The sequence below is a fragment of the Strongylocentrotus purpuratus genome, unplaced genomic scaffold (genome assembly GCF_000002235.5).
Source record: "Strongylocentrotus purpuratus isolate Spur 01 unplaced genomic scaffold, Spur_5.0 spur5_contig_816, whole genome shotgun sequence".
Lineage (NCBI taxonomy): Eukaryota > Metazoa > Echinodermata > Echinoidea > Camarodonta > Strongylocentrotidae > Strongylocentrotus > Strongylocentrotus purpuratus.
The window spans coordinates 427,522-499,610 of NW_022145520.1; the positions used below are offsets into that span (position 1 = coordinate 427,522).

Consider the following 72,089-nt stretch of genomic DNA (forward strand, 5'->3'; position numbering starts at 1 on the left):
CGTGAAACAAGACCGCAACAAAAAACCTCAATGATGTCGTTAAACTAGGCATCATACCATATATGTATTTGTCATTCAAAGAACATTATTGAGTCATGGAGAATCACATCAATTTACACAATTTAAAACTAAAAATGCCAAGCTTACGAATTAGGAAGATGTCACGCGAGGGGATGGGGGGGGGGGGGGGGCGGGGACTTGAAGTTGTTCTTTGAGTATGTGAACACTGTGTGATTTGTTTTTCAAAGTGTGGGTCCCGGGTTAAGGAAAACGTGAACATTGAAATGAACCATGAAATTATGTTGTTAGTTTTATGATTTTATTTTCAAAAATGATGTTGTTAATTACTATAGTATTGTATCATAGATTGTCGGAATGTTATGTTATAATTATGTGCATGAATATGTATGCTTATCTAGCAGTAGAATAAAATTGAACAGAAATAGTGTTGCTTGTCCAAAGTAACTCAACTAACATCAAGGATTGGTACCAGAATAATTAGGGAAGGTCAATTTTAACAAGGACCATTGTCTCTGGTATGAACGTGAGGCGAGTATATTCATTTGTTTTTTTGTTTTTTTTAATAGGACGTGTGTTCTCGTCTATAAGTCTACTAGCAGCGACATGGCGAGAAAAAAAAATTCAGCGGGGATAATGAGGGTCACCACTTTTATGAAGGGAGGGTGAGCACTGTTTTTTTTTGTTTTTTTTTGTGTTTTTTTGGTAGTGTATGTGGAACGCGGTAAATCACGTGCTCATTTCTAGAATGATGAGAAAAACTGTAGCGACCGAGTAAAATATTGAAAGTTGTAGTATTGTATAACTAAGAATGAGATAATCATTTTCAATTTCGTTTTTCACATTTTCTGGGGCACCAGTAATTTATATGAGGCATATACCTCAAGCTACACCGTTGTTGATGGATATTCACTTTATGTTCATTATTGCAGAATTTGTAACAATACTTTGAACATTATTTTTTTAATATAAATCTTAATTCCATAATTATGATACCGATAGTGGTTGATTACGTGGTATCACTGATTTCCATGTTGTATTCCACGATAATGTTGACAGTACATTAAATTTTCAACATAATTTTGAACGAGAAAAAACTACTTTATTAGCTTTCTTATATATATAACAGAAGTAGACTTTATTGTACAAAGATTATACAAAGAAATTGCATTTTGGGGCATTTTTCCAATTTGTATTTGTGTAATATAACTACTATCAGGCGTATATAGGCCTATACTGTCAATGTAAATATTGTGTATATAAATACGTAGCTGACGTATAGTTTTGTGCTAGTCGTCGATTGTGTAGCATTTTATCACGTGCATGTTTGCCCTGGGCCCCGTCTTATAAAGAGTTGAAATCAAGTGCAACTTATTTGCGATTGATATCAATCGCAACTATGAACATAATAGATGGGAGATTGCAACTTGCGATTGATTGGAGGACCTATGATTGATTTGGATTGATGGTAACTCTTCATGAGACGGGGCCCAGGGCGTATATCCTGTCAATGTAAATATTGTATATGTATACGTGGCTGACGTGTTAGAATGTATTTTTTCAAGGTAATCGTAATTACACAGAGCAGGTGAACAAAGTATCCAGAGTTTTGCTCCGGCACTGAATTGATTTAATTAACATGATTATTTATTGAAACATATTTGTGGCTGACACCCAGTATGTTTAAATAATTGAAATGTCTCCCAGGAAGCATTACATTTATAATAACATGGTTATTGTTGGGTGGTCAGATTATATAGTCATTATGTGTGCATAATTTATGTATGGTGCTTTATTACAACCACATAAAGGTGTTGATTTGAATGTACAGATTGTGAATATTAAACTATTTACCGCTATATATTTATAAAAAGGAAATAATATACCATTTTAGAATTATATTTAGTTCTGTTCACAGATTTTATAAAAGAACGCGGCCTAATTTCAAACGAGATTTGAAAACGAAATTCGTTTGGTTTTAGAGCAAAATCCGAAATGATGGATTCCCGAAATCAAAATTGAAAAAAGGTCTTATTCCATCCTTCATTGTGTTCGATTTAGTGTAATACTTAGATAAAGCCTTGGCAAAAGTATCATCCGACATAGGATTGTTACTAACTTTCTTTCTGGAGTTATCATGTTTCAGCATAATGTTCTCTCTTATTTTGTCTAAAAATAACGTCTGAAGCATGTCAATCTTAGTATTGCAGACTGACCTCTAAACTCTGGGTCAAGGGGTCAAGTTAAAAACCAAGTCGAAGCACTATAGTATGTCTTTCGGCAAGAAAATACATTCCTTGCTTCTAAATTCGACAACGTTCTAATTGCCAGGTGAAAAAATACTATAAGGGTATTTATGTCATGTGTCATGATGTCATGTATGACGTCATGTGTAGCTACGAGAGTCACGATAGGGGAGGCGGGCGCAGTTGCCCCAATCACAATATTAATGACAAACATATTAAGACCTATATTAAGGGGGGAAATTGAAAGATATAAAGAGGGAGAGAGAGAGTGGGGGGGGGGGGAGTAAGATTTTTTTTTTAAATAAATGGAGAGAGCATAGAGGAGGGGGCACCGTGAAACACAGATGATGCGTTCCTTCTTCTCCTTCACCGTGCCTCGTATCCTCCCATTTTATGGTAAACTCGGGAGTTTTTTTTTTATTGGGCCCTCCCTCCTGACACTATGCCCCTCCCTCCCCCCCCCCCCCCCTCAATGGCTGGTCCAACACTACACCATTGCCCACTGACTGTGTATGCATCTATGCATTAGAAATATATATTTTTACATATAACACGACCGCGAGGCTATTTTCGACAAATCAACTCAATACCAGTACCTTATTGTAATTCCCCATATTGCAGATAATCGGATTACGCGGTAATAATGTCGTCGCACATTGAGTTGACGCAATATTAACCACTTGACTGCTACCCAGGGGGAATGAATGCGTTTTAAAGCTAAAGACCAGTTATGGTCATGCGATTGCATTGTGAAAGAAACGTTGTGAAATCGATCAGAAAAGGTTGATATCATCTAGCATAGATGTACAGCAAGGTTCTGGAATCATCAAAATGATAAGAAATTTGGCCAAGTCTTCATAAAGTTAGAAGCACTGCACAGAAAGATGTATATGGGACTACACACACGTGCGCGAAACGTGCATTTCATCTCTCAACAGGCGAGAGATACACTAATTAACCAAATATATCATTAGTAGGCGGTTTCCCGTCAAAATTTGTATCAACATGTAATATTCAAAACATATTCTTTCACATGATTGGTAATAAGAGCTTCCATTTCATTTTTTGAAATTGGGGCGTTTCCAATACTGGTCTTTACCTTTAAGCCAATAGCAGTCAAGTGGTTAAAATGCGATTGAATTTGCCTTTGGTTGATCTTTCGAAAGCAGTTGCAGTATTAAACTTGTCGATTCCGTGGAGTATGAATGCCTGGATACGAAATTAAATTCACTCCTACATCTCTATACAATAAGCATGCCATTTCAAAAGTTCAGTGTTTATCCCTTGGGGCATATTAAGTCCGCATCTAACTTCGAATAGAATCACACGTAATTTGGCACTCGAATGGAATTAAATATCAAAACATCAAAATATACATGAATATAATGATGACTATAATTATTTGTAGGAATGGATTGTATAACGTAGATTGTTTTTAAAGGCTTTTATCACCGAATGTTGATAAGTAATACATTTCAGATAGTTTTTCGGTTTTTGGAGTCGGTGTTTTTCGTTTTTCGTTTTTCGTTTTTCATGATGAGATAAGTACGAAATTGTTGCAATATGTGTATAAAGTAAATAATTATATAAGAAAAGTATATACTGATATTGAACACTCTCTAAGTTATGGTTACTTATTGTGAAAATTGTGATGCATCCAAACGAGTGTTAACCTGTTTGTATAGCTAGGTTATAGGCCAAAAAAAGTAACGGTGTTCGTGTAATAAATAATGTAAATAACTATATAACAAATGTATATACTGGTATTGAGCACTCAGTCAGTTATAGTTACTCAATGTGAAATATTTTGATGCATCCAAACGAGTGTGAATCTGAATGTATAGCTATTAGGTTATAGGCCTAACACAAACGGTGTTCGTGTAAAAAAAAAGAAATTAAAAAAAAAAGGTGTGTAATTTGTGAAATGGTGAAATAAATGCACTCAAAAAGCATCGTGCTGGATTTCAGTATTTTATTCTATTTTCCTTTTCATGGGAGTGTTTCACAATGACTATAGATCGACTTTAGTTGGACTTAACTATGGCAGGCTGTTCATGCCACTATTTTCTTTCATCATTCACTGGCATTGGTTTCTCAAGAGACGTACCAATCGTGGTCACAAATCTACAGAATTTACATTTTTCGATAGTTCAATATTGAAGGAAAAAATATTATCTGAAGATCATAATTGAGAGACCAATGGTGAGAGCAACCAGTGGCATAAACAGCCTGCCATAGTTAAGTTCAACTTAAAGTTGATCTTAGTCTTTGTGAAACACTCCCTAGGTAACACTATTATGCCAGCGATGTTGAATTGTGTGTAATACGATATGCCTGATCTCTAAGTTAAAGTTCAAAGACATAGACGAAGGAATGTCCACCCCCTTGTCTATATGCATACATGATAATCACGAAACATTTGCCTACCCCCCCCCCCCCCTTCAACAGGTATTATCATCATTAGGCCTTCGTATTATGTGAACATGTATTAATTTTTATCGGCTTGGTCAGTATGAAAATATTCTTCTACAGTAGCCTAATTCATCGAGGGGAAAGGAAGAAAAGAGAGACGGAGGGGGAAGAGATAAAGAGAGGGGGAGATGAAAAGAGAGACAGAGAGAAAGAGAATGAGAGAATGAGAGAGAGAGAGAGAGAGAGAGAGAGAGAGAGAGAGAGAAAGTGAGCGAAAGGGGGAGGAGGGGGTTCTGAGAAAAGAGGTGAAGAATGGCAAACCTAAAGGCCTTACACAAAAATTGCCGATGCAAAACGTTTGAAATATATAGGCACATTTTTCAAAGGCGAATTTTACAGAGGGAGACAAACGAAAAAGATGCAAGCAGATGGATTGATACTAATCGACTCTCAATTTCATCGTGGATCTGAAACTAGTCACTGGTGAACCAGCGCCATCTTTCGACCACATCCAAGTTTGGTCAGGTGTAAAATGACAACAAACCTAGTAGCTGTCATCGACGCATCGTAAGCCGAAAAGCTACGTGGGTCAAATATCAGTACAGTCCCGAATTTTCGAAACCAACTCACGCTGACATCAAAATGGCGGGGATCTGCCACGTAGCATTAACTTCCGTCATCATTTTCATCACTTTGCTGTCTTTCTCCGATGTTGCTCTCTCGGGTTCAGAAAAAGAAGGTAATTATATCCGTGTAATATTATTACGATGACTAACCGAATCTTTCAAATGTGTGAAAACATGATGCATTTCGTCCGTACAAATCAGCTTTTGTTTTTAACATTCGCAGCGTAAATTAGTTGATGAGTGCGCCGCGGCTCCGGGCATAGGCCATTGACCTCGTCTCGTAATGCACGTAGCCCTCTGATCTGATGAATTGAAGATAAACAGGTGTATGTCAACTCTTACTTTCAGGAAGTGGTTTTAATTCGTCTCTCATTCAATTGATCTGCTGTTGCAAAATCAATCCAGGGTATCATTTTTTTTTTGGTTTGTGATAAAACTGATAAATCACCAAATATGTGGCAAAGCCAAAGGTGATTGTGAATCAAATGAATGAATGAATGGAAAAAAAATAAAATGAATGAAAAAAATAAAATATAAAAATAAAATAAAATATAAAAATAAAATAAAATAAAATATAAAAATAAATGAATGAAATGAATGAATGGATGAATGACCACGGCCATGAATGGATAAGTATGCAACACACTTTCAATTTCAAGGGCAAGGCAGGCATGATAGCACTTATAAATGAATAGTAGCACGAGCTGGAGACTAAAAATGCTGAAGAAGAAGAAGAAGGAGAAGGAGGAGGAGGAAGGAGGAGAAGAAGAAGAAGAAGAAGAAGAAGAAGAAGGAGAAGAAGAAGGAGAAGGAGAAGGAGGAGGGGGAGGAGAAGAGGAAGAAGAGGGGGAGGAGAAGAAGAGGAAGAAGAAGGAGCTAGGAGGAGGAAGAGGAAGGGGAGAAGGAGGAGAAGAAGAAGAAGAGGAAGGAGGAGGAGGGGGAGGAGGAGGAGAAGAAGAAAGAGAAAAGAAGAATAAATTAGACCTAGCAAATGAGTATGGTGAATATTAAAAGCTAGGCTGACAGGGACAAGAAAGTAGAAACCATTTTATTGGATTGTAATTGAATTTATTTGGATCTACAGTTGCATTGTATTTTTATTTGTGCAACCCTCCACCTAATAGTTCCTCTTTTAATTTCACACTTTGCTAAGGATCAATGAAAAGGAAAATTAATTTTATGTGGTGACTTTCTTCACTTTCAGGTAAATATGGAAAGCTTCTGGTGGTTACTGTAGCAACCAAGGAAACAGATGCTTTCAGAAGATACATGGATTCCGCCGAGGCGTTCGGAATCAATGTCAAGGTAAGGATGAATTAGTCCAAATAGACCTTTAAAAAAACATTTCAAAATATATATTGCATCCATGTGCATTGCTTGGGGGCCATGAGCCCCTCCCCTGAACAAAAAAAATGGGCGGAAAGCGTTCGCCGCCCGGCCGCCGAGCAGGCTACTTTTTTGGATTCTGACCATAGCTTAAAGAATTGCTTTTTAAAAGAAAGAAAAAAAGAACACAAACAAAGGAAAACATCAGAATTGCCTGGCTGAAACATCATTTTTACTTCAGTAAGCCAAAAAAGAACTTGCATAAAATATAGACCAAAATGCCTTTTTTCTAAAACTGATAGATACACGTGTACTTTCAATATATTTGGTAGTTTCCATGGTTAGAATGCTATGTATGCCTCAGTCACACAGCAAAACCGACCTAAAACAGTCTGATTCTTAGCCATTTGTGGGGTAATGTACAGGTCTTTGGTTGGTGTGGTGTCGCCTAGTCGGTCTGTTGTTGGACTTTGTCGGTGTGGCTGGGGCATTGTTTGTATTCCATTCAGTAGGAGGAAAGAAGATAATCACCTGCGAAGGCAGGAAGTCACCGAGCTGGTGTAAAGGCTTTTATTGTCAGTAGGCTTTTTAATAGGCAGACAAAAGTATGGAGGTTGAACAGTCACAGACAGGAAGTAGGTGGTCTAGTCTCTCATGTCCAATGTTAGTTTTTATTTTGTTTTTGAAAGTGTAGTGTCTCATGTTCAATGTTAGTTTTGATTTTGTTTTTGTTTTTTGTTAAGTGTAATTGAACATTATCAAGAATCCATTCAAGTAAACTTGTGGAGCTTAAAAGTACATACCAGTATTGATTTGTACCTGTGAATGAAAAAATTGTGTAGTTTGAAGAAGGGATCCAAACTGAATTAGAAATCCTGAATAAAGGTGTAATGATAGATTTACTGTTGTGGCTGTTGATAATTTTCCCTTAATACTTTTCATACATTCAGCTTATATTTCTTTCTTTTGTCTCCCCCTCTCTCTCTCTCTCTCTCTCTCTCACCTTATCTCCTTCTCCTATCTCTCTCTCTCTCTATATCCCTCCCTCTGTTACTCTCTCCATTTCTCACCCTCTCTTACTCTCCCTATATCCTTCCCTTCCCTCTTTCCTACCTTTCCCTTTCCCTATCTTTACTTCCCCTTTTATTCCCCTTTCCTCCTATATTTCTCTGTCTCCTCTCATCCCCTCTCCGTCTCTTTCCATAATCTCCTCCCTTCTCCCTATCTCTCTCTCTCTCTCTCTCTCTCCCTCTCTCTCCTCTCTGTCTCTCCTCTCTCTCTCACTCTCTCTCTCTCTCTCTCTCCTCTCCCCCCTCTCCGTCTCCCCTCTCTCTCTCTCCTCTCCTTCTCCCTCTCTCTCTCCTCTCCCTATCTATTTCCTCTCCCTATCTCTTTCCTCCACGTTTCCTTTTTTTTTAATTTCCTTTTTTTTATCTCCTCTTTTTATTTCCTCTTTTTATTTCCTCCTTCCCCTCTCCCTCCTTCCCTCTCCCTCCTTCCCTCCCCCTTTCTCTCCATCTCAACCCCCCCCCCCTTCCTCAAATCTCTCTCTATGCATGCTACATGTAGGTGGTAGGCATGGACCAAGAATGGAAAGGAGGTGATATCGAGCGTGGTCCTGGTGGCGGATTCAAGATCAACCTCTTGAGGGAGGCTCTGACCCAGTACAAGGACGATGAAGATCTTGTCATCATGTTCACAGACAGGTGAGTTCACTGCTATGTCAGGGGAAAAATACAAGGGGACTTGGGGTGAATTTGCCCCCACAATGCCAAAAAGAGCCCCCGAAAGTCATAAAAGAGCCCCCCCCCCCCCCCAAATCTGCATAGAATTCAATGCAAAACAAATTAATTAGTGTTATTTTCATGCAAGCAAGCTTGAAAAGCAGCCCCAATCCCCCCCCCCCCCCCTCAAAAAAAAAAAATCAATTTTTGATTTCTTCTTTTTTTCCCCTGGTGAGTTCACTGCCATGTACCGATCGGCTGCAGTTCAAGAATCTTCAAGAAGCTGTGCCATTGGTGTTCTGGGCCGTGCATATCACCCTTGGTGCATATACGGAACATTGGTGGCTTGAGGGGGAAAATATCAATGGCTAGGGCTGCCATGAGGTTTCAGACCTTTAAGAAGAAAAAAATTAATATGCGCGCGTAGACGCATGTGCGGCATTTTTGCGTGATCCGTTCTTACTGAATGTATTGATTCAATTTGTTTCACTTGTATTGTGTTGCTGATACTATTCTTAGCAATTTCAAATCACTTTTAGCAATTATTGATCTAAATTTAGCTCGTAGATGTTTGTTAAACCTCAAAACTGATGCCCACCCGCAAATGCAAAAATTGCCAAAAGTGGTAAAAAAAGTACCTATTTTGAATCAGCTATAACTCTTCAGAATGGCTGTTGACCCCCAATTTTTCTTTCATGTTCTGATAGGATATGAATTGGAGATGCGATTTCATGTATCACATTTGCTGTTAGAATGCTTTGTCGTTTTTTCAAAGTCCAGTGGGTCCAATGCAAGAGAGAAAGAGAGAGAGGGGGAATATTGCATCCTTTTCAATACGATTCAGTTCGCTGCCAATATTCAGAATCTGAATGTGGTAAATCCAATTAATACACTTAAGCTGTTAACCACAACCATAGAACCAACCATATGCCCATAAATCATATTGTTCAGCTAGATTTTGTACTGTTTGATAGATTGAGTAGATATCAAAGCCTGCCTTTCATAACTGACAAGTCATCGCATTCATGTAAAATTCAATGAATCAATATGAATGGAAGATGCAATTTTTTTTCAAAGTCTGAATTTCTCTTTGACTGCGTGTTATTAGATAATCGGCCGTGTAGTGTAACGAATACCCTAATGAGCTAGTACATAGGCGTGTTATATGAGTGGAGAATGGGATTTTTTTTTTAAAGGCTAATCTCCCATTGAGGTTCTACATATGTTATGTCTCGATCAAAGCGGCAGATCAACTAATTCGTCTCTGTGACAAATTCAATGCCTTTTTTCTGGGTTTGTTATTTGTGATTTGTTTAGAATTATTAATCTTGTATTTACGGTACTTTTAGGGATTCAAATTCCCTTCATCATTCTTTGAGAGGTAAACTTTTGATCTCCATAAAAAAAAAACCTTAACCTTTCTGCAGGGCCATAATCAGATCCAATGTTCATGCTTGTAAATTTGCTACAGTCCAAAACTCAAATTATATGTTTGTAAACATTGAATAAATAAATATCTTGCTTCCCTCTGTACTTGTTTTTTTTTTATAGTTATGATGTCCTTTTCCTGGCTGATGCTGATGAGATGCTGAGGAAGTTCAAAGCATACCAGATCAATCTACTCTTCTCGGCTGAGACGTACATCTGGCCTGAAAAAAGTCTTGCTGTAAATATATTTTGCATGATACTACAAAACCATTTTAGTCTCCGCAAATTACACCATCGCAAAGTCTCTGAGGAAGAAAAAAAAATCAATGCAATAGCCTTGGGCATCACCCTTCGAAATTTGCAAATATTACGATGGCAATTTGACTTTGATATCTTATAATGAGGTATGGAAATCGTTCTTGGGGCCAATTCCCTGAAAGTCTTTGCGTCATGTTCAAAAAAGAAATAACAAGTGGTTCATGGTTATAATCTCCGTAGAGGTTGCCACTTGATGGAAGAAAAGTTATCCTGAAATTTCATTTCCAGTGTCATGCTGTAAACAGTATCCTTATTGATGAAATTATTCTTGAACTTACTTGGAAATCATTGTAAATTGCTTGAAAGTGAAAGGTCAGGTAGACTGACAAAAAGACCTCTCAAGTGAGGGCTAATCAACAGAACCTTGTTTGGCTTATTGGTGGTTGATTGTAGGTCTTGTCAGAGAAAATGGTATCAAACAAGTAAACGCAGAAAACAATGGTCATGCATGATTTTCTTTTCCCCTTTTTTCTTCTCCCTCTCGTTTCTTTCTTTAATCATTCTCTCTCTCTCTCTTCCCCTCTCTCTCTCTCTCTCTCTCTCCCTCCCTCCTCTCTTCCCTCCCTCCCTCTCTCTCTCCCTCTTAACTCTATTTCGCTTTCGCTCTTATAACCACTTTTGATATCATAATAATAATAAGTGTGCCTTCTTAAATAGCGCACATGTCCCTCACGTTGTGACTTTGCTTGCCCTGCCCCGATTATTACCCTGGCTTTAGCAAGGTGGCCATTACTGCGCTCTAGTATTTCAAGGAATTAATTCTTGCCAGGCACCCATTTACATCACCTGGGTTGAGTGTGGCAAATGTAGATCAATGTCTTGCCAAAAGACATTAGTGCCGCGGCGCGACTACATTTTCTTCACTCTTCTCTCTTTTCCCCCCCTTTAGGATAAGTATCCTAAAGTTGAAAATGGCTACCCGTATCTTTGCTCTGGACTCTACATGGGCTACGCTCCCTACATCTACAAGGCCCTCTCGTACAAACCAATAGAAGATATAGCTGATGACCAGCTCTTCTTTACAGAACTCTACCTTGCAGAAAGGGTAAGAAAGGATATATTGATTTTTTTTTTTTTTAAAACAGCTATGATGTAAAGATATAGAGAGAGAATATCTTCTCAAAATACAGGTACATGTAGAAAAATTCTCCCGCTTCCTATTTGTTCTTGGGGGGGGGGGGGTGTTCCACAAAGACTAAGATCGACTCTAAGTTGGACTTTTAGGATGGCATTCATGCCACTGGTCACAAATCTATAGAATTTAAATTTTTGGATAACTCATTATTGAAGGAATTCATTTTATCTACAGTTCATAATGGTGAGAGCAAACAGTGGCTTACACCCAGTAAATAAGATCGATTGATCGATCTGTATTGAAAAACAAGTCAGGAAAAAAAGCCACTAATATGTTTAAATAATTGAAATTTCTCCCAGTAAGCATTACATTTATAAAAGTTATTATCCTATGGCAGACTAATGAATATTAATAAGTCAGAATGAATCAGGAGAGCTTGGTATTTGTTTCTAGTTCATTGTGACTGTGCCATTAACCAATGATGGCCTGGTAGTAGGGTCGCTGCCTGGCAAGCAGTAGGTGCAGGTTCAAGTCCCAGCTGGTTCCAAGATTTTTTCTGACTTATTTTTCAATACAGATCGATCAATCAATCTTATTTACTGGGTGTAAGCCACAAATATGTTTAAATAATTGAGATTTATTCTTGTTAATATTTTGTCTTCTGCAGCATAAGTGGAATATCAAGTTGGATAATCCTGCTGTTATATTCCAGAATATCAATGGGGCAAGAGGTATGTACCTGAGCTTCTAAGGGCGCGTTCATACTTGATTTTGACGGCCAGAATCAGGCATCTGTTACGCGTTTAGTTTAAAACACAATTGCGTTCATGCTCACTTTTGTAGAATCACCGAAAAAACGGCGATCACGATCGCCGATCGTAAACTCACAAAAAGATGCGTTTACAATTTGTAAACACGTTTAAATGGGGTCAACGCACTGACCTCTAGTGGGTCTACGTAGCATGCGCACACAGGTTTGCGAATCCAGCTGAAGGCCACCCAAGGAGAATTGCCTGGAGAAGTGAGCATGAACAGTGCACAGTGGAACTGCGATTACGATGAGCGTTTACGATGAGCGTTACAAATCGCTCATTCTGCCTTCAAAATCAAGCATGAACGCGCCCAATGATTACAGGAGCAGGGCCCTCTTGCTTAAAGATTTGCATTTAAACGTAACTCTGAAAACCAATCCCAAGATTGCAAGCCCATTGCGTAAACGCATCTTTATGCATTTTCAATTGTAGCTCTCTTTATGCAAGTTGCGTATGATGTTTGCGTTTGATCTGAGTTGCGGTTAATTGCGACTTGACTTTTATGCAAGAGGGCCCAGACCACCCTAAACCTAGACAATGGTGGAGGGGATGGTTGTTTATTTTAAACTTATTCGCTTTTTTTCATCTTGCAGTTTATTTATTTTTAAATATTTGACAGTGCTGTTTGCATTTCTTGTCTTACAGTGATATATGGGATCTACATGAACTAAATTTGTTTCCTTCTGATGAATGGTCTACCATTGTTATGAGAACAGAACATATTTTTTTAATAGGAGGCCAAAATAAAAGAAAATTTAACCTTGTGCTGGGAACACACACAAACAAAAGGTTAATTTAAGAACATCTTCACCATTTGATACATGAATATGTGTACTTCCATGCATCTTTGTAGGTATGTATGTATACACCCATATCCTTTCTTCTTTTTTTAATCCAGCTGATATAACGCTGAGGTTTGAAGGGGGAAACAATCTTCTTCACAACACAAAGTATAACACAGTACCCTGTGTTCTTCATGGCAATGGACCTACCAAGGTAAGAAAAGCAAATGACTTAAAGTGGCTCGGTTACATTGCCTCAGATTCTGAAACAAATCCTGGATTTAGCTCATGCTGCAATCATAATTATAAACCTTTAGTTCAGTCAGGAATTATCAAGATATTTATAATTAAAAATCGAAGTTTCAGTTTTTATAACACTACAGTCTATTGGGGAAAATGAGTATGGTAAAACCGGTCACTCAAAGATTTTTACTTTTTTGAGGCACTTATGATCATTTTGAAGCGCAATTTTTTAGGGGTTCAATTACACCATATCACAGACTCTGATAACACGTAGGGCAGTGCATCTCAGATTAAACATTGTTAAACGATGCCTTTAATAATACATATAACCCTGTCTAGCCTTGTTCAGGTGTGACCTCAAGTGACCTTACCGCAAATACAACGTTCAACAGTAGAGGGCGACCTTCCTCTCACACTGAACAGGTCAGGACATGCGCAGATACGATACTGGATAAGACAAGCTTTCTTCTGGCTTCCGTGGAGAATGTACAGCAGTGTCAACTAATTCATTATTTTACTAAACTATTGTTCAGGTTTCATGTACTCCCCCGATGCTTGGGGGGTCTTGGAGCTGTGAAGTTGTTTCCGAAGGCCTGGAATGGAAGACACTGCCAAGGCATCCACACCAGGGTCCCATTGCGTAAAATTTATCATTGATGGTAACTTTGCCATCAATGGTAACTACCATGGAAACCTTGATTTTGATTGGCTGTTGAGCCCTGTTACCATGGTAGTTGCCATTGATGGCAAAGTTATCATCCATGGTAAGTTTTATGCAACGGGACCAGGCCTTAATATGCTTGTGTTATTCCTAGCAGTCTTATTAAACCCATTGCCTACGGTATTCAGATAGCTCATGTATCATCGGAATGGTGAATTCAATAGTAAAACATGTTGATATTTAGACAACGTACAATACCATATACATTCTTATGCACTTAATGTCTCTGTATTCACCTTCTTTCGTTTTGTAGGTGTACTTAAATCATCTTGGCAACTACTTACCCAATAAGTGGACCTTTGATGGGGGATGTCAGAACTGTGACCTAGATACCTTTGACCTCCAAGGATTACCAGTAAGGATATTTTCTCCTTCTTTCCCCTCATCTCTCTCTCTCTCTCTCTCTCCCTCTCTCCCTCTCTCCCTCTCTCCTTCTATCCCTCTTTCCCTCTTTCCCTTCTTTGCTCTTTCCCTCCTTTGCTCTTTCATTCTTTGCAAGGCAATTTACTCTCTCTCCCTTCTTATTTTGTACTGATAGTTATAACGGAGGTCTGCTGGCAAATCAAGCCTTAGGCCTGAATGGTAGCACACCTATATATTTTGTTCATGTTTACTGTGGAATCATAAGTTTAAAAAAAAAAAAAAAAACTAACCCTTTTTCACTACTGTAATTCAATAGTCATGATGTGAATTGCATACATTCTGTGTTATTAGGTGGGACAAACCATAATTTTTGTCCTACCTAGCAACAATTAATGTATACAATTTGCATTCTGACCATTGAAATACAATTATTCTTAACAGGTGATTGAAATAATTTGTAACATGGCATTTAACAAAGATTTATGCATTAAATTTGATTACCGGTACATTACAATAATCATCTATTGACAAATGTTTGTTTTAATATCTCTCGTAACAGGTTGAGGATTATCCTTCTGTAGTGATAGCCATCTTCGTTGGTGTCCCCACCCCGTTCTTTGCAGAATTCCTGGACCTCCTTACCAAACTCAACTACCCCAAGAACAAAATAGACATCTTTATTCATAACAGGGTAAGCATTAATGTCAAGTCAGAAGACCGGTTTACTAACATATTCAAATTTTAAAACATCTCATCTCTTTCATCCACCTCCTGCTCTTATCCATCTTTCTCTTTCTCTTTCTCTTTCTCTTTCTCTTTCTCTTTCTTTCTCTTTCTCTTTCTCTTTCTTTCTCATTCCCTCCTCTCTTTCCATCACTCTTTTTCATTTTCATCTAGCTATTTCCTCGCACTCTCTCTCTCTCTCTCTCTCTATCTGTCTTTATGTCTCACTCTCTCGCTCATTTTCTCTCTCTCCCGTCTTTTTGTTTCTCTCTATCTCTCTCCTCTTTCTCTCACCATCTTTCCCTTTATTCTCTCCCATTCTCTGCCTCCTTTTTCTTTTCCCATCTCTTTCATCCACCTCCTACTCTTATCCATCTTTCTCTTTCTATCTCTCCCCTCTTCCTGAGCAATATTCTTTCTGCTATTAATGTAATGAAACAATTTAAACCAATAGAACCAATCATTCCATATTTATTATCCATTATTTGTTATGCATTATTTGTTTTATAAGACGGGTCGGCAATACTTTCTTGCAATATAGTCTAGATTTAGAGAATAGATAGATTAGATCTAGATCTAAGTTAGATCTAACTAGATCTAGGTCTAGAATATTCTAGATCTAGATATTGAAAATTATGCACAAATTAAATTTGGCTGAATTGCGTGAAAGCGATATCGGCAGGTATCGAGCGTGTGTTATTAATTTTTGATGGGAGATGTTTTGCACGATGGGAAGAACTAATACATGCCCATGTGATGTCAATTGACCATTCCAATTGCTTAAATCTAGAACCCGTCTTGTAATATGATTTTCTTCACCCACAGGCAATGTTCCATTATCACATGCTTGAAAAGTTCAGAGAAGAAAAGGGTCCTCTGTACAACAGCATTAAGATCATCCTTCCTGCAGAGATGTTAGGTGATGCTAAGGGAAGGAACCGTGGAGTGTGAGTAATTCTCAGTAATCTTTAGATTACCATAACTTAACGGGTAACCCGACATATGCTCTGGCAACGATTACTCTGGCGACAAATGCTCTCCAAAACTGCCCTGCGACATTTGCCTCAACGTCAAATGCTCCGCCGACAGTTACCCCGTCGACAGTTGCTCCGACGACAATTGCTCCGCTGACATCAATTTTGCTACGATATTCAGAAAACGAAACAAACTAAAAAGAAACAAAGAAAAAACACCATGAAAAAAATATTGTTTGCGAAGCATTTGTAGTAGGAGCAGTTGTCTTCCTACGGGGCAATTTTCTTTTTTGAGGACCAACTGTTGTGGGGGTAATTGTCAAATTTGAGGGTATAATTTGACCCAAAAAAAATTTATACACACAGAAAAAAGTGATTAATAATTCAGCCACTTTGTGACTTTACAGTTGAAGTTGTCTTATTATAATGGCCATCCAATAGAAACAGAAAAGTGGCCCCTGCAGACAAGTAGCCTTCCTAGACAGGTTCTAGACAATTTCTCTCTTCAGGAAGACCAAGTGCATGGCCAATGTAGACAGGTTTGACTGTATCTTCATAAGCCAATGATAAAACCTTGAAAATCATACTTTTGCAATGATTGTTTTAAAGGGATCGTTTAACAATGTTAAATCTGAGATGCATGGCCCTACGTGTTATCAGTGTCTGTGATATGGTGTAATATTGAAGCCCTAAAACAATTGCGCTTCAAAATGATCATGAAGTGCCTCAAAAAAGTAAAAATCTTTGAGTGACCGGTTTTACCATAATCATTTTCGCCAATAGCCTGTAGTGTTATAAAAACCGTTAGGAAAACTCAAAATTTGATTTTGATTTCCAATCATAAATATCTAGATAACTAGGCAGGCGATCGGCTTGAAAAAGTCATGGGATTCCTGACTGACCTAAAGGTATATAATTATGATTGCAGCATGAGTTACACATGTAAGTCCAGGATTTTGTTTCAGAATCTGAGGCAATGTTACCGAGTCACTTTAACTAATAATCCTTTCCATATCTTTGGTTGTTCTAGGGATCATTGTATGAGCATGGAATGTGATTATTATTTCTCTGTGGATTCAGATGTACAGCTCACCAATCCTGATGTCCTTAGACTCCTCATGGAAACCAACAAGTAGGTTTACATTCTAAACATTCGTTCGTTCATTCATTCTCAGCTTTTTTATTGTTATAGATTAAAAGGGGTGTAGCATGACGAGACTACGTGTCTTTCCTGTGGCCTGACTCTGGGGCCTATCGGGTATTAATCACTATGAACATAACGGACAAAGAAAGCAGACAAAATATACAGTTCCTCATCAAGTCGATTCGTTTACGTGAAGTTGTCCGAAAGAAGTAGTAGATGGCGTTAACCAGTATTTTCCATGCTACACCCCCTTTAAGAGAACTCAATTTTTATTATAAAAGATTACAATAATTCTGCTCAAAAATACATTTCTATGTTATAAATAGTACCTACATGTATAGTCCTATCTGTACAGTGCTTGACAGTAGTTTTTTCAACTGCCAAGTATTTACATCATATATTACTTTTTTTGGTTGAACTGGAAGAGGTTTATGGGTCGTGCTGTTTTGAAACTATGCATTCTGTGCACATTTTTTTTTGCTCATTTCTTTGAAATAAACATCCTGTTTCTAAAGGCAGTCACTTAAATTCATCTTTCTGAATACCTAAAAGGGCTGCATATATACTTGGTTTTGAGTTGCGTTGGAATATGTATGAATTCTCATTGTAGATTTAGGAAGTGACCACTGAATGAAAACAGTCAATTTTATTGATTGTATACATAATGAAAATTGGACAGTGTTTCCTGAAACCATCTTAAAGCCTATGGCTATCTGCACTAGTTTGGCCAGGAGGGATTAGACCTGAGCCCTGTGTAGCACTGGCAGGTGGTTATCTCATCAAATCAGCTCTCAATTAACATACATGTAAGCAAAAGGGGACCATAAGGGAACGATGGGTACCGCTTAGGTATTGTTTGCTATAGAGAGAGCGCATGTAGTGCAGTCTCGCTGATATCCCATGGATTGCATGCATTTTAATGAACAAGTATTTCTATGGGATGTCACAAACTTTTACTTATGATGGTATCGTGACCTTTATCAGGTCATTTCTACCAGGCTAATGATCTTCCCAGCCCCCCCCCCCCCCACTCTGGGGTTGGAATGACCGCATGCGTGTTTAATTGTTACCAAAATGTCTGGTAAAGGGGTACTTTTCACGCACCAAAGTCCGGTTTGACATACACAAAATTGACTTTACACACCGGACTTAGGGGGTGTTTTCAAAAAGAGGAAACACGCCTATGCGTACCCTAAATAACACTGAGTGGGGGGGGGGGTCGGGATGATCTTCAGGTGAGCTGAGAAATGATTGTTGACATAACTTATTTTGGAACAGGCAAATCGTAGCACCGGTGGTCTCCAAGCAGGGTAAGCTATGGTCAAACTTCTGGGGTGACCTGAACAGCCAGGGCTACTACGCTCGCTCTGAAGACTACGTAGACCTGGTCAGGAGAAACAGAAGGTGAGCCTCAAGGAAATATTCTCCTCAAATGTCTTCTTAAAGGCATCGTTAAACAATGATAACTCTGAGATGCATGGCCCTACGTGTTATCAGAGTTTATGGTATGGTGTAATATTGAAGCCCTAAACAAATTGCGCTTCAAAATGATCAAGAAGTGCCTCAAAAAAATAAAAATCTTGGAGCGACCGATTTAACCATTCTCATTTTCCCTGATAGACTGTAGTGTAATAAAAGACTGTTCGGAAACTGTTCCAATCTGTTCCAATCATAAATATCTTGATAATCAGACAGGCGATTGGCTTATAAAAGTCATGGGATTCCTGACTGACCTAAAGGTTTATAATAATGATTGCAGCATGAGCTGAATCCAGGTTTTGTTTCAGAATCTAAGGCAATTTTACCGAGTCACTTGAAAGTAGCGAGATTGTAAGATAAATTCTGTGGAAAAGGAACTGAGCGAAAACTATATTGAGTTTTACTTTGAACGAGGGCGATTCCGTGCAACGTGTCCCTTATGGCAAATGTCTCTTTCCACATATTTCTTTCAAAAATGATAAGAAAGAAAAAATGATCTTGATTTGACCATTTGAAGATGCTTAGTGAAACCATGAAGAACTGTTAGCCAATCGTTATATCAAGAGATTTTCATGTTTAGATTGAAATAAAGGGGTAATGATCATATGTCTCTAGGCTCTAGTCCTTCTACTATTTGCCAATTTTTTTCTTGAAAAATGCAACAACCTATCTCAAATTATATTATCCCCCTCTGCTTCTTTTCCTTTCTGCTAGAGTCGGCATGATTAAGATTTTTAATCTTTAATGCTGGTCTTCATTTGCCCTGTTCTCTATCTTGTATTTTTTTTCTACTCTGTATTTATATTATTCATATATTGTAAATGCTTTGTTTTATATGGTTTTGTTTTGTCTCATCTTGTTTGATTTCACTGTATATTTGAATGTTGTACATGTTGATTCTCTTTTGTCAAGTGAAATGAATAAATATTAAATTTTTAATTTTAAATGTTCTACAAGACACATTGCATGCTATCGTCTATTGGGAGACATTTTATTTTATATACTGTACTGAAATAAAACAGTGAGCAAATGTTCCTGGAGCAAAAGTGGGGTCTCCTGCTAACCGTTTGTACCTCTTTCTTTCTTTGACCCACTCTGCATTTTGCTTTGTTTCCAGGGGAGTCTGGAATGTCCCATACATCAACAATGTTTACTTGGCGAAAGGAGAAATGGTGAAGACCTATAAACCTAATTTTGAGATCGAGGATCTAGACACAGACATGGCCATATGTATGGATCTGAGAAGCAAGGTAAGTAATTCGAGATCCAGAACGGTTTTAAGCCTTTACAGGACAGGATTCATATTTAGTTCTAGATTGATCACATTGATCACATCATTGGATCAATGTATTGAGCGCTATATGTAAAAACGGAATATTATTATTATTATTATTATTATTATGATATTGTCTTTCAAATTGGCAACCGTGGTATTTTTTTTTATTGCTACCTTGTTGAAATCAAATGTAATGTCTCTGAAAACAATATAAGTGGGAAAGAATGTTGTCAAAACGTGAAGATTTTGATTGAATTTTGATTGAAAAACAATGAATTTGAATCTATCAAATATGTTGCCAATTAAAGGAATGTAAAGCTTATATTAGAGGTTAAAAAGACAATTGTTTTGTAGTTCTTGTGGGTCAGGATTAATTAATTTTGGTATACTTTGTATTGATAAACAAATGTAACATATTTAATTTGACCAATATCATATCATATCAATTTTATCAAATAGATGAATTGATATTAAGTCTAATAAACAAACTGATAGTGATAATGATTATGATAATGATGGTTTCATGTAAAGCACTCAGTTCTGCTGTGCTGTAATCCTCCCGGCGTTCCATCATTTTTATCCCAAATCATTGAACTTATTTACTTTACTGTAAATCACTCTTTGCTATTATGACTACAGTCAGGTATGAAATCAGCATTTACTTTCATATGCTGACCCTTTTGTGGATGAAAATGCCTGCCTCAACCTAAAAAGTAGATAATGATATACAAATAACGCACGTCCCAGCGTGCAATATCGGTAAATGCCCTACACGCGAGGTTTCTTTAGACTGGTGCCGCTCTGTGCAACAAGCCGCTTTGTGGCGAGTTCACAGTGAGCACCATCTGAAGAAACCGAGCGAACACTGCATTTACGTTTCGCACAACAGGGTCAAGTGCATTATTTGTTTTATAAAATAGCGACACAAATCAAAAGTTTAGATCTTAAGTTAGAGTCTACGAGAGTTCGATCTAGAGTTATGTTTAATGTTGGTTCTAGACTAGAGCTAGCACGCTTACCAAAAAGTCCACGGGATTTATTGTCTTGATTAAAAATAAAATCCATAGGGGGTCTAGAGACGAGTCTACATCAGACAGCTGAAATTCCTAGCTTCATTATAAAATCCAAAAGTCAAAACAGGCCTAAAAGTAAAATAAAAATTTGCTTTCTAATAATACCCCACTACACGCTAGCTCGCTATAGCTGAGCTACGCGTATATACGCTGCGCTGGGGATCGTGGTGGATCTGGAGCGTACAATATTAGCTATGCATAGCCTACAATGCACTCGAAGGAGCGTACTACACATACGTGCTGGATATCCATGGTAACGTGCAATATAACTTTTTTTGCGCTTTTTGGGGGCAAAATCGTGCATGCATCAAAAATTTGTGCATGTCATGTGACGCGTATTGACCAATCACGATGCTTAAAATACTAGAGCCATTTTATAATTGTTTTTATTTACCGACCATTCTGTAGATATATCTGTCTGTCCTTCGAAGTAGTCCATGAGGCTGTTCACACCGCAATGAGATAGCGCGGTCTATCGTAGCACCCCCTTTTTTCTAGCACGTGCTAGACCGCACTCTCTCTCATGGACCACCCCCAAGAGGTGCTCCAGTGGCTCACCGTTTTGGCTCGCCGTGGCTTGCTGTTGGGCGGACCGAAACGAGGTGTACCTTCCACATCGCAGAGATAGCGCGGTCTAGCGCGCGCTATCTCTGCCGGTGTGAACAGCCTCCATGATGAAACTTATTCATGTTTCCACACTTTACAGGGAATCTTCTTGTATGTGGTAAACATGGAGGACAGTTATGGTCATATCGTTACCTTGGACAACTACGAGACAACTCACCTACATAACGACATGTGGGAGCTGTGGAACAACAAGGAGGTAATAAACTGTGCTAACCTTTATTTGGTCTAAAAAAATAAGCTATTTCCGTAATGTAATAAAATGTAATGCGCAAATCTTTGTTAAGTGCCTCGTTATAAATTATTTCATTCACCTGTTACGAATAATAGCAGTTAAATAGTCAGAATGCAAATTGCATACATTCTGTGTTGTTGGGTAGGACAAGCCACAATGTTTGTCTTACCTAGCAACAATTAATGTATGGAATTCACATTCTGACTATTGAAACTCATTTATTTTTACATATGGTCAAAATGGCTTGTAATCACGATTTCTGTGAACCTGTTTGGATTAAAACCAAACTTGAGTTTTAAAACGTCTTCTTTTTTGGTTTGAAAAATGGCTCTGTGACAAAGACATCATTTTCGACTGCACGCAGTCAAAGGTCCATCTAGTTCTTTCCTTGTTTTGATGACAAGGAAAATACTTTCATGCTGTGTATTTTGTTTAATCTTTGTTCCTTCAGTGTCCACTTATATTGTCCGATTTCAGCTTTCTGAAGAGTGTAAAAGAAAAGCTTTAGTACGTATATGTTCGTTGCTATTCTTCGATAATGTAGTACCGATCATTTCTTTTATCTTTTTTATCTTTTTCATTTTGACAGGATTGGGAAGCCAAATATTTATCTCCTGATTATTTTGTAGTCAAGGAGATGGACAGGAATAACATTACTATGGTAGGTTTTGTTTCTTCTTTTTTTTCTTTTGTGTGGATTTCCTTCCCATAACACAACTTGACTTTTCTATTAAAACACAGTGATGTGAGGCAATAACTTGACAGCACAATATTACCCCCCCCCCCAAAAAAAGTCCTTTTTCAAAGAACTTCATTGCTACATCATTGCAACTACTGGTAGATGCAGCATGGCCTTTTTAACCAATTAATCAACTTGTCATTTTTGTGAGATGAAAGAAGCGATAAAAGGGGGGGGGGCGTAGACCACAGCTATCAAAATGCCATTTTAAAGTTGGTCAGGTGCAATGTCTCTTTCAATATATCATGAGATATTATAGATTCTTAATTTATCAACTAAAAGTTAAGGGAATGATTCAGATATCTATAATGCAACCCACAATGTACTTTGTACACAGTGTATTGAACCTTTTGCAGGCAGTTACCTTTTTTTTGGAGGGGGCATGAAAGTTTGGCCATTTTAACCACTTTCAAAATCTGCAATTTCTTGATTCATCAACACATACATGTATCTCCCTTTATCAGCAGAATGTTTTAATATCTCATCTTGTTTGTTTGTTTTGTTCTCCTTTTTAATCTAGCCATGCACCGATGTGTATACTTTCCCCCTCATGTCAAGAACATGGGCCAAAGAGCTGATAGAAGAAATGGAGCATTTTGGGGAGTGGTCAGGCGGTGGAAATCAGGTAAATAGTTCTCGTTTTTAGATTAAACTTAAAAGTTGTCATTTCTGTGTAAAATAAGGAGTGCTCATACCGCAGTCGCACCTGCAAACAGACTTCCATGCAATCAATTCTCGGCCATTCAGGTTATTGTAATCTCTTGTTTATTCTGCTGTGGGTCTTTTGGTGGTTTGGTTGTTGAGACTGAGGTTTTAACACTAAAACGTTGGCCTTTTTTAGGGTTAAAGGCAAATTCAAAGTTCAGGATAAGTGAGAGTGATATGTAGTGTGAAAGAAATCTTGAAGTCATTAGGAAAGGTTCATTAGGTTACGTAGTGATGTATTTTAAGGTTCAGGAATCATCAAAATGAACATTGCTGAACATCACATCCAGTGAACGGCAGCGCACACGGATATGAGAATATACATGTTGGAATTGGCATCAAGTTTTGGTCCAATATTTTTAATATTTCACGTTCTGTCTAGTATGTGAGGACATATCAAGATAAGTCTCCCTTGAAATACAGTAGCCTTATAGACAGGTTACACTGTAAAAGTAGAACATGAGATTTTAACCCATTTTTATTATAGTTTAACCAGCCAAATTCTGACTTTATCATTGCCATGTGTATATTAAACCCATTGCCTATTAGAACTGGGTTGCTCCTGAATTGCGAAATATGACCATTCAGTAGTAAATGGCTTCTCAAAGGTAGAGATTTAAAGCCCCTCTGCACTACTTATAGCTACTTGCGCCCTCTATATAGCAAACAATGCCTAATCGGTGCCGCTTGGTCCCCCATGATTCTCTTTTTCTTATGTTATTTGAGAGCTGACTTGATGAGATAACCACCTGTCAGTGACCTTGCAGGGGGTCTAATCCCCTTGGCCAAACTAGTACAGACAGGCTTTAAGTTAACTTTAATCATTTGCTTATTTTTCTTTTTTACCCCCAGGATAAAAGATTAAACGGTGGATACGAGAACGTGCCTACGCGTGATATCCACATGAATCAGATTGGTTTTGAGCAGCATTGGTTGTATTTCCTCAGAGAATATGTGGTACCGATCTGCGAAAACGTTTATCCAGGCTATTATTCAAAAGTAAGATATTTTCATTGTCATTGTAAACCAAAAGCAATGTTCCGATTTGGGGGAATTATACATGTAGTATAAATACCAGTTGGCTTTCCATAGTTTCGATCAGATGAGTGCTGGAAGGATTGTATTGCGCAAGATGCGTGAAGCGTGCTTGTTGCGCGCCACGCTGATTTCTATTTGCCGCGTGTAATAATGAGCCCAAGTGTGCGTAGAGTGCCCATAGAGTGCCATGCACAATCCCTCAGTCACAGGCATCGCACAGCGTGCACGCATCGCACAGCGTGCACGCATCGTGCTAGCACAATCGCTCATGTGCAGTGCACAGTGCAGTCGCAGTGTACAGTACATGATTTGGGATGTGCGTTCCGTTTTTCTGAATTTCAAATGTTGGCAAGTATGTTGATGTATTAATCGCTATGGGAACCCACAATATTATTATTATTTTTAAATAATTTTGCCTATTGCTCAGCTATTATATAATCTCTACAATAATTAATTAGGGGACATTGTTTCTTTATAATGTTTAACATTTAGTGAAAATTATGTTTTGTTCTGAGGCATCTCTTTTCTCCATCATTGCGAGAACTAAAGGTCACCTTTACACAATAATTTTGATGTTTGTTTTATAAGACGCGGCACAATTTTATTGACAATTCAACTGATATTGGACCGATCAACTTTTTACCCTAGCATAATGTACATTGCCATCTCATGGTTATCTTGCAAAGAGTACGGATCATACTGTTCCAGCTGACTTGAGATGAAACTAGAGGGGATTTTGCATATTTTGCATATTTTGTATGTTTGCATATTATATAGGGAAGATATTAGAGATGTACTCATGTTCATCTCATTAATTTCTCTCTCCCAATCATACACTACAGGCATATGCGATAATGAATTTTGTGGTACGATACAAACCGGATGAGCAGGCCTCGTTACGACCTCATCACGACTCTTCTACCTACACCATTAACGTAGCACTCAACGAACGGGAAACAGACTATGAGGTAAGTCCTGTAATTTATACAGCACGGCACTGGGGTCTGTTCCACAGATACCATTACAAGTTTAAGTTTGGGGATGGGATGTATGGAAGAAGAAAAAAACATGAGTTGTGACTGTTTCGTGAATGTGGCCCCAGATTTTAAATTGGTACTATGATTCTTTCAGTTTTCTTTTGTTTTCTAATGTTTTTGGATGACTTGTAGTTAAGTTTGCATGCATCGCCCATACTTTTCATAATCATCCATGTACAGACTTTTTCTTTTGATGATCGAAAATTATTTTACCCGACTGCTATAAAGGGAGCATGTATATGCTCGTAAGTAAGCAACCAGGGGACTGACGGCTTTAAGTCCTGTTTGAGGGACTTGGTAATGAGGATTAATGCCTTACCAAAGGTCACAAGCGCATTCACTTGGTTTTGAACCCGAGACTTTCCTGGTACGAGACCATTGCTCTACCTCTGAGCCATCGCGCCTCCTCTTTTTTTTCTTTGTGTATATAATATTGTTATATAAAAAAAAGGAGAATCTGATCAATATCGTTTTTCAAGTAGCTTGAAGCAGATAATTGTGTTCATGCACTTATTCTATCAAGACGTGTTACATTCACTTGATACACCACTATGTATATCTGTTTGCTGCCATCTGTTGGCAGATACATAACAACACATACTGTATGAACTTATAACCAGAAAGACAGATCAACTCTGAAGGTCTAGACCATATAGTCATGCCTGTCTGATATTGATCTTCTGGCATCTTTTAAAACTGGGAGGTAAAGACAAACCTCTAGAAAATTTTGTTTCAGAATCCATGTTTTTCAATCACTTCCTGATACAGTCAAACTTGCTTTAGCAACCACCTCTATAGAAAGACCATCTATCTACCGGTATAAGACCACATTTTCCGTTTCCCTTGAGTGGTCTTTGTATACAGGTTTCACTGTCTTCCCCTTTCTGTAGTCCCCCTCTCACCATCTCTCATTCTGTCCCTCTTTCCCACTCACAGCCTTTGCTATTGTGTTGGAACAAGAAAGTAATTAAGGCTAGTTAGTCATCATGCTCATTGTAGGAACGGTGACGTTATGAGTATTACTTAAGCCCAACTGCAATGACGACTCGACAACAATGCCCTTGCGATGATACCAATGAGTGGTTCAACCTTTAATAAAAGATAGAACAGATAAAACAAATTATCAGCATGGCTGATATACATATGCATCACGCAATTAAAACAATCAAGTTTGATGCAACAAACTGTCTTCCAAATGCATAGCACGGAATAATAACTATAAATGACATTGTTATCCTTGATGCCTGTATCAAAAATATTCACTCCATATTCTGTATGCCTACCCTTGTCATGCAAATTGACCCGACCTACTTTCTGTCATTTTCTGCTAAAATTTCCCTTTTACCTCAAATGCTACTTTCCCTAGCTAACTAAATTTAGACCATCATCTTCTGTTCATAATTAAGTCATAATCGTATTCTCTCATACATTAATAGAGCTTCTTGCTCATTCATAATATCATAACCTTACTTGGATATTTCGTACTTTTCCAGCATGAATTATCGTATACGCTACTTACACCAAAACTTATATGTGGTACATTTACATTCAAAACGTATGGATGTTCTATGATTCTAATCTTATTTCATACATCACATCAATCCACCATTATAATCACCATTAACATGAGGCAAAAGAGTAAATATTGAGCTATCATAATATGCAGTGATTTTCTACTTACAACATTGGGCTGTCTCAGGAAAACAAAATTAACAGTAGACTGTTCAGTGTAATAAACATTCAGTGTAACGTAAATCAGTAGCTCCACAGAATCAAATCCCGCCCTCTACGACCTGAATGCAAAATCCACCTAAAAACCCCGCTTCTGACGTCACAATGTCAAATTGGGAAAAACTCGTATCAACATCCCGGCCCCTTAAATTAACCGAATACTTTGAATTTACCAAACCTTTCACTGCCAACATCTATAACAAAACTGTCACTCTCTTGAAATCTCAAGACTTCGATAAATACAGTCCCTTTAAATCCAAAAAAGGTGGTTGCTATGGAAACATACTTCCTAACTGAATAAATACAGTCCCTTTAAATCCAAAAAAGGTGGTTGCTATGGAAACATATGTCCTTACCGAATAGCAGAACACTAATAATATGACAATAAGGACATACTACCTGTATTTCTTTCCTTATCTTCTAATTACAAACTATTGTATTACCATCAGAATACTATCTTAAGAAACTGAATTCTAACTAGAAATGAGTTATGCTTCAATTCAATTAAACATTTCAGCAAGTCACTACGAAACACAAAGTATCTGTATAATATCACTGTAGTAAAGTCTCTTCTTGTTGAAGCGAATCTAAACCGAATCCATTTATGCGAAACTAGATGCTGTGTCCACAGAAGTTGAATGTTTCTTGCTCAACGCTACTTAAAGTAATCCCTATCTTGAATTGAACTGGAATTATTTTGTATCAGCTCTAAAAACAACAAATAAAATGGCTAACTTCTCGAAGTCGTCTATCGCGATTCCTCTTGCTCGAGAAGTAAACAAAGCTTCGCGATGGGTCTGACGAGTGTTGACGTTGCAGTCTTAACCTTCACGCTACGTACATATCCCCGCTTACCAGGGTACACTTCTAAAACGCGTCCCATCAGCCAGCAACACCTCGGCACAGTTCCGTCTGCGATGAGAACCACGTCACCAACCTGAAGATTGCGTTCAGGCTGCTGCCACCGCTGACGTTGCTGTAGACTAGGTAGATACTCCCTAATCCACCTCTTCCAAAAGAGATCAGCCAGGTACTGCATCTGCCTCCAACGTCTCCTGGCGAAGACATCTCCCTCAGTGGACTTACTCGGGGGTGGTGCTGAGGTCTGCTTCATGTGTAGCAGACTGCTGGGCGTGATGACTTCCAGATCTCCAGGATCATCAGAGACACGAGTAAGAGGCCTGCTGTTGATGATTGCCTCTACCTCGCACATCAGAGTGTGAAGCTGCTCCTCCGACTGACATGTCCTTAAATACTGCTCGTTGAGAAGAGCATGCAGTACTTTCCTGATCGTTCTTATCTGCCTCTCCCACACACCGCCATGATGTGAGGCCCCTGGCGGGTTGAAACTCCAATCTATACTGTGATTAGCCGTGAAGTTTGAGATTTCATCAACGTTCCAATCACTCAGTGCCTTCCTCAGCTCAGCTTTAGTGCCTACCAAATTGGTGCCATTGTCCGAGACCAACCTCTTTATTGGTCCTCTCCTGCTCATCATGCGTCTGATGGCATCAATGCATGAGCTGGTATCTAGAGAGTTGGCAACCTCGATGTGGATGGCTCTAGTTGTCATGCACGTGAATACCACACCGTATCTCTTTCTTACAGAGCGCCCACACTTGATCTCGTAAGGGCCAAAGTAGTCCATCCCCACATGTGTAAATGCTGGCTCATCAGCTACTACTCGGAAGGCAGGTAGATCAGCCATCTTCTGCTTGCCGACCTTGGCCTGGTAGCGACGACAAGTTACACACTTGCTTAACAAGCCTCTCACCAGGACCCCAGCTCCCAGAATCCAGTAGTACTGCTTGAGTTCTGCCAAAACATGATTTTGGCCTTGATGTCCAACCTTCTCGTGTATGTGCCATACCAACAGTGCTGACACATGATGCCTTCTAGGCAGTATCACCTGATGCTTTGCAGTGTCTGGGATATGTGCTCGTCCAAGCCTGCCTCCTACCCTCAGTAGACCATCTTGCAAAACAGGATCCAACCTTGCAAGCCTCGACCCCTTCTTCACAGGTCTCTCTCGTCCATGTGGATCTCTAACTCTCTCCCTTAAGGTTGTCATCTCCTCATCGAACGACTCGGTCTGAATATGCTGAAAGATGGCATTTTCAGCATAGTTCAAGTCCTCCACTGTCAAGTGTCTGCTCAATTCTTTAACTGGAGTACAGTTCTTTACATTCCTTCTAAGGGTTTCCTTTAACCTCAGCCACCAAGCTACCGCTCTGCGTAGTCTCGTCCAGGAAGAATAGTGCATGAAGAGCTGGTCGATGCACTTCTTGCCCTCACTTGTAGCAAAGATCTGGACTACAGGCTTCACCTCTGGATCGTCCTCTCTGATCCCATCCTTCTCTATGGGACATGTGGGCCATCTCTCCTCCGGCTGTTGTAGAAAGGCTGGTCCCACAAACCACTTCTCCTCATCTTTCAGATTAGACGGTGACATGCCTCTGGATACGATGTCCGCCGGATTCTCCGTTGTGCCAACATGTCTCCATTGGTCTATCTCTGTGGCATTGTGTATCATAGCCACCCTGTTTGACACAAAGACACGGAACCTTCTATGTTCATTCTTTATGTAGTGCAACACTATCATACTGTCAGTCCAAAAGTATGATTTCTTCACAGGCAGGTCTAGCTCTCCTCTTATCACGACATCCATATTCACAGCAAGTGTAGCTGCCATCAATTCTAGTCGAGGTATGGTAACGGTCTTTACTGGAGCAAGGCGTGACTTGGCCATGATGATACTGCTATGCACCTCTCCTTCCTCATTCCTCATCACTAGATATGATACAGCCCCGTAGGCTACTTCAGATGCATCAGAGAAGTTGTGGATCTCGTAATCAGTTACCCTGCCAAAGTCGTGAGGCTTGACACATCTACTGACTTCAACTCCTTCCATCTGTGGAAGTTCCTCAATCCAAGCCTTCCATTTCTTTGCATCACTGTCAGGGATAGGCTCATCCCAGTTCAGCTTCTTCCGGGTCAACTCCTGAAGAATCAACTTCCCTCTCAGTGCAAATGGGCTAGCATATCCCAAAGGGTCGTAGACAGAAGAAACAACACTTAAGAGTCCTCTTCGTGTTAAAGGCTTGTCCTTCACCTGTATCTTGTAGACAAAGCTATCTCTTTCTACATCCCATATCATACCAAGTGCACGCTCTATTGGTAGGGCATCAAAGTTCAGGTCGAGTCCAACCACTTGCTTGGCCCGATCTTGTACTGGTATGGTTTGCAGAACTCTTGTGTTGCTACTCATCCACTTAGCGAGTCGAAATCCACCCTTCTGCAACAAGGTTCTCAATTCTGATGCCAGTCTTATAGCTTCATCTTCCTCTTCAACAGAGACCAGGCAGTCGTCTACGTAGAAATTCATCTCTACTACTCTTGGTGCTTGTGTATTGCACTGATCTCCATAGTCCTTTGCTGTTTGCCGCATGGCAAACGAGCAACAGCTGGGGCTCCATGTGCCCCCAAACAGGTGCACACACATCCTGTAGGTCTTAGGATCTTCATCCACTCTTCCATCAGGCCACCACAAGAAGCGAAGTACATCTCGTTCATCTGGATGAACTGTTACCTGGTGGAACATGGCTTCCACATCAGCCATGATGGCAATTGGTGCTCGACGAAATCGAAGAAGTACACCAGTCAACTTGTTGGTCAGATCCGGCCCTTGCATCACCACATCGTTCAGACCAACTCCTAAGCACTTGGCAGCACAATCAAACACAATCCGAAGTTTGTCTGGCTTCTTCGGATTTATCACTGGGTGATGTGGTAGGTACCAACAAGTTCCATTTGGCGGTTGAGTTTCATCAACTTCCTCGGCGTAGCCCTTGGCAACTAGGTCAGCCATGCCCTGTGTATACTTAGCATGCATTGCCGTATCCCTGAGAAGTCGTCTTCTAAGTGAATGGAGTCTCTGCTGGGCCATCCATCTATTGTCACAAAGTGGCGGGGGTCGTTCTTTGAATGGTATGGGCAGTTGATAGTGACCTCCATTCATTACCACATTGTCCTCCCATAGCTTCAATACCTCTCGGTCCTTGACTGACATTCCTTTAGCATCACAATGGAGGGTTTCAATGCCTTCTAGAGACCAAAACAGCTTACATTGGTCTTCAAGGGATATTTCATCTGAGATATAGTGTGACGTCACAGCCATCCTCCTACCATCACTCTGAACCGGCCCATTCAGGGTCCACCCCAGCACTGTCCTTACTGCATAAGGGTCTCTTGGCTCACCACGTCGTATCTCGAGGGGACAAATAAGCTCTGGATAATCTTGCCCAATCAGCAGATCCACCTGCAGTTTGGTAGTCGATGGAAAGTCGACATCTGTGAGATGTTGGAGTTTGTCAACATCCTCCTTCTTTAGCATGTGATCTGGATTAATGTTAATGTCTGTCTTGGTATAGACTTTAGGGAGATTCACCATCCTGGATGATGACTTTGCTGCAACTTTCAGGCTTACAACACTGGTCTGAAGTTCGCTGTTGGCTCTTTCCAGAGTTGAGACAGACACTATACTGGACAATCCACTTGCCTTCACTCTTGCTGCCAACTTCTTAGTACAAAAGGTACTTGTCGAGCCTGAATCCAACAGTGCTAGAGTCTCTACACCAATATTACTGCCTGCCGCATAAACCCAGACAGGAACGATTGGCAATAGCACCTTCATGTTCCCGGCCCCTGTGACATGACTCTCAATCTTCTCAGGTGAAGGACTAACAGCTTCCTCTTGTGCTTGCTGAGGTTGTTCTGGTTTCTGCTGATGGAGAAACTTAGTATGTTTTCTGTTGCATCCGTAAACTGAACATACCCTCTTTAGTTTACAGTATCTCGACATGTGTCCCTTCTCCAAACAGTTAAAACAAAGCCTGTTTTCCCTCACCAGTTTCAGCCGGTCATCTAGCTGCATTCGTTTGAACTTGTCACAGCCAAACAGACTGTGCGATTCCTTGCATATCACACACAGCTGTGGTGTCACATCATTGCCTGTGGCTGTCGTGGAGAAAGCACCCTTCTTCAGTCCTGTCGACTTCTTGTTCTGGGAGGTGCCTCTACCGCCCTGATCCTTGGTAAGAAGCCTTCCGTAGACCGGATCATTCTCCTCATCGGCTGCACCTTGGACAAAATCCACCAGGTCAAATATGTTAGGAAATCTATCCTCTCGCCTGATTCTTCGTACCACACTCAGCCATCTCCCGCATAAGTATAGTGGTAGTCGTTCAACTATCTGGACAAGGACTAACTGTGGTGACAAATCGCCTATGTAACCCATGGCATCTAAAGTCAGTGAGCAAACTTGCAGTTCATCTGCGAATTCTCTTAGGGCCCTCTTGTCCCGTCCGGTGATCTTCCGCCCTCCGGTCACTTTCCTGATCCATGCATCAGCTATCATGAAGGGTGTACCAAACCTCTCTTGTAGCATGGCCTTCGCCCTCATATACCCTTCGCCAGATGGCATAATACTACAAGGCTGCAAGATTTTGCGGGCATCTCCTTCGCAGTAGTATAGAAGTCGGGTCAGTTTGGCACTGTCCGGAATACTTGTACAGTCTATTGAGTTCTCAAACGCCCTCCAAAACTCCCAATATTTAAGAGGGTTGCCATCATACGTCATCATTTGTGTTTGAGGCACATTAAGAGACTCCAATAATTGCCTCTGTTGTTTCTGTCCCTCCTGCAAAATCTGCAGCAACAAAGCCTCCGTTGGCTTCGTACTCTGTTCAACCTGGGTTGGCGTTGGCATTCCAGAGTCCAGCGGATAAGCCAACGTTTCATTCACTTCAACTGGATGTTTCTGAGGAGCACTAGCTTCATCCGACAATAGCCTATCCGCTTCATTCAAATAGACTTGTGTCTCAGCATCAGATATTTTCATCCTGGTATCCATATCTAGCTGAGCTTTACGCTGTTTCAAAGCTAACTCCTCCTTTTCCAGCGCCATCTTCTGTTTCAGTGCTTCAGCCTCAACAGCTAAAGCAGCTCTACGTGCTATAGTCCGCAGTCGCACTGAAGATGTAGTGCTCCCACACTGGCTGGCCGAATCTTCAGGACGGACTCCACCCTCAGGGTCTCCTTTGGCATTCTTTTGTCCAACAGTACTCATTGTAACAGCCTGTCTGTAGTCTGATGTGGACCTGGAAGCTGTTGTTGAACTGATGTAGGAACGGTGACGTTATGAGTATTACTTAAGCCCAACTGCAATGACGACTCGACAACAATGCCCTTGCGATGATACCAATGAGTGGTTCAACCTTTAATAAAAGATAGAACAGATAAAACAAATTATCAGCATGGCTGATATACATATGCATCACGCAATTAAAACAATCAAGTTTGATGCAACAAACTGTCTTCCAAATGCATAGCACGGAATAATAACTATAAATGACATTGTTATCCTTGATGCCTGTATCAAAAATATTCACTCCATATTCTGTATGCCTACCCTTGTCATGCAAATTGACCCGACCTACTTTCTGTCATTTTCTGCTAAAATTTCCCTTTTACCTCAAATGCTACTTTCCCTAGCTAACTAAATTTAGACCATCATCTTCTGTTCATAATTAAGTCATAATCGTATTCTCTCATACATTAATAGAGCTTCTTGCTCATTCATAATATCATAACCTTACTTGGATATTTCGTACTTTTCCAGCATGAATTATCGTATACGCTACTTACACCAAAACTTATATGTGGTACATTTACATTCAAAACGTATGGATGTTCTATGATTCTAATCTTATTTCATACATCACATCAATCCACCATTATAATCACCATTAACATGAGGCAAAAGAGTAAATATTGAGCTATCATAATATGCAGTGATTTTCTACTTACAACATTGGGCTGTCTCAGGAAAACAAAATTAACAGTAGACTGTTCAGTGTAATAAACATTCAGTGTAACGTAAATCAGTAGCTCCACAGAATCAAATCCCGCCCTCTACGACCTGAATGCAAAATCCACCTAAAAACCCCGCTTCTGACGTCACAATGTCAAATTGGGAAAAACTCGTATCAACACTCATATCTATAAGTACATTGCAGAATTCAAAATCCTGACAACGGACAGTTAACCCGTACACAAATTTGAGTCTTTATTGATTTTCAGTCCTTTTCAGGACTTCTCAGCCAACACAAAAGAATAAAAACAGTCATCTTTAATAAGGACTTTCCAGTATCCACATGGTTATAATGCAAATCTACTCCCTAAAAATTCAAATTGTTTGGGCAAAAGTTCAGAAGAAAATGGGGCAAAATTTTGATGGAACTTAACGGGTAAATAAAGAATGACAGAAAAAAGTTGAGACAAGGCGGGATTCATTTGTGACAAAATTGATGGCGATTGGTCAAGTCGCCTAAATATCTGCTTTAATGTATGAGGGGACATTGGGGATTAAAATGTGTCATAGCATGCGTTGTAAGCCGATGAAACGACGCTCAACATTGAGGACTGTTGACTAGTCTTGAGGGGCAGGGTTCGATCTACTGCCCTCTGGTGGTCTCGAGAGGGAACTGTGGCCACGGGTGTAGACATAGGGGCGTGGTACTGTCTAGAGATCTATACCATGGGGCTGAATTTTAACTTTAAAAAAGGAAAAGAAGCAAAAAAAGAACTCTGTGTTTCCCTGCAGCATCCCTCTTAGAGATCCTTAAAGCCCCACTGCACTAGTTTGGCCAGGAGGGATTAGACCTCCCTGCATGGTCACTGACAGGTGGTTATCTCATCAAATCAGCTCTCAATTAACATATTAAGAAAAGGGGGATCATGGGGGACCAATGGTCACCGATTAGGCATTGTTTGCTATATAGAGGGCACAAGTAGCTTTAAGTAGTGCAGTGGGGCTTTAAATAGAGTTTGATGTAATCTGTCTGTCCATAAGGATATCATTGTAAGATTGTAACAGTGTTGCATTTAAGTGTCTGATTGCAAAATAAGGACAAATATGGACAAAGAACAGAAGAATTGATTATACATTTATGGATTACTTAAAGAGAATTTAGAAAAACATACTGTTACTTATTATGTATATGATATTGATTAAAATGATACCTCTAGGAGTGGGTGTAAGAAAGTGAAGATGAAATGACAGAGAAGACCGATACATTGCTGTGTTGGTTTTGGATGTAATAGTGATCGAAAGAAAATGAAGAAGAAATGACAGAGAAGACCGATACATTGCTGTTTTTGGTTCGGGACGTAATATTTTTGCTGATTGGTCACGTCGCTCAAGTTTGTCCCGTTAATGGATGAGCAGACACGAGGGAATAAATGTGACATGTCATGAACTGCAAAGCACATGAAACCATGACTAAGGTTATGCAACAAGCTTCAAAAGGATATTAGGATAGACAACCTTCATCCTTGAGGAGAACGCCACGCTGCACATGTTCCTAGGTCGGGATATTGTTGGACCTGAGATTAGCTGTAATTGGTTGTAGCAGTATTAAGATCAAGTTGAGTACCGGTATGTGGTCATGCAAATACATTGTTTAAAAAAACTGTCTATAAGCCATTAGGAAAGGTTAATTAACCTATCAGCTGAAGCCTATGGGAAAGTTTAAATTCAGTAGTTGATAGGTTAAGAATTGCTGTATAATGTGAAGCTGTAGAAAGATCCAAATGGAAGGTTTTTCTAGAGACTACATGCACTATACACAGAAATGAGTCATTGGGACTAAACACACACATTTCTGAACCAAACTTTTCAGCTGATTTCTTGTCATAAATCAAATAATGGGGTACTTTTTTTTTATTGAGGGGGGGGGGGGGTTCTTTTGGATATTCTTCACTTCAGACATAGAGGCCGGTTGAGAAAATCACAAATCATTTTTCTTCTATACCAGATCTCACCTTTTTCTTTAATCGCGTACACACAGGAGCGAGTGATGCTCTGTGTTTGGTCCGTTTGTATTCACCCATTTCATACTGGAAACGACTGGTGCCTGTATTATGCCTATGGGGAAAAGAGAATTCAGTTGTAAAAGGGTTAACCAGGATTAACCAAGATGTGGAGGAAAGGAGTGTAAAGCAATCAAATATCAATGGATCATATCCTGTTCGTGAGACTCTCTAGTATTTCACACATTGCAGAGGTTGCCGGTGATGTACCGCATTATGTACAAACTCTTGGTTTTAACTTATTCATGAATTGGCACCAATTTATCTGCAAGAACTATAAATGCAGGAATACAAACCCTAACGCAATCTACAGTCATCTTCACAATTAAACCTCGTGTCTACTTCGGTATCAACTCTTTCTCATGGTCAACACTCTTCTTTGCAAGTCCCTTCCACTCATAGTATACAATATTTTTAATTTATCTCCCCTTCCCTCCTGCCTGGTTTCCCTATGTATTATTTTCCCCCAGATTTATCTATACCTGTTTCTCCAATCTCAGTTGTTTTACATGTATGCCTTCACCGTCTTCTCTCTCCTCACTTCATTTCCTCTTCCTTCCTGTTTCTTCATCTCCGACTCCCCTGTTGATATGTGTTTATGTCCTTGTCTGACATATCTTTGTGTTTCTTATTCTTCGTCTCTCCACCCATTTGTTGGTTTTGCCTCCCTTTTCTTCTCAAAAAAAATCTCTCCATATTTGTAATTCGTTGTTTGCCTGTCTGTCTCTCTTTCTGTCTCCTAAAGTTTTTGTGTGCATCTGTATGATTGTCTTTCTCTTGAACTCTCGTCTGTCAGCACCCTCTCTCATCTATGCTCCTTGAATATCCCCCATGCTTTCTATCTCTCTCTCTCTCTCTTTTTCTCTCTCTCTCTCTCTAAACAGTCTGTTCCTTTTATGTCTGTCTCTCTCCCCGTCTTTGTCCATCTCTCTTCCCCCTGTTCCTCTCTTTGTTATTTCTCATGTATCACTCACTTCCTCCACTCACTCCTCTCCTCTTCTCTCCCAATATACCCTGCTCTCGCCCATGCCACCCATACCAGTCTCCCCCTCTCCCTCTCCTTCTTTATCCATGACTCACCCCTCCCATCCATCGTCACCTTCAGGTAAACCTTCCGGTAGCTCTGACCAATCCAGTCCACCCTTCCCCTGCAATCCCCCCAGTGCTCCCTCCCCGCCATCATCCCTCCACGCTCCGTTTCCCTGTACCAACTCATATGTCCACAATCTCCCCCTTCCTTCTCACGGCAGTTCAAAAACTCCAAAGTAAAAAAAAATCATGTCTATTTTCATCTTGTCCCTGCTCCCCCATGCCCTGCGCACATTCCGTGTGATGTCATTTTGCCGTTAATATCCGACACCTTGACGTAAGGGAAAGATGGAGAAGGATAAGGATCATCTTGAGGCGATCAAGTATCAGATTAAGGTGCTTCTCTGATCATTCACTGTCACTCTCTGTGTCTCATTTGTCCTCTACGAATTATGCGATTCTTGTGATATAGTGGCTCACAACATAGAAGGTCAAGGGTTCAACTAGTTCCAGGGTTCTTAATATGCACGTAGAAAAGGCATTTTGTCTGCAATTGTCTCTCTACATCCAGGTGTACATGTAGCAAATGTGGAGATGTTGCATGGATTTTTACCTCCGCTTCTCCTCTCACCCCTCCCCCTCTCTCTCTCTCTCTCTCTCTCTCTCTCTCTCTCTTATTCTTTCTTCTCTAGTCCATTTTGAATCTATCCTTGTGATCAGCTCTCCTAACTGTTTCTTTCTCTCTGTCTGTCTCTGTCTCTCTCTTCCTTTTGTTCTCTCTCTCTCTCTCTCTCTCTCTCACTCAATCACATGCACTCACTCACATGCATGCGCCTTTCTTTCGTTTTCATATTTTCTCCTTGCCTGCCCACCTTCTCACTCTTTCCGACCCCCTCTCTCTTCAACTGGCTGTCTTTCCTGGGTCGCCTAGCCTAGCCCTATGCTGACCGATCAGTAGTTCTGCTCTGTCAAAGTCCATTTATCTCTCTCTAGTCTAAATCACCACATTTAATATCTAGTCTGAGTCACCAGGCCTACTTAATGTACTACACACCTGTGACAATTGTTAACGTTTTCTTGATTATTCCCAAGGGGTGTGACCTCCCAGTCTAAACCCATCCAATTTTGTCATGTGTAATGTGTATGGACATACACGGGTGTGTTTAGACTGGTCGTTTGCTACTCATTAATTACTTCAAGTAACTGCACACGTACCAAAACTCTCCTTCGAATAGTTCCCCAAAAGGTGTGACCACCCTAGTCTAAACCCATCCAATTTTTTCATGTGTAATGTCTACGTACATACAGGGGTGTGTTTAGACTGGGCATTTGCTACTTTTGAATTCAAGTACAACAAGATCACTTTTAACTTTTTAATATATACTATTAATTTGAAGTTGAAAATAAAAAATGAGTAAACTAATAGTGTATTAAAAAGTTGGATGGATTAGTATTATTTAGCCACCAATAACTTCAACGGTACCTTTAATATCTCATGACAGAAGTACGCATTGACATGTACCTGCGTCTGTTAATCTTCCATTTCACTCGTAAGTCATAATCATAATAGTGAATCACTAGATCACCGGTGGTTTTTGACAGACATTCACCCAAACAAGAAACAGATTAATCGCTTCCCTGCACGTGACTGATAGCAAATGCACTCCTTTTCGCTTCTTCCTCTCTCCCATATTTCCTTTTTTTTTATCGATCGTCACATCATTTATGGTGATGTAAAAATGAATTTCTTAGGCTGCAATCTGTAACGAGTGTTTCCAAAAAGAAGTTGGCTGACATTTTGCAGGTGCAAGCTGGTGCAGCTGACAAGTGTGTCACGGGTTGATGCAAATTATGATCTTGTGTTTTGTTTTTTGTTTTGTTTTGTTATTGAAGGTGCTGTCTTTTTTATGTTTTTGTTTGTTTTATTTTTGTTTTGTTTTATGTTTGTGTGTGGGGGGAGGGGGGGTTGCATGTAAGAATGTGTTTGTCAGAATAGTCCAGACTAATTTTTGATACGTTGTTGATTCACAGGTCAGGGAAAAAAATACTTTAAAAATTTTGGGGGTTACTTTTCAAGCTTGCTTGCATGAAAATAACACTCTTTAATTTGTTTTGCATTAAACTCTATTCACATTTTTTGGGGCTCTTTTATGACTTTCGGGGGCTCTTTTCAGCATTTTGGGGGCTACTTCGCCCTGAGCCCCCATGTATTTTTTTCACCCTTGATTCAGGGTTATATATGCATTTATAATATATGCTTAAATATCTTGAAGGAAAAATCTAATTATCTTCAAATAATGCATATACTGTACAGCTCCAATAGTTAACATCATTAATTTTAAACAAAAATACATGTAGTCACATTCACCTAGTGGATGTTAATAAACAGGTATGTACAGTATTTATGATATATGAATTTCAGGCATAAATACAAATGTGGGCTATTACCTTTGAATATGCGTACACTCCCTACAGCAGTACAGTTTATTGTTTATCATAACAATGGTAAAAATAATAGTAGTAATAGGATTAGCAGTGACATTATCGTGATCATGATAATAACAAAGTAACTTTAGTGATGATAATAACAGACAATAAGATGTAATGTCCTATGTAGTGACCATCATGTAATCATGAAAACGCAGAATTGTTCACAACTATGAAATATATGCAATATTCAAGAAAGGATTTTGCAATTATCTGTAGAATGCTTCACTAATCATAAATTCCCATAGGATTGAACATCAGATTTACAATTCTATGTACATCTCTTAGCGAAAACAGGTGCATCTGGTAACGAGTGCAATGATCAGTCATCGAGCATGAAAGCCAACACCTATTCCTAATTAATTCCATCTCGGCTCAATTATCAGAAAGACAATCTCCCTCCCTGTTGTCCAGAAGTTCATTTCTGCTGCGTGCTTGCGTCTTTGATTTCAGATCGTAGCAGAAGACATGTACTACATGTACAGGGGGTGTTTCACAAAGATCCGAAGTTGAACTTAACAATTATGGAAAGCCGTTAGTATCTTTGAAAATATTTGTAAAAGTTGTTTTAAAAGGCATAAAATGTTGTTTTAAAAGGCATAAAATGTTGATTCAAATCATTCATATTTCCTATTATCAAAGAGATTTCATGTCCTTGATGTGGAATTTATGAAAAGTCTAAAATACTTGAATCTTTGCTTTTGAATGCTTTTGAAAATTTTTACTTTAAGGCTACAACTGGCTCTCCATAATGTTTGAGTCCAACTTAGAGTTAAGTTCGACTTAGGATCTTGTGAAACACCCCCCTGGTCTCTTTCTAGAAGATATTGGTCTTATTCTAGAATTGTTTTATACACACTTCATGATGTACCGTAGGTAGTGGGCTGCAGGGGGGGGGGGGTCCATATTCATAGGGGGCTTTTAGGGTCAGGTCTGTATTAGACACGATTATAGATAGTTTAAAAGTATGATATGAAGAAAATAATTGCTTAGGGATTTGCAATATTTTAGTTTCTCCATAGTCGATTCTTTAGTTGCATCATTGCAGTGAGAAAAACTCATACATAATTCTCACTCACTGCATTTTCTGTTACGGTAATAAACTCATGTTCAATACAGGTTTGAGATCCCTCCCTGTCACGATGAACAAATACATGTAACAGAAACATTTTTTTATCTACAAAATACTAAATAGGCCCATTTACAAAGTCCAAACTCCCTTTTGAAAAATCATTGATTTTTGTGGACTGCCATTTACAGTTTTACACTACTGGAAAAAATATTGGTGTTTGCTCGTTCCAATATTTTGGTGCGTTCACACAGAGGTGAGGAGAGTAACGCAACCAAAAACCGGTATCATTTAATGTTCCTTGAGCGGGCATTTACACTGCAAAAATCTGTAAAATTTCTGCCACCATTGCTAAAAATACACACTCAAGAGGTTTGCATGTCAATGCTTAGCAACTACTGACAAAACACTGAAATGTGAGAAAAATTGAAGGTTTTTGCTTGCAATGTAAATGCAGCTAATGTTGCAGTATTGCATATGACAGGTACTTATGGGAGCGGTATAACCAGCACACCTGCGTAGTTGTCATTACATGATGCATGTAATTGGCCAATGAAGTATGAATGGACTCGGGTACATGTACGTGAGCAGCTAGTGGAATCAACGGATCATTCAGCAGTTGGACAGGAATAGCTCGGCCAACACCTATCCCCCTTGTCCTTGTCACATTTATCCTAAAGACAATCTGAACTCCCCGTGGTCCCCACCTTACAAACAGTAGCCGAGCTTGAAAACAGCCCCTTTGCCTTGGAAACCGTACCGTCAATCACTGATGAATGGCGAGTCTGGTGGGTTGGTTTGTAGGTGATCTAGCGATTTGTGAAGGTGACAAGAGCCAGAATTATAATGCGGGCCTGCATTTCTCTTCATGTACATACAGTCAAACGTTTTAGCGACCACCCGTCTCCAAAGACCACCTATCTACAAGGACCACATTTTTTGTTTCCCTTGAAAATGGTATCTCGTTGAAACATGTACTAAACGAACCTGTCTACAAAGACTGTTTTTTGTGTTTCCCTTGGCCGGTCCCTATATACAGCCGCTCATCAATAGGAAGACAGATAATTTATTTCAATGTTTAGCAGTGATAATATCAGTCTCTCTTTCTATTGATTTAAAAATTTCTTTCTTTTGTTCTCCGTTTATTTCTCTCTGTGTCATCTCTGCCCCCCCCCCCCCCTTCCATCTCTTGTTCTCACATATAATGAACTCTCTGTCTCTCTCTGTCTCTCTCTCTCTCTCTCTCTGTCTATCTATCTCCCCCCCCCCCCCCACCCCTCTTTTTTAACTCTCTCCCCCTCCCCTCCTCTCCTTCCCCCTCCCCCTTTCTCTTTCCCCCTCCCATCTCTCTCTCTCTCTCTCTCTCTCTCTCTCCGTCTCTCTCTCTTTCTCCCTTTCCTCTCTCTCTCCCCGTCTACCTCTCTCTCTTTCTCTCTCCTTCCCATCCCATTGTCTCCAGAGTTCATACCAAGGTCACCCCTCCCTTCCTCCTACAGTAATCTCATGACAAGGCTTAATGAGTAGCATGATCCTGGGCTTGACATAGTCGGCTTCTACCCGTATCTAATGATTACCATAATGAACCCTACCTGCATCACGTTAGTGTTCCATAATCTACCAGTCCCTTTTTTCGTCATCACCAGGATATCAATAAATAAACCTGAAACATTGCTATAACATCGTTTTATCCCTGGCAGAATGTTGTGAAGCGATGAGCAGCTGGGGAGTTACATACTATACATGCTCATTTCCAGAGATATGAATTTTTCATAGAGTTTTGACCTTCTTTGACTATGTCTACACAACAAGGGTAACATGTAAGTGTACATCGTTGTGGTCCCTAGAGGTGTAGTGTTCCAGTGGATGCATCGCCGGACTGTGGATCATATGGTTCACAGGTCCATACCCGCTGTGGCACTAATGTCCTTCGGCAAGACATAAATCTACATTTGCCACTCTCCACCCTGGTGTTTAATGGTTACCCGCTTTGGTTGGATTGGCATGTGTGCGCTTTGAAATGGCGCCTCGTTGGAATACTCCCTGGGGAGCCGAGCTTGTGCTCTATCAGTGTCCTCTAAGGGTGTGTTTAAGTGATTTTTTGAAGCACCCTTAATACGCTGTGAGAAACATATTGAACTCTAGTATTAATATGCAAAACCAACTGGTACCCCAGCCAGGGACTGCCAACAGGGTTTTCTATAAGTTGAATCATTCTTTGCACCCCCAGGCATTTTGGACAAAGTCATGCTGCCCTAGGAAGAACCCTGAGGATAAAAGTGTCAAAAAGAAGGGATTTATCTTGTAGGATACCCCCAGGCACAGAGCGGTCACTTATTCATACTTGCGTAGTGGTCAGTCCTTGACAAGGACCAGACGGAAATAATTTACAAGTTGAATCATAGTCGCGATGATGAAGGGTTGAATGCCCTCAAGAAAATAGAGAAAGCCAAAGCCTTTTTTTCCCCTTTCTTCACACTTATTCAAGAACCAATAATATTTGGAGATGTTCCAGCTAAATTAAAATTGAAATTAAAAATCAAAAAATATATACATGTATACTTTAACCCGCAGTCTACTTTTTGCACTGGGGGGGGGGGGGCTCAGGACCCTGTGCTCCAGTACCCCTCTCATGATTTAAATTTCCTGTATGAAATGTTGATATTACACACATGTATGCCTTTGTGTTTAATAACCACAGAGTCTTGGAGATGCAAGATACGAACTACATGTATGTACGTACGTTTACGCTATTGTTGCAATCTCACAATAAACCAACCAAAGTTGTTCTTAGGAACTCATTGCTTCATTTCTTTGAACGTTTTGCTCTTTCCATGTTTAAATACTATCAATGCCATTCTTGAAACACCATTGACCTTTCAAAAATTCTGTTACCTCTACATTCCCATTTCTCTGTGCAGCCCCCCCCCCCCCTACACCTACCCACACACCCACCCACCCACCCACACACCAAATTGAACATGTTCTTTATTGTAGCTATATGTACATGACTCCTATACCCTCAATCAACGCCTGACTGCAGGCTTAACTCTCTCTCTCTGGCTCTCATCATCACCTCCGACAATATGATGGTCATAACATTTCAATAATACCTAATAATAGACTGAATACTACTATACTGTCTATTTCTAAATCTGTCATATATTTCTTTACCCACCCTATACTTTCATTTACCTTCCGCGACTCTTTGGAATCCAAACTACACACTGTGTCTGTATCATCTTGTTAATTCATCAGCGCTGGACAGATTCCATTTCTTTGTCTCTCATATACAAGTCATGTAAACCACAAAGAGAGTGCTGGTACCTTGTATGTATGTATGTCATCCCAGTGAAATATGAAATCATCATTGTCCATTTCTACATCTCCAATTTATTTGTTTACCCACCCTGTACTTTCATTTACCTTCCAAGACTCTTTGGAATACAAACTGTCTGTATCATCTTTTCAATCAATCATCTCCACTTCTCTGTTTCTCATTTACACCTTGAATATAGTGGTGGTGCCTTGTATGCATGTATGTCATCACAGTGAAATATGAAATCATTATTGTCTATTTCTACATGATACATCTCTCATTAGGCGCGTCTTCATCATCTCAAGATTGCCAAATAGCCCGCTATTTCTGATTTGGGAAATAATCCCGAAGTAACAAATCACGTCTTCACTATCTCGAGATTCGACCTCGAAACTTGAAACTCGACCTTGAGAAATTAGCTAGAGATTTTTTGCTCAGCGTTAGCGCGTATTGCAAATCTTCGGTCTAGTGAAGACGCACGGGACAAATAGCTGGATATTTTGCCAAATAGTGGGATATTTTGCAAACTATCCCAAGATATCTTGGGATGACAATCCTGACCAAATATCCTTCTAATTGCTACTTCGGTCTGATGAAGACGCAAATTAGCTGGATAGTTTGCGATCGGGATAGTTCAAATAGCTGGATATTTGGCAATCTCGAGATAGTGATGACAGGCCTAATTATATTGTTTGGAGTACACCTATATGTATCATCTCTAACGTCAATCATCGCTGGAACAGGACTCCACTTCTCTGTTTCTCATTCACACCTCGATCAGAGTGGTGATGCCGTACTTGTCACCTCAATGAATTATGGATTAATCACTGTCTGTTTTGCCCTTCGCGCTCTTCTTTTGACTCAGCCCCCGACCTTCGCCAGATCTTTATAAATATCCTGTCTTTTAATTATCATTAGATCATCAGGCGGTGATTAAAGTAATATGCTGTGTTTGTTTTCACAAAATATTATAAGCTTTTTAATAGGCCTTCATGTGTAGCAGGTAAAATTCAGCTAGCTCCATGTGGGTTATTCTCCCCTGATTACTTCGTTCATGGATAGAGTACCGAAGCTGTGACATCATAAAAATCTAATTTTAGAATTTCTCAAATTTTGTTTTCATTTTCTGAAAGAGTATAAAAAATACTGCCCAAATGTAAATTAAGAATTTCTAAAAATAGATTTTTGATGATGTCACACTTCACCACTCTTTTGGGAGGGAGAGGGGGAGGGGAAGAGAGGGGGAAGGGAAGGGGTAAGGGAAAGAGGCAAGGGAGTACGGTAAGGGGAGGGGGTGGGGGTAAGGAGATATTTCATCATACACATGTATTACCTGTTGACTGTCATAATTAAAAGTTTTTTTTTTTTTTTGGTAATCAATGAAGAGGCTCATCTGATTCGCACGTTGAACAAATTCTAATCATTATGCTAAATTGATTGAAATACTGCTTAATCAGTATACATGATTTTGTCAGCCAATCTTTCTATCGAGCTGTAACCCATTCAAAAGTAAGCCTTGGGACGGGGTACATTATAAATTATGCTTGGTCTGCCAAAATTAAACTGTATTCAGTGAGTTAAATCTCTGGAAACAGATCTTTAAAAAGTTTTTTTCACCTAAGTGCAGCTTTTTTCTTAATATTCAGCAATTAGTGCACTTCGTACATGTATGTATGTATCTTACAAGTCACAAAGACAGAAGAATGGTTAAGACACATGATGCAACCCGACAGCTTAATCTTGGAGAAAGACATATTGTTACCGAATCTTTCATTTGAAATATTCTACCATCACTATTAATAACGATAACTCAATACTCCTTTAGGCCTTTGCTGCCCTCAGTTTCCTTTTTCTTCCCTTAATCATAATGCTGTTTATTTCTATATTAAAATGGGGTTTTCTTTTGCCATGGCAGTTCTATTTTTATTTTTCGTCCATTTATACCTCATCAAGTGTACATGAGGCTGACGGAGGCTAGGGATTAAAGCATATGATAGCCTGTCAAATGATTAATTCAACTTCAAGGCCTTCAACTAAATCTTAGGAGAGGAACATTTTAAGAACTTGTTTTGATAAGACAGATTTAACCCGTTTAGGCCGTTTTCATGAAGGGTGGATAAAAAGAGCTTATAGACAAACTTTGCCTCACTGTACAGGTTCTGCAACTTGTGAATCTGCAGCTCTGTATTAACATTAAAAAACTTTGAGTAGTTTATTTTGGTATTCTGTAGTTACATAGAACTTTACATTATATAATAATAATAATAATATTTAGCTATATAGCGCTTAATACAAATGTCTCTAAGCGCTTTACAAATATACTATTACCCCGGTCATTGGATTCAGTGCTTGCCCGCACACACTGTTTGTACAATCTATACTCCCTGGGGAGCATTCCAGCCAGGCGATACTTGACGCTCAAAAACTGTTTGACCAACAATGACTGTCGCATCCTACCAGTACCCATTTAACACCTGGGTGGAGAGTAGCAAGAAAACATTTAACCAATTAATGATCAAAGATGAAGGTATTCAAATTGTATGCATAGTTTGACTGATTTTTGTATAGATGTTGTCAAAGCTTCCTCGTGATTGCCTGGCATAGCAACAGTCAGACCAATATATATCCAAGCAGGAATATGTCCATCTTTGCTATCATAATTACACTGTACACATGGATGGTCTCTTAACTACATAGAGTTGTTTGAAAACATTAATAAATCTTCAAACCTTACTCCTGATAGGCTAATTCAGTACCTAAATTTCATGAAAATGTTTTAAATCCGTACCACTCATGTGCACCCTCTCCTTTCCAAACTGTTCCAAACTCTTGAAAGATTCATGTTTGCAAAAGCTCCTGGTCTTACAGTGCTTTGAAGTCAACTCAGAGGTTTATGCATGACACCCGAAGGCAGAAATCATCTAGTGCCAGAATAAACGATAATTCATCTACTTTACCACAGATTTGATGCTCTTTTGGCTCTGAACAGACAGACTTTTTATTACATGGTGCATTTTTCAGCTGTGACTTTTCAGCTGCTGCCTCATAGCCTACCCCTCTGTTGTCAGTTATCTGTAAGTGCAGATCCCATGCAGAAGATGTCCTTTGGGGTTGTTCCGCCAGGAACCCTCCAGAATTCCCTGCCAGACTTGCCCAATTCCTCCCTATAACCAAGGAGTCACTACTTGTTGTAACTGATATATCATCCACAACAATAGCACGATCGAAAATAGAGGGATACTTCTACGTCAAGATTGCAAAACTATGATAACACGTTTCCCATGAGATTGCGCGATGTAGTATATTCCAGTCACAATTGCTGGATATCCATCATCGAGTGTTTCCAGGAGTGGAAATTGGTCTGCTAATATTAATGTTTTTATGGCTATCAGTACTGTCTTGTCTGTAACTTGAACTTGTGGTTATTTTGGAGGGGTTTCTCTTGTTTCGATTGCGTTTCCACGGTTGGTTTCCTGGACCACGGGAGGCTGGGTGCCGTGTCCACATTTGGCATTTCACATCGTTTCAAAGCGCTATATAGACTGGTATTCAACCTTTGAAGGGTGATGAAATATGAATGATATGTTCAGACAACCAGCATTTTTGGGACATGTACATCGTTAGTAATGAGACGTACAGACAGTTTGGTGTGATTTTGAACACTGAAGTTCTTTCTGAAGGAAGATTGTGCAAGTCCTGCAAGGTTTCATAGTATTGACTATCAAGAATCAATAAATCCTTGTTTGGACTCCATGATGCTCATGTTTAAAGACTCCATTTTCCGAACTGGGTATTTTGAAATCAGCTTATTATTGAAAGTTGGTTTACTTGACCATATTCCTGTTTCAGCTTTTCATCTTGAAAACTAACATTCTATACCATAGTTCATCTTGAATTAGAAACACCACGCAAAACCTTAGTCTGTTCTCTTCTAGGAAGAAAGATTCTAGGTACATGATAGTCAAGATTCAGTTCTTATTGTTTGCCTCTTCTATATCTTGTACCTTATAAATTGGCAAAAAGAAATTTTGGGGGTAGACTGTAGAGTGGTTTTTGGGCAAAAAGGAACCATCATGCAGTAAATGAGATGAAAAGCAAATGACTTAATTAAAGACCATCAATACCACTGGGCCAGAGGGGATTAGACCACACAGCAAGGTCACTGACAGGTGGCTATCTCATAAACTCAGCTCTCAATTAACATAAGAAAAAGAGGATCATGGGGGACCAACAGGCACCAATTGGGGAAGTTTTCTATATAGAGGGAGCAAGTAGCTACAAGTAGGGCAGAGGGGCTTTAAAAAGTTGCTTGTTTTGGGGGACATTGCTGATCCAAATTGGCAATACCCGTGGTATGGCTGAGTGTGAACAGGTGTAAGACGAGACATAGTGATGTCACTTGGTCGTTATAAGGGTTTGTCTGATGTTTGTGGGTTGCTGCGTAGAGAGGAAGAGGTATACAGAGGAGGAAAGGAAACCAACTCTGATTGATGATGCATTGTGCTTCATTTATCTCTTGTTGAAAGATCTCATACCTGGTAACTTGGTTTAGATAGGGTGTCTGGTTTGCGAGCACAGTCTCTGATTGGATCATTGGACACTTCAACAAGAATATCTTGTAGCTTGAGTTAAATCTAAATTTAAATCTAACTTGAGGAGACCTGATAGTTTGATTTGATTTATTTACCAACAGCAATACATTTCATACAATGATTTTACATATACAAGAAGAGAAACTATTGGTTGGTAAAGGGGGCCAGATACCGGTAGTAGCACATGTGCTAGTCGAGCCTAACCCCTTGTAGGGCAGTGGTCTCATAACTGGGAGGTCCCGGGTTCGAAACCAAGTTGAGGCACTTGTGCCCTAAATGGTAAGGCATCAATCCACATTACGAAGTCCCTCGGAGAGGACTTAGAGCCGTAGGTCCCCTGGTTGCTTACTTTAATACGAGCATACTGTACATGCTAAATCTTAGCAGTCGGGTAAATCAAACATCAAACCATAAATCGACTTCGCCATAGAGGTGAAAATGTGAAAGATGCCGACTGGATCGCTACGTTAGTCATGCAAGCCCAGATACTTGATATCTATTTTTATTGTAATTTCTTCTCAAAATCACATAATAACTGTGTATTTAATGTTCTTCAACTGAAATAAGAGCAATTATTGGTCAGCTCTTGCTGATATGCTGCAACCTAAAATGGGAGAGGGAGGGAACAACTTTATATGTTTCCTCTCCAGCTGCCTTCTTTTACTGGCAAGTTTTTTTACCTAAGTCAAAGAGGAGGGGGGGGGGGTTGTAGGGAGGGGGTTGAGTGCTACTGACTGTTTCAGTATCTTTTTTTTATATTTTTTATGAAAAGTTCAGAGTTTCTATCTAGACTTCTTTTAATGCTTCATACAGGCAGTAAGTTAGACCAACAAAATTCAAACCTACTACCGGTAATGAAAATATAATACATTATTTATCTGTAGTTATGATTCCCTCAGTGTAAGTTTCATTTGATTCTTAATAGAAGATGTTTTGCTGGCCATTACCAGAACTATAAATGATTATTGAAAGTGGAACTCGACTAGATACTTCACAGGCCTTCTTTCCGTGGAGTATGAGTAGCCGGAGCCTGGAGGGCAATGTCCAGTATTAAGGCTGCTGTTAATTAGGATAACCCCAATTGCTCATTATTGCTAATAGCTCTGAATGTTTCCTGGCCATTCCAGAACCATTAGACTCAAATCTGAAACAAAAGCACCGTAAGAGGCCGTTTGCACTGAACCGCTTAAATGTTTCAGCGTGTTTGTAAGGAACGATGATTAAGTCGTTCTCAAGATCTCAATGCGATGTGTGTTACAAACTTAACACATATTTCTCTGGGATGTCTGCAGAGTAAGAAGGTCTTATGGCAGTTTCTTGCAACAGCCCTACAAGTATGCTCTTTAATTTTTATCTGTTGAATGCTCAGAATAGGTTTCAGAATGCCCATAAGACCATAGGGACGGTCTTGTGGGCTGTTAGTTTTAGTGGGCTGTTACGCTACCACGAACAACATTTTTCAGGCTTTTAACTGGGCTGCTGATTACATTGCTAATAACATTGAAGGAATTACATCCTACGAGGCATTTTCTACTCATGGGTAAAGCGTTGCAAATAGAGATCAATGCCTCACCAAAGGACATTAGTGCCATACTAGGGCTTGATCCCACGGCTTGATCCCACATCCTTCCCATCTTACAGTATATACAGTTGCGTACTTGTATTTAAAAAATTTGATCTGTGCAAAGGAGATATTAAGGCAGTGTAGACGGGCTCTCTTTGTCATTACCCTCGCAAGTCACAGTCCTCCCGAGTTGTGAGAATTCAGTCACCTTTCTAATATCCCTAGAGTGACCGACTTCCATTAAACAAAGAATTAAAAACGGTGAGAAACAGGAATTGGGGTTAATACATGTACCCTAGGGATCTCCTTAAATGCAGATAATTAGGCCTGTCCTCATCAGCTCGAGTTTGCCAAATAACCCGCTATTCTAACTATCCCGATTGCAAATCGACCAGTTAATTTGCATCCTCATCAGTCCACAGTTGCATTTAGCAGGATATTTGGTCAAGAAAATATCCTGAGAAATCTTGGTCTTGTTTCCAAAATATCCCGCTGTTTGGGAATTAGCGGGCTAATATGGTGCCGTCCGAGCTAGTTTGAGCTTCGGGATAATATTCCGAGTCTGAAAATAGCGGGTTATTTGTCAAACTCAAGCTGATGAGGACAGGCCTCTTGACGACGGAATTGAAATTAACCTAGATTTCTCCTCTAAAGGAGATATAGATGTTATCGATCCTAATGAGTTTGACATTGTTCACTTAATTGGATGAGAGTAAACTGACTGCTTTTGTCATGTTTGATGGTACGCAGAGTCTTGACTCACTCCCCAAAGGTTACTAGCTTGACTCTGTATAACGTGGGAGAATGGAGAGACTGGTTTCCTGTAGTTGTCGCTCGTTTTCTGGTTGCACCAATGCTTTCTGTGGTTTTTATCTACCCCTGAGTGAATTGTAACCCTGGCCCATGACGGAAATCTCTAAAGAACACTTTAAAGTCTTATTGTAGGAAATTTCCATTTTCACTATATCATAGTTGGCTCACGTATCAGACTTGTTGGAAATATCATTATTGGGTGTATGTGTCTCACATACAGAGAATTAGATGCTCCACCAAGAAATATTCCCAATCTCTTAGGATGAGGGAACTTTAGGATGATGAGCTTTCCTTGGGAAACGTGATGGCTCAGTGGTCTCCTAACCGGGGGGTTCAAAACCAAGTCAATGCACCATGTGCCCTTTGGTAATTACGGTAGGCATTAATCCTCATCACCAAGTTCCTCAAAGAAGACTTACAGCTGTAGGTCCCCTTGTTGCTTACTTACAAGCATGTACATGTACACATGCTTTCATAGCAGTCAGGTAAAACAAACCATCAAACCAAACCAAACCAACCCAACCCTTATGCAGCTGTTGTTGGAGGGTACAGTGCATTATATAAGACCTTTCATTTATAAAGGTAAAGTCCACTCTCTGCGCTTGATAACATAGGGTGCGTTTATCATGTCTTGCCACTAGATATGTATCTATCGAACCCCACTATACGAACGTGATTTGCGGGATGTCGCGTTTATCGTCTCTTCACGATTCAAAATAAAGGCCTTGTCTCTGCACAGCTGCTCTGCGCCTTAGATCTGATATTGGGTGAATATCCGAATGATGTTGAGTATCCCATAGAATCCAATTGCTTGATATGTGTCTTTAAGGTTCTGTTCATGACATTCCCAAAATAACAACTTGTCATCCCAAGAGGTAACATCCATTGCCAGAATGATGTGGTTAACCACCAAATTATTGGCATAAGAAGGCAAGGCAGTGAATGTTTTACATTATTAGTTGAGTGCCAAAAGGGCCTTTAGTCTACAGGTGTAAAAGTATGGGTGCTCAGTTATTAACGCCCTTCTGGCTCAGACGATATAACTTGGTATACTTGATGTGTCATTCATTGCGGAGCTCTCCCACTCGGTATCAATTACAATTAGAATGAAGGTGGTGATAAGGCTCTCTAATAATGCCAGGTAAGAAAATTACATTCAATCTGCACCTTATCTCAAGGTTGAAAATGGAGCAAACTCAGATTTAGGCGTTCACACTACCACCTTATCTCGGAAAAAACATAGAAATATTGGATCTTTAATGTCAAGTAATAGCAACTTCTGTGCAAATATATTAGGAATTATTATACAGTACAGACGTAGTGACTTTTTTCAAACCTGAATTTCCTTAAAGGCATTGCTTAAAGGTAATACAAAGTTTTGGTACGGGGTCATGAATTTGGTTTAAGTGAACATATTGGAAGCATATGCGATCGTACAAGATTCAGTGATCGTTGTCACGGTTGAAATCAGTCTAAGTTATGAAATTGTAAATAATAAACTCTTTATGTTGTATAACTCCCTCTCAAGGTCAAGATTTTTTTATTAAGCTATGAAACAATGTTTCTAGACTAAAATCGACCGATAAGCTATTTCCGTTTGGAAATTATACAGTGCGTCCCAGAAAAAACGAAACCGAGAAGAATCAATGTTTTTTCATAACTTAATCACAACCATAATTAATGAATGATACATATTTGGAAAGCTTAGAGTCTACTCTTTCAGTTGACGCTACTCACGTGATCCATATTTCACGCATGAGTGATTAAAAGCAATTTGAAGGAAGGAAACCAAAAAGTAATTTGGCGGGCGGTATCTGATTTTCAAAGATAAATTCATATTTCTAGAAAGTTCATTTTCTGCTCTTTCATAATGATACCTCAATCAAGAAAAATGAGCTAGGAATAACAAAGTTCTGTTTGTTTAAAGTAGCCCTTACATTTTCATAATTTTAACAAACGAATTCGTTTTCACTGGGTGCCTGCCGTAGCAAAAAGCAGATTTGATAAAAGACTTACTCCGTTTCGTTGACAATCAGCCATGCATGTAGACTCTCGTCTATGGCTGAACGGTTTATAATTATGATTGCAGCATGAGCTAAATCCAGAATTTTGTTTAGAATCTGAGGCAAAGATACCTAATCCCTTTAAGGTTATCGGTGAAAAGAAAAGGGGTCCACTACAAGAAAAAACATCGACTAGTCCCCCCCCCCCCCCCCCCCCCCCAAAAAGGGGGAAAAGGTGTCTGGACCCCTAGACCCACCCTTCCCCCTTCCTGGACCTGCACCTAGATACTGCACATATATACTGATGAATAAGGCATCACAGAGGGGCCCTAGCTTTATGTTTTATGATCTTAAAGTGTTGACCTTTTAGTTCTCAGATCACCTTTCTTATCCACTTACTATTAAACTTGATGGAATATTATTTTTCTTCTTCTATACCTCTTGTTCATTCCAAGGTTTCAATGGTTTAATTCATTCAATTATTTGTAATCTTTTTTGTAATTTTTTTTGTAATCCAGATTTTTAGGATTCTGTAAGTTTTCATTTTCAATTTTTTTAAGGATTCTTCTTGTTGTAAGCGCTTTGGGCCACTCTGGGAAAAGCTCAGTATATAAATAATAATAGTAATAATAATAATGATAATAATAATAATAATGATGATGATAAGATATTCTGGCCATTTTCTTTAAAAGTTCTGAAAAACCGCAATCTAGAACCTGTGGGAACAGGACCTAATGTTTACATCAACATTGCCTAATCACTCTTTCATGTTCGGCGCTCAGGGCCACGCGGGTGTAAGTACTGCCAACAATCCGGTTCTTGGCCCTCTTGTATGCCGTCAAAATCAATGCAATCGGAGCATATCAGAGTAGAGAGGTAAAAGGTCTCAAGAGACTGTGTTTGGAAGAATGATTGATGCATGGTGCTAGAGGGGCCTTACAGTGGGTTCTGAATCATCATTCTCTCTCTACTTACAATCTACAGTTTTTTAGATTGTAGGACATCCTAGTAGGTCCAAGAGAAGATTTAGGGAAGAACCTTAAAAAATGATTGTGAAATAGTTTCTAAACTATGTTTTCAGATCTTCACTTCAAGATTCCTGCACATTATTTTGAAACTTGATAGTTGGTGTATTCATACATGTACATGTCTAGCGCCATATACATGCACAGTGCATCTAAGCACTTTAACAGATATGTTCATACCTGGTCACCAATACTTATATGCTAAACGATCGATTCCACAACATTTCTTTCACAATGCAATCGCATGACCAGAACTGGTTTCCATTTTTCCATAATAATCCATAACCTCTGGGACACAAAATTACCAAATACTATAGTGGTCAGTTCTTTTCTTTTTCCTTGATTGATAAATCTAAAATCAAAATGTTTTGGTTCCAAGGGTCCAAGTTCTACATGTATTAGCCTTTGATATCTAATTGAGGAATGATTGATCGACACAAAGTTGGACTTGCAATGGTCCTTGACTGATCAAATCTGAAATATAACGGTTTCAAGAAAATGACAAAATAGAGTCTGATTTTTTATTTACAAACGATTGAGAAGGACACTAACAGAATGATCAAACACCTGGGACTTTCAAAGTCATTCCTTCCCTGATCCTATATTTTCAAACACTAGTAACTTTGTATGATTGGTCCGATCTATTTCAAACTTTCACCATTCTGTTTTCTCTTATTTTTCTGCTTTCATACAAACAAAAGAACTTGTAGGATCACCAAATCCCTAGGACTTGTGGTAGTCATTTTTCCTCTTGAATGACAAGTTTTGAATCACGATGAATAACTTTCAAGTAGGAGCCACTGATATCTGTTTGATAAATGATTAAGAGCCGCTTGGGGGATATTTGGAGGTTGAATCATAAAGGATAGCAATAAAAATTAGTACTCTTTGGCTTGTACTATTGTTCTTTGGGATATGTGTCAAAAGTATATTGGGAATTGGAGTGGTTTCGACTGCAAGTATATTTAGCTTTCTACATAAAACTATAAAAGGGAATAACAATTAGGGCAATTCAGTGAAGGTCAATTTGGGGAACAGATTTATTATTGTGAAAAGGAAATAGGAAGTTTGAATTAAAAGATCATCATAAAAAGCAAAATAACAATAGCTTGAAGAAATAAAAGGTCAAAGCCTTTTTCCTTTAAAATTAGTGTAAATGAACTTTTTAAAGCCTTTTAATAGATTGAGATTTCTTGTTTTTTTTAATTTATCAGTGTTGAATATAGATGTGTACGATTATAGAATAATTTCATAGAGTGAGATAACCTAGTAATTTCCCTCAACAGTTTAGAACAGAGGACCCCCCCCCCCCCCCAACAACAACAACAACAAAAAATCAGTACATAATAGGTGGGGGGTGGGGGGAACCCGGCTGGAAATGTTCAAAGGTTTTATGGGGTTATTTACTTAAAATCATATTGAGAAGATTTCATCATAGGGCCTTCATGTATACATGTTCAATCATATTTTATTTTAGTCCCTACTTCTCCCAGTTTATAGTAAAATCATAAATCTTTGGGAATACATGCATTTATCGTCTCTCATATGACTGGTCAAAGATGTGTAGAAGCCTGCTCGATGAGGCTGCATTCCCGTCAGAGCTTAAGAACGTCACTGTGCACGTTATCTTTCTTGATCCAGACGGTTATTGATGTAGAACCATGGCCTGGGAGTCGTTCTGCCATGACTCATATCATAACAAGCGTCTCTCAGAGAAGGGCTCTGATAGCATGTCGTGGGGGGGGGGGGGGGGGGTGTTTCACAAAGACTAAGATCAACTTAAGTTGGACTTGAACTGTGGCAGGCGATTTGTGCCCTTAAAAAGTCTTGAAGCAGATGTCAAATTAACGAGAAAAAAACCATAGAAATTATGATCTTTAGATACCGGTAATGTCTTTTTCCTTTAAAGCCCCACTCACTACTTACAGCTACTTGCGCCCTCTATATAGCAAACAACGCCTCATCGGTGCCTGATGGTCCCCCATGATCCCCTTTTTCTTATGTTAATTGAGAGCTGATTTGACGAGATAACCACCTGTCAGTGACTTAGCAGGGAAGTATAACCCACCCCCCCCCCCCAAAGCTAACTAGTGCAGACGGGCTTTAAATAAAGTATAACAAATGTGAATTCTGTAGATTTTTGACGTCCCTTGGGAGGCCAATGGAGAGAGCAACCAGTGGCATGAATGGCCTGCCATAGTTCAAGTCCAACTTCAGTCGATCTTAGTCTTTGTGAAACACCCCCCAGGAACGTTATGAAGAAGGAGACGGCCTACATGCAGATGCTGAGGGGCTCCTTGAAATACATCCATACTGTACACAAGATGTGAAGATGACATCATGATTTTTAGGGCGTCTCAGGTGATAATGCACCGATTAGGCATTGTTTGATATACAGAGGGCGCAAGTAGCTATAAGTAGTGCAGTGGGGCTTTGAGAGACCTTGAAGAAAGAAAAAAAGTTAGTTTGTGATATTGATCAAGGCATCAAAGATAGTGAGATGATAAAAATCAGATGAGAATTTTAAAATCAGTATCATGGTGTTTTTAGCACTGTGAAATCTTTCTTGATACTTGAGCTTGAGCAGATAGACATCAGTTCAACTCCCATTGAGATTCCTTGTGTTTCCCAGGACTTACAGCCCACACAGATCTCCATGTCTGGGACTGATGTGCAATATCTCGGGGACTTTCGTGTGGGTGTCTCCCGTATTATCTGATTTTCCCGTATTATCCGATATTCCCCCTGCAAAGTGTGCGTCTGATTACTAAACCTACAGATTAGTTAATTTGTGATAATGCCATCACCAGTAGCAGCAGGGGAACTTCAACGTTTGATCTTGTTAGTCCAGATTTAGCCGTTTTAATTTATTTTGGTGAATGGCAAATCGTGACTTACGTGTATGTCTGGCACGAATGTTGCTGCTGCTCAATTGCAACATATATAATCAGAATATGAACAAATAGAGGTGTATCAAATCTTTTATTTTGAAGAGAGAACGAGGGAGTGGTGGAAGGGGAGAGAATGGGTAGGAGGGGAGTATAACGGAAGGAGTGAATCGAGGGGAAATGGAGAAAGAAAATATGTAATACAGGGAGAGGGGGATATGTAAATGTAACGCTCTTGATAGGTGTACAATGAGAGGTTTTTTTGTTGTTTATCCTTAAAGGGATCGTTTAACAATGTTAAATCTGAGATGCACTGCCCTACGTGTTATCAGTGTCTGCCCTACAAAAAATTGTGCTTCAAAATATTCATGAAGTGCCTCAGAAAGGAAAAATCTTTGAGTGACCGATTTTACCATACTCATTTTCCCCAATAGACTGTAGTGTTATTAAAAAAACGTTAGGAAAACGAAAAATGAAATTTCGATTTCCAATCATAAATATCTTAATGATCAGACAGGCGATCGACTTGTAAAAGTCATGGGATTCCTGACTGCCCTCTGAAGGTTTATGTTTGCAGCATCAGCTAAATCCAGGATTTTGTTTCAGAATCTGAGGCAATGTTACCGAGTCGCTTTGGTAGATATTAATCAAGACAAGGCACAAATTACTCAGAGTCAAGAGATGTTGAAATATCACATGAACTTCTCTATGTACGGTGAAAAGTCATGAAAAAATCAAGAAAAATCAGATGTAACCGCTCGCTTCCATTCCCAATTTGGCATTTCACATCATGATGCATCGATCAGTGGAAGTCTGTAAAACTGGATGGCACAAAAATTCCTCTGCACGTCCCATGTCTAATTAAAGGATTAAGCATTGTTAATCTGCTTGATGTAGTGATACAAGGCAAATGGATTGAAATGATTTGCTCACACTTTTCATTGACTGGTGATGGTATGTGTCACTCTGCTAGGTTGGAAATGTTAGTAGAATGTGATTAGCCCTTATGTTTCTACAAATCCAAAATGTAGTGCTTGTGCAAATTTTCTGCAAGTGGTCCAGAACAGATTCACAATAAAATTCACTGTGATTTGAAATATGTTATGCAGTAAATATTGTTTATTTACATTCAGTCAGCAGATCGGTGAATAATTTTCTTACGGGAAAATTCAAAATATAGATTTGTGCATTTTTTTAGTACAGGGCAAATAGGAAGGGACCTCGTAAGATATGTCACAAAGTTGCCAATTTGTGTTCGAATTATCTCACCTTCAAATAGTCATAACTTTCTAATTTTTAATCAGTTTTTGCTCAAACTGTCACTGACCTGTTTCTCTCATTGTTCTGCTTCTATTAAAACCAACTTATTATCAAGTAGGACTTCCCCTTTAAACATAAGGATCTTAGTGAGGAAACACAATCTTGCATTATGAAAGTTTTTGGTTTCATACACAACTTATGACTTTTTAATGATATTAATAAAGCCTGGGTTAATCAATCCCAGGTTAATCAATCCCAAATTCACATTGACATTTTTTTTCATATATTGTTTGAAATATATGTAAAAGCAAATGTCTCAGATTACTTTGTATCAAGATCTCAATTTCGCTAAAGTGATGTGGCACATTTTATTGTAAAGGAACAATTTGAGAGAACAATTAAAGGGACTGTTCAAATAAAAAGGGAAGGCATCACTTGAGAATCTGAGACTAAGAGGTACAAGTTTTGTTCAAAAAACTGAGGAAGCACCCAAGTTAAAACCGCAAAAATTTAACATTCTGAAATTACCCTCGTCTAGAGACCTTGTCTCTGTATCTATGACAAGTATCAAGTTTGTAATAATGGAATAGCTATTGAATGAAGCTGTTGTATCCCATCAAAACATTTCCTCTTGTTACAAGCTCAGTGATAGGATGAATTAAAAGATTAATTGAATAGAGGAGAATTGGTATATTCCCTTAACACCCAATACCAGGCCTGTCTAGACGAGACAGAACAATTTATTGCCAAGTCATTTTAGGAGCATTCATAGATAGCATTTGGCCTAAATTATCAAGCAAAATCTTTTAAAGAGAAATCCTGGGGAAAGTGAATTGTCTTAGAGCCCCACCGTACTACTTCAAGCTACTTGCGCCCTCTATATAGCAAACAATGCCTAAGCGGTGCCTGTTGGTCCCCCATGATCCTCTTTTTCTTGTGTTAATTGAGAGCTGATTTGATGAGATAACCACCTGTCAGTGAACTTGCAGGGAGGTTTAATCTCTCCTGGCCGAACTAGTGCAGACGGGCTTCAAAAGAAGGAGAGAATGTGACGTTTATTCTCACCATAACTTTTGTCTGAAAATTGTTGAAACGTTGATTTGTGATTATTGATGTGCATTTTATGTCTCAACTGAAGCTTTGTGTTTGCGGATCACCTCCTAATCTGAGCACCATAATCGGAAGAACTTGTATTTTTTTGTTTTAAAGAAGAAATCTGGAGGATAATGAATCTTGAAGTAGGAGCAAATCCCCCAATTTCCTGGGTGCCTGAACTTAGCACCTGAACTTGGCACCTTAGAGACCTTTAAATCTAAACTGAAATCTCATCGTTTTTAACAATACCTGTACTTGGCACTATGACACTCATCCAATCTCTCTTCTGCTTTCTATTTTTCTTGTGCGCCTCGGAATGGAAATGTCTAGAAAGACGACGCTATATAAATGCCTATTACTATTATTATTTTTAACGTATTGTCTACTGTGGATCGTTTCTCTTCCAATATGTTGCTGAGGAAGCTTGAAATGTTATTATTCATCCCGAGACGACAATTGTGTTGACTGATAATTGACATGTCACTGGGCTGGTTAAAATTTTTGAACATTTTAAAATGGCAGACAAATGCCACTGTCAAAAGGAGGATACATTGCAAGTATGAAACAGGATATATGTCTAAAGGGATTTCGGGAGAGGTGCTTGTTTTTCTCCTGAAAATATTGGTAATTCAGTTGTTTTTCTGCTACATCTGTCTTTATTTTGTCTGTCTTCAAATAATTAAAACCAAGAATAATCAGTTAAATTGGTAAAAAAAATAGTTACAAAATGTTTATAAGGGAAAGAAAAAGAGGCAAAGGGTGAAGAAGGAGGAGAAGAAGAAGGAGAAGGAGAAGATGAGGGGAAGGGGAGAGGAGGAGGAGGAGTAAGAGAAGGAGGAAAGGAAGAAAGAGGAATAGGAGGAAAGGGGAGGAGGAGGGGGAGAAAGGGAAGGGAGAAGAAGAAGGTGAAGGAGGAGGAAGAGGTGGAGGAGGAGGGAGAGAAAGGGAAGGGAGAAGAAGAAGGAGGAAGAGGTGGAGGAGGAGGGAGAGAAGGATGATTTAGGAAGGAGGAGGAAAGGGGAAGAGGAGGGGGAGAAAGGGAAGGGAGAAGAAGAAGGAGAAGGAGGAGGAGGAGGAAAGCAGATGTGAATGGGAGCAGAATTAAAACATCACTTTTGAAGAGAGAGGAAGAATGAGAGTTCATAAAATCATTGATTTATTCATGACTAGACTAATTCATTTACTTTTTATCAGTCAGCAGTCCCAGATGAAGTCATTTAGGTCAATCATGTTTTCCCACATCTAACCGTTTTTGCAATGTCAGAAATGTATGCTAATATTCACTGACAATTCTTACACTTGTACGTCAAGTAAATAAGCCATTCACAATGGCAATTTTCTCTCCTATTCCCAACTTCCGATTTCAATTTAGGGGCCCATGATTTTCATATAAATGTCCTCAATTTCCGGGATCAAAATAAGAATTAAGTTTTGTGTCCAGACGGAGAGCAGACAAAGAAAGATAAAATCATATTGTTTCAGCAAAAATAGGCTTCACCTGTCATCTATGACAAGTCACTTTCCCGCAGACAGGTAGACTACCTGTATACACTGTACTGCTCTCTCTCTCTCTCTTTCTCTCTCTCTCTCTACCTCTACCTCTACCTCTCTCTCTTTCTCTTTCTCTTTCTCTTTATCCCTCTAATCTTCTTTATTTTTGTTTCAGATTTAATTTTCTCTTAGTCAATCCCTTGTTTCACTCCCCATCATCTTCCCTATTAATTTTCCTGTTTTTAATCCCTCTCATATTTCTATCAGGCAAGGCCCGTAGCCAGAGTTTGATGTTGGGGGGGGGGGGGGGGGGGGGGGGGGGGGGTACATACATGTAATCGATCGAGGTTAAAAAAAAGGGGTCTAAAAAAGTTCAACCGATCTTGGAAATTTGTTAGGGGCACGTGCCCCCCCCCCCTGTGCCCTCCGTGGCTACGTGCCTGCTATCAGGTCTCTCTTCCCCTCTCCCTCCCTCTCTCTCTTTCTCTCTGTCACTCTCTAGTCTCTCCCCCCCCCCCCTCCCTTTTCTCTCTCTCTCTCGTATTGCTTTACTTTAACTGAGATAGGAAATCGGTTGTGTTTCTTGAATTACAGTCTGTTCAATAAGGTTTTTTGTCACCTGCTGTAATCTCAAAATGATAGTCGTTTGCCAGACTCGACCCTGTTCAGGTAAAAATGTGTGCATGGCAGGAATAATTCCTCAATACGCTAGAGTGCCATAATGTCAGCGAAGCAAAAGCCGGGGTAATAATCGTGGAGTGACAGACATGAGTGCTAAATACAAGAAGCCACTATTCTTATTTATGTTGAATATGTCATTTTATATTGTGAATGCATATAGTATTTCTCGCTTTGTCACCTAAATCTATCATTCTCAAGGTGAATATTTTCATTAGTCAGCAAATAAAGCCTGCCATAATGACAGTTACTCAACCAATGTTTTCTTTTCTTTTTCTTCTTATCTCTCTTTTTTTTTTACCAGGGAGGAGGGGCTCGCTTCATCCGGTACAACTGCAGTGTGGTCGGCCTACCCGTCGGCTACTCCATCATGCACCCGGGGCGCCTGACCCACTACCACGAGGGGCTACCCACCACCAACGGGACAAGATACATCATGGTCTCGTTCATCGACCCCTAGACCTAGACCATCCAAATCATGCCTAAGTTATTACAAAGGGTGGTCTATAGAGTGGTGAAGTGTGACATCATAAAAAATCTGTTTTTAGAATTTCTTGATTTTTTTCTTCTTCATTTTCCGAAAGAGCATCAAAATAATGTCCAAATGTCGAAAACCAATTGAATATGTTAAGTATTGGCTGAGATATGACCATCTGAATAAACAGATTTTCTATAGGAACTCAGTGCTATTTTGCTCTTGTTCATAACTTTACGACACCAGAATGAAGAAAAAAGTTTAGAAATTCTAAAAATAGATTTTTATGATGTTACAGCTTCGGTATTCTATTGCCAATATGCCTGAGACCAATTCGTCCGGTATCCAGCTCGTCTGATATTATTTTGCCATGTCTAATCATACTGCTATTGTCCTGCTATCTAGCTGGTATGATATCATTTAACCTACACCCAATTAGCTAGTTTCTGTTCAGTCTGATGATTCTGTGTCCTGTTTTACAAAACTTGTGATCAATAACAAGATACAATGATTGTTATAAGCTACTCAAATCCTTACTTGAGATTGGCTATAAGCAGATTTGTCATAGATCTGCGGCAGTTGTTATTGATAACAAGTTTTACGAATCGGGGCCCTGATCAATGACTATTCCAATTTCCATGTAAGCTAATGATCATTTGGTCTAATGACCAATTTGGGCTTCATTCAATATTACATTTTGGTCGTCTTATATTCAGGTCCTGCTACAAACCGCCCTTTACCCCTTGCCAGCAGTTTCCACTAGAAAATAAGTGGAATGGACCAAGTGAGCGTAAGGTAAACTAATAGGTAATAATTAGACAAAATGACAATAATTGGACAAAATTACCTCAGATCATCACACAAAATAGGCAAAGTGGGTTAAACATATTGGGGGTCAGACCAATTTACCCGAAGAATAAGACTATTGTCCCATATTAGTAGAGCAGCTTAGATATGTCGGTATATAATGACATAAGCCAACCACTCTGTAAAGACCATTGAGAGGGGAACGCCATTCAAGACAGGTTCTACGTCTTATTTCATCTTGCCAAAACAATGGAAGTGGTCACTGTTGTCAGTGGCATTTATAATAATGCCAAATAACGACCGATGAAATGGACTGCCATAGATAATTTCCTTAAAATGTGAAGAAAATATCATTTAATGCTGCGTGTTGCCAAAATAGATAGAATTTCAATGCTTAGGTTTTCTTACAAAATTTGGTAGTTGAAAAGATAATTGTAAAATGGAAATTCCATTTTCCCCCTTCAGGCCTGTGGTTGTTGCCACATACTTGCCATTTTGTATTAAACAGCGTAATGTGGTTTATTGAAGAATCAATGGATTCATTATAGATTTGCCAAAATTTGAATCGTGAATTTCTCATGTACCCTCCTTGTTACATCACTACTTAATCATTTAAGGCAGTCTCAATTCAATGCAACTCTCTCTCTTGTAAATATATCAAAAAACTGCTATGCCTAGAATTAATCACCAGAAATCAATATTTGACAAATCATGAAAATATCATTGCATGGATTTTATGTAACTGATAACTTTAGAAAGGTGAATATCCTATTTTGTATTAGTGTGTGGTGCAGTATTAGAAAAATGAGTCCATTTTTGTAAAAAGAGATTATACAATTCTCTTCTATCTATGCAATTTGATAATATGCATGCAAATTATTTTGAAAAAAATAAATTGAAATAAATATAGAGGTCTGCTTTTCCATATTCTTTCGCATGATTAGAATTACTTAGTTTTTTTAGTTTAGGGTACAGTATCAATCAATGTTTTTCTGTACGAACTGCAATTATGTATATGTAATTTGAAAAGTTTTTCCAACTCAGTTTTCATGATTTTGATATTAGGGTAAAGCTTTAAAATTTGTTTCTTCTTGATCTTCTTATTCTGGTATGGCTCCCTTATCATTCGACCATTATGAGATAGAATATTAAGTGTTACAATAGACGGTAACATTTTGCCTGTTATAGAAGAAATGGATATATTTTTAGATTACTGTCTAAAAATAATGTGATAGGCTATTACAAGCGACTTGTAAAATGATTACAGGGAAGCATGAATAATGGTTTTGTGCATGATTAATTTTCCTGCCAGTTATGGGTGTTTTTAAGTACTGATATTTCTACTCCAGTAGCAACCCAGCCTTCAGTTTTTATTCAGCAGCTGCCACCGTAAACTCTAGAAGATACGCAACTCTTTTGATAGTTTGTAAACCTACGTCTTGCCTTTTAGTTATTTATTGATTGTAACATTTTGTTATTCCATTCATTTTTCATTTTAGTTAGGTGGTTCTATTATTTGTAGAAAGTGAACGCTGTCATCATCATCTTCATCATCATCATCATCATCATCATCATCATCATCATTACCATCATCATCATCATCATCAACATCACCATCGCCACCATCATCATCAAGATCAGTATCATTATCACCTTCCTTTCAAGTCTGTTAAGAGAGTTGCATGTATTTTCTGAGCCAGCTGACTCTCCCCCCCCCCCCTTTTGTTTTGTTTTTTGTTAATGCTACTATTAGTGTGCTGTAGTCTTCACTAAACGTTTATTCAATTTCATTTCTGTTACTTTCTCTACCTGTCTAGTATAGTTTTGTTTTACTAGCTTTATTTACCAATTAGTGCTATGAAATGTTTTTAAAATAATGTTATGTTTATATGCATGACAGTTAAAGTGACAATAAAAGTGCTGGGGTTTTTTTGTATGGCTTAGTTCTACTGGCTCGTTTACTCATTTCATGATTTAAACAAAGCACTTTTCTCTCTTCAATTTTTTTTGACGAGTAATGTCCATTTTTTGTAAGATGAATAAATTTGGATGCAGTACTGAACATGGGTAATGCTGTATTTGTATTGTTATGTATATATAGGTTGTGGAAGCCTGATAGGCCTATTCCCAAGATTGAGCGTGGAAGTATGTTTTGGGTGGTTGTGATGACGAAGAATACAGGGATGGTGCTTGTGGATGATGTTGATGATGGTCACGATGATGTTGTTAATAATTATGGTGTTGATAACAATGATGATGACGATTGTGATGATGTAGATGATGGTATTGAGGATGTTAATGCTAATAATTATTGGTGTTGATGACGATGATTCTGATGATGATCTTAATGATCGTGACGATTGTGATGACGATGATGACGACGATTGTGATGATGTAGATGACGATATTGATGATTCTGATGATGAATATGATAATATTGGTGATGATGATAATGATTGTGATGAAAATGAAAGCGATCAGATCCCCTTCCACCCACATACACATACAAAAACACACAAAAGAAATAAACTAAATTTGATTAGATTGCTTTTTTGATTTAATGTAATCAAGAAAAATAGGAAATCTTCACCAACCTTTTATTACGTCTCTCGTTAGTCGCAATAATCTCAAAACGATGCCGAATATGCGTATTGCAATATGTGTAGAATGTTAAGAAACGCACCGTCATCTAACTCTACCTGCCCACTCGAATATGTCATCGGTCCCATATTATGTTAGTCCTGTATTTAGGATTTTCGGGTGACCCAATTAGGCTTAAATTTCCAGAAATGTCACTTCGCGGCTGACCCATATTTATTCCCCTGCTAAACGGTATCAAAGTAGTAGGTTTTATAGTGTCACTTATAGTTAGATGTATCGATCAAAATGAATTATCTTACTGCCACTGTCTTGAAAATTTGCACTAATGATAAAGAAGTTATTAACGTGATATTCAAACACGTTGTAATTTGATAAGCACAGAGTCTTGTTAAAGGGGGATCCACCCTGATATTAAGTTGGTTTTAATAGAAGCAGAAAACAGGTCAGTGAGGGTTGGAGCAAAATCCGAATGAGATTAAGAAAGTCATTAATTTTTTTTAAGTTGCGTTCAATCAAACACAAATTGGCAATTCTGTGACGTATCTTGTTGAGGTCCTCTTCAATTTGCTCTGTACATAATATCTCCTCAACTTCATTTTCTTAGTAATTGATGACAGAATTAAAGGTAATACAAATTTTTGGTGTGGGGTCATGAATTTGGTTCAAATGAACACATTGGAAGCATATGCGATTTTACAATATTCAGTGATTGTTGTCGCGGTTGGAATCGAGTCTAAAGTGATGAAATTGTAAATATTAAACTCTTTCAGTTGTATAGCTCCCTCTCAACACTGATATTACTTTAGCTTTAAAACAACGTTTCCTGACTACAATCATGCTAAAATCGACCGATTTGCTATTCCCGTTTGGAAATTATATTTCAGAACTGCATATTCTGAAATTTTCATGGTCGCAGCTACCATGTAATGGCCTAAGGCGCTATTTGTATTATTCAAATTTCTCAAAAGCAGAAGTGTTTTAGGGGCTAAATTTTCAAGTGCTTATAATACATCGACAGGGGCATCCAAATATATCAACATTTTAAAGAATTACTATCCAAATAATTTTCGAAATTTCCCAAAACTTTGCATTACCTTTAATACTCTTCTCGCTATGGCACTCTTAAAATTAAACAGCAAGATGTTTCTGCCTTTTTTTCACCACCCCCCCCCCTCCCCTTTTAAACCTTTCTCTCTCTCTCTCTCTCTCTCTCTCTCTCTCTCTCTCTCTCTCTCTCTCTCTCTCTCTCTCTCTTTCTCCCTCCGTAGAGGCTTGGAGGTCGGAGGCAAGAACCAGTTTCTTGACACACTTTCTCTACTTCTTCTCTTCTCTCGCCTGGGGCGAGACAACTTCCAAACAGGCCACCTTCCACCTTAGACGTTGTGTAGACGCCATTACAAACATACATTGTAGTCAGACAGTCTCTCGTGGGGACATGAAATGCAGTTTTTGTTCGAGGTAAATTCAATTGTTTTATTTCTAGCGTTGTATGATGGTATTGTACATCTGCCGCATGCTATAATTTACATCCATTCTCAGACTCATGTATTTCCATCTTTTTTATTTTAATCTAAAGCAATCTGGACTATTTCCAGACGACTTTCTACCCCCAGACGACCATCATTACAAACGTACGATGTAGTCTTTCAAACCAGGCAATGTAGGCCAGGAATTCATTGTTTTATTACAGGTTTTTAGATCCATCATTTTTATTGCTCGCATTGTATGTTGCTACATTTACCTTTTCAATATTATGCAAAATTATCTTATAACCTGTCTGATTGATTCTATTCAAACAATTCTTAAAGTTGTTATCTTTGTTTCTCCTTTAATGAATCAACTAGTTTCTGGACTAGATTGCCCTTTTATTGAAGATGAGTGCAAAATTCATTCGGATAGTGAGTGGATTTCAAAACTCAAATAGGAGTAACATGACAAAATTGACAATAAACATTAATTATCAAATATCAAACAAAATGGAACATACATATATTTGGCAGGGTATGACTATCTTACTATATTATATCTTAGTTAAAAGAATCTCACTCGTGAATGACGTGAGAGAGAAAGAGAGGAGAGAGAGAGGGGAGAAAGAGAGAGAGAGAAAGAGAGAGAGAGAGAGAGAGAGAGAGAGAGAGAGAGCACTAGAGAGATTCATGAGACATAGGTAGGATGAGAATGCAGACATTCCTCAGACATGGTTCTTCTTATTATGAACAGTGCCTGAAACATGGGTAACACTTCCCCTCCCCGTTTCACTTCTCAGTAACGGAACTCACTCTTTCATTCGATGTCTGGGAATTATCAAAATAAAGGGGGAGGGGTCGTTGTAAGATAGACTCAATGAAACTCTCGTACTTGGTACTTGTACTTGGTTGGGTAATCCCTTTGGCAGCTCACTCAGGAAGCTATACTGGGATGGTAGGTGAGGCGAGTAACTACAAGGAGTGTCTTGAACGTCAAACAATAGTGGCGCAAATTGGTATAATTTAAATCGTTCATAGTACTGTCCTTTTTGTTTTAATCAACGTGCATGCGGGCTATTAATATCCAACATATGTTTGTTATAATTTATTTACAAATCCTTGCGAAACAGAATATATCCTGAAGATCAATGGCGTAGCTACAGGTATCAAAATATTCGCAATGTAATATTTATTCATATTTATTCAAATTTCTGACGGAGAAACTGTTTTGAATAAAGGAGTCGAAGACAATTAATATATATATATATTACGTTGAATTACAGCATGACAAGGCAGTTAGTGGAGGTAACAAATAACAAATTTAGTCTAAAATGATCAAAACAAATATGCGTGGTCTGGTCTTAAAAATCCCATGATTGTGTAGGTGAAAAAGTGGAAACAAATTTCCTCTGAACTAACTGCATCAATCAGTTCCTAACTCGGATTCTTAATTGTTTGGGGGCAAACCGCCAGCACACGTACGTGCGAAATCTCTCTCCAAAACCCGCGAAACTTTACACCTTTGGCGTCAGAGAAATTGGTCGAAAAAGTTGCATTATTTTCATCCCCACCTGAAGATCTTAGACAAATTTAATCACTCTACGTGAATCACATCCACCGCCGCAAACTGACAGTGAACTAGCCCAGAGGTTTCCGTTCATTGACATTATCAACTTTCGCTCTTCCACCGCGGACTAAATACGAAAACCAGTAATAGATAGCCCTTGTAAGATTTACCTAATTAGTATCCGAGTCGGGCTCTGCTATGAATTTTGCTGGTGCAAAGTTTCAGGAAACGTCGCCTGTATGATGACTTGTGAGAAAGATCATTCAAGTCTTTTCATGATTATAATTATGAGAGAACATGGGTGCGGGAGTGATTCACTTTATTTTTGGTGTAAATTATACCGACATGAATGTTGAGTAGGATAAACCACAGGCGGTCCTCCCGGTCCCGGGGGAGGGAGAGGGGGCACAGTATCCCTACTTTTTCAAAGTACCCCAAAAGTGTCCCTTTTTACATAGGAAAAGTGCCCCTTGAACTTTGTAAGAAAATGCCCCTTTTTACATTGGAAAAGTGCGTCCTTTCTTTGTAAAAGTGATCCTTCCCCTCTTCAACTCTTATAAGTGCCCCCTTTTTTACACTTGCCCATATTCCTTTGACAATTTGCCATTTTCCTTTGCACTAAGTGTTTATTTTTAATTCTCATAAGTGCCTTTATAAATTTCCAGCAATTGCCCTGTTTCAGGTACAAGAAGAGCCCCTTTTCACTTTTGATAATTGCCCTTTTCAAATCTGAGAGGTGCCCCTTTTATCTTGACAAGTGCCCCTTTTCCTTTGTAAAAAGTGCCCCTCCCCCTCTCAATAACTACCCCTTTTTCGATGCGCCCTTTGGTAAGGCAATAATCCTCATTACCAAGTCCCACGGATAGGATTTTAAGCCGTCAGCCCCCTGGTTGCTAACTTACAAAGTAACATACACATGCTCTCTTAGCAATCAGGTAAAATCAAAACAAACTAACAACTCGTTTCCAACCAGTCTTCTCCGGATTTTAAGGCCCTGTTTCATAAAACTTGCTATCAATAACAAATGCTAAATTGCTATAACAAATTTGCTCTCAGCCAATCAAATGCCAGTATTTCAGTAGCTTATAACAGTTGCGAAAACTTGTAATTGAGAACAAGGTTTTTGAAACAGGGCCCAGGTCTGAGCAAAACTACGTCTGCAATATGGAATCGATTGAATTTAGACCAAGCTTTTCTGGATCCCCATCCGTCTTACAAATCCATTCTTCCCAGCAGGCGCGGATCCAGGGGGGGGGCCGAGCGTGCCTTGGCCCCCCCCCCCCCCCGCAAAAAAAAAAAAAAAAAAGAGAGAAGAAAGGAAAAGAAGGGAAAGGGAAAAGGAGAAAAAGGGAAAGAAAGAAGAGGAAGAAGAAAAGAAAAGGGGGAAGAAGGAGATCGGGGGGGCCGAAAGGGCCTTGCCTCCCAGGCTGTTAACACCCCCCCCCCCCAATCAAAACAAATAAGAGAGAAGGAAGGAAAGGGAAAGAAAGAAAAAAAGGAAAAGAGGAGATACTGGCGTACTGATAGGGGGGGGCTTGGGAGAAGTCAAATTCAAACGTGGTTTATTTCTAATTCCACAACGGTGGATTACAAATAATGCTGAAATGACATAATTTCCGAAATTTTTCCTCACTTTTTAGTAAATTATACGTTTGTATGTGTTTCAGGGCTCAAATTAATTTTTTGTCCACGGGGGCTCTTCCCCCGAAAAAAAGAGCCCCCGTGAGCCTTCTCACGGGGGCTCTTTTTTATACAAATATCCATTTAATTGGTACCTATGATACTCTTCAATTATTTGCTATTTCATCATTATCATTTCAATCAGCATTTTCCCTCTTACAAATTTACAAGCTACATAGCTGTTACTGGCCTGTGTATATAATATACGCATACAACACTGATCTTTATGATGTCTTTAACGTGACATATCTTCTTCTCCCCTTGCAAACGAAAAAGAAAACATGGTCATTAAAAGGGATTAAGCGACAAATAATGATTGTGATTCAAATTGATGCGAATATTCGTTTGAATAAGCACTGCTATTCACCCGAAACTTCTTTGTAAAAACAACTTTTACAAATCTCAGCCATGCTTACTGAGTTGAGACGTTCCATTCAATTTAAAATACCCATTACATAATACACTTCTCCTAATCTCAAAGTGATCTTACAGCACAGTGGCAGAATTGCATGGCTGAGATTTGTAAAAGTCGTTTTTACAAAGAAGATTATGGTGAAAAGCATTGCTTATTCAAAAAAATCCTTGCATCAATTTGAATCACAATGATTATTTGTCGCATGGTCCTTTTATCAAATAACCTTGTTTTCTGTTTTGTTTGCAGAGGGAGAAGAAGCTATATGTCACGTCGGTTAAGAAATCATAAAGATCAGTTGTATTATGCGTATATACATATGATACCAGAACAAATGTTGATTATCAGAATGTCATTTTGGAATACCTCTATACAAATACCACATTGTCTTTAGTCCGTATCAGTATTAGTATGATCCAATACAAGGCTATTATTCTTTATTTAATTCAGTATAATGCTTTTCCTCAAAAGTAGTTTTGCTATTTTTTTAGGGTCGAGACCCTAAGAAATGGTTTCAAATGTACATTACACGAACCCTGAACCATTGCAAAATGATGGTGGTTCTCTCTCTCTCTCTCTCTCTAATTATGCATTATCAACTACATATAAAGCAGCAACCTAAAACTTAGGGTTATCTGAGAAAGGTGAAAGTAAGAGTTAAAAAGAAAGTCATGCTAAAACGGCGCTTCACTTCCCACCGCCCCCTGAAAAAAATAAAATAGATTAGTAGTCCTCCTCTCCAGAATCCACCTCCCCCCCCCCCCCCCGCTTTAATATCACATTTTCACTTGGCAGCCCAAGGGGGCCGGGGGTGGGGGGTTAAACCCCCTACCCCCCCCCCCCTGCCGTAGATCTGCCCATGTTACCATATCATTCCACGACATTTTGGTCTTCCTCTTCTCCTCAAAAGGGACTTTTAGATTTGCATGGACGTGGACGTGTTACGTCCTTTTAAGGCACTGGCAATCACATGTGACGTCCTTTTAAAGTCACTGAGTAGTCGGCTCTCATGGGGAATTCGACACCGTTCGGGTGTTTACCCAATAACAGGTGTTGTCAATCACCAGGGTTAGCCTTGAGTTTTATGACCATTGGACCTTATGTAATGCTTTGATTTGCCCGAAGACTCTCGAGCTCTCCGAGAGATTAGGGGGTAATTCTTGACTGGACTATGGGTTTGCTGTGTGCAAATTTGTACCCCCATTAATGGTAAGTCCACCAAGTCTGGTGTCAGCGAATTATGGCCTTCTGCACATGGAAACTGGCGATCCACTCCCTTTAAGCACTGGCAGTGCCTTAAAAGGAGGTCACACGATGCAGTCCACGTTCTCATCGTGCAAATCTAAAAGTCCCTAATATTGATTTACTGGTCGAGGTTCATTATTTGCTGACAACGAAAAACTTCTCCAGGCCATGACCATGTTTCTGCCCTTGCCCGATCGCCTCCAGCTCCAGCAGACATGGCGCGGCAGCGTGCACACGCACCGCTACTAACGGCGCAGTAGGCCTATAACCACTGCTGACGGCGGCACTGCACTGCGAGCTGAATCGGTAATAATAGGCCTACTCATAAAACGAGAAATCTTGCACGCTAATCTTAGTTCCATTTCATTGGTTTAAGGTTTGAAAATTGAAACTCAATATTGTGTTAAAGTTGTAACAGAAAAGATTATCTTTATTTTATAATTCCACCGGGGCGATTTTTAATTCTGCAATCGCCCCCGTGAGCAACCTGACGGGGGCGATTTTGTAGCTCACGGGGAAGAATCGCCCACCGCCCCGTGTATTTTGAGCGCTGATGTGTTTGTTGGAAAATGACAAATTTCTAAATTTACAGCCAGGCCAAAAATATGATTCTTGAGATTCCAACATGTCAGGGCCCGAGGTATGGCGGGGATCGAGAGCCTCGAGCCCCCCCCCCCCACTTTTCTTGAAAAAGTATATTAAAGAGAAATAAAATAGAATGAG

General features: G+C 39.2%; 2 protein-coding genes across 2 annotated transcripts; one reads left to right on the forward strand and one right to left on the reverse strand.

Moving 5' to 3' along the window:
- Window positions 1-5,245: 5,245 nt before the first annotated feature.
- On the forward strand, window positions 5,246-25,454 carry LOC115918453 (procollagen-lysine,2-oxoglutarate 5-dioxygenase 2-like). The gene is made up of 18 exons (XM_030979279.1): window positions 5,246-5,415; window positions 6,507-6,607; window positions 8,198-8,334; window positions 9,904-10,018; window positions 10,988-11,143; window positions 11,841-11,904; window positions 12,884-12,981; window positions 13,985-14,086; window positions 14,654-14,785; window positions 15,643-15,764; window positions 16,822-16,923; window positions 18,214-18,339; window positions 19,532-19,664; window positions 21,470-21,586; window positions 22,212-22,283; window positions 22,882-22,986; window positions 23,919-24,065; window positions 24,947-25,454. Exons 1-18 carry the CDS (start codon window positions 5,319-5,321, stop codon window positions 25,181-25,183), a joined length of 2,163 nt encoding a protein of 720 aa, XP_030835139.1. The 5' UTR covers window positions 5,246-5,318; the 3' UTR covers window positions 25,184-25,454.
- Window positions 25,455-26,171: 717 nt separating this feature from the next.
- Window positions 26,172-33,853, reverse strand: LOC105444169. The gene is made up of 3 exons (XM_030979018.1): window positions 33,740-33,853; window positions 27,728-33,147; window positions 26,172-26,230 (listed from the first exon to the last, which is right to left on the reverse strand). Exons 2-3 carry the CDS (start codon window positions 32,997-32,999, stop codon window positions 26,226-26,228), a joined length of 5,277 nt encoding a protein of 1,758 aa, XP_030834878.1. The 5' UTR covers window positions 33,000-33,147; window positions 33,740-33,853; the 3' UTR covers window positions 26,172-26,225.
- Between the last annotated feature and the right edge of the window lie 38,236 nt (window positions 33,854-72,089).

Excerpts from the sequence above, each read along its gene's own strand:
- LOC105444169 (XM_030979018.1), bottom strand. The coding sequence starts at position 32,999 with ATGAGTACTGTTGGACAAAAGAATGCCAAAGGAGACCCTGAGGGTGGA.
- LOC115918453 (XM_030979279.1), top strand. The coding sequence starts at position 5,319 with ATGGCGGGGATCTGCCACGTAGCATTAACTTCCGTCATCATTTTCATC. Across the intron at positions 14,786-15,642 it reads ACATCTTTATTCATAACAGG|GCAATGTTCCATTATCACAT; the intron begins GTAAGCATTAAT and ends CTTCACCCACAG. Across the intron at positions 24,066-24,946 it reads ATCCAGGCTATTATTCAAAA|GCATATGCGATAATGAATTT; the intron begins GTAAGATATTTT and ends CATACACTACAG.